The following is a 72,089-nucleotide window of genomic DNA, read 5'->3' as shown; positions in this document are numbered from 1 at the left end:
ATGTGTCGTGCCATGTTATGTACAATTTTTTGAGTGTTATTTCGTGATCCGGTAACTTTCATCATAATCTTTTTATTTTTCACATTTATAGGCTTACGTAACTCAAGATGATACATTAACAACGACGTTAACTATAAAAGAAACTGTTTACTACTCTGCTATGCTCCAACTTCCTGAATCCATGACGAGCTCAGAAAAAAAAGAGAGAGCGGAAACAACAATAAGGGATATGGGATTACAAGAAGCAATGAACACAAGAATTGGTGGGTGGAGCAGTAAAGGACTTAGCGGAGGACAAAAGCGGAGAGTAAGCATTTGTAAAGAGATTCTAACACGTTCAAAACTTCTTTTTCTAGACGAACCCACTAGTGGTCTCGATAGTGCGGCATCTTACCACGTCATGGACAGAATTTTGAAGCTTACACAACAATGTGGAATGACTGTTATTGCTTCCATTCACCAACCAAGCCGTGAAGTCTTTGCTCTTTTTCATAATCTTTGTCTACTTTCCACCGGAAAAACAGTTCATTTGGGTCCTGCATCAGCAACACATGAGGTAACTAACTGATTATCTGGTTTCATCTACGCGAAGGCCTATTAAATTCTCACATTTGATTTTAGTAACCCGTTCAATAAAATTTTATGGTAGTTATTGATTTTCGGCATTGTTTGTAGTTTTTCGCATTTAATGGATTCACTTGTCCCACTTTACAAAACCCATCAGATCATTACCTGAGAACAATCAACAAAGACTTTGATCAGCTAAGTCTTATTGAAGATGAGGACATTGAACAAGGTTTTGTGGGAAACAAACCCGCCACTACAGAGGAAGCAATCAACATCTTAGTCCAGTCATACAAGTCGACTCAGTTCTTCCAACAAGTAAAACATCGAATATCCGAAATTTCTATTAAGGTATGGGACGGAGTCGCACATCCTTTGTAAGGGTGTCCAACAGTAACAAATTTGTCAGAAAATAGTGATTGGCGGGGCCACCTTTTTTTCCTAAGTGTAGCTTCTCCATTTTGCACAAATAAAAACGTTCAATGTGTCATTGCAACTATTATGTTTATTAGGCACAGTATAGATGTACCAACGTCTTCCAAATTTTTCAGGAAGGGAGAGTACTTGAGAAAGGAAATCAAGCAAGCTTCTTAACACAGTCATTTGTCCTTACAAGAAGGTCAATCGTGAACATGAACCGTGATTTAGGTTACTACTGGTTGGGTCTTGGTATCTATCTATCACTATGTCTTTGTATTGGTATGATATTTCATGACATTGGCCACAGCTTTGGTTCAATACAGGTAAGGAGAACAATCTCCGAAGTTTCACATAAAACTAACCATACGTGCATGATTTCATATAAACTAGTTCCCCAATTTTGCAGGCTAGAGGTGCAATGCTTATGTTTGTAGCTTCGTTATTAACTATCATGTCAGTTGGTGGATTCCCTTCTTTCGTGGAGGATATGAAGGTATTTTGCGAACTTTTTTTTCCACGACTATATAAGTACATACCAATACCATTATTGATATGAGCTAGGTTTGTTTTTCATTTTTTTATTATGAGATCTTTGGTAGAGAGAGACTAAATGGGCACTACAGTGTTGCGGCTTTCGTAGTTGGAAATACACTTTCCTCCATATCGTACTTGCTTATAATCTCTGTAATCCCGGGAGCAATTGCTTATTACTTGGTCTTCACAAAGGACTCGAGCATTTTCTCTTCTTTGTTCTAGTAATTTTCGTACTTGTAATGTTAGTCGAGAGCTTAATAATGGTGGTCGAAAGTATGGTTCCTAATTACCTTCTGGGTATAATAATAGGAGCAGGAATTCAAGGAACCATGACACTAAACGCGGGTTTCTTTCGACGACCATCTGACCTTCCAAATCTATTTTGGAAATACCCAATGTACTACATTGCATTCCATAGGTACGCGAATGAATGACTCTACAAAAATGAGTTTGAAGGATTAAGTTTTCCTAATAAGGTCAATGCAGTGGCTCATCAACTATTACTGGTGAAGAAATTGTACAGAAAATATGGCAAATGCCAATGGGATATTCAAAATGGATTGATTTGGCTGTCTTATTTGGAATGTTGGTCTCATATAGACTAATGTTCTTTGGTATTATTAAGATGTCAGAAAAGCTTAAACCTATTTTAAGAAGTTTCTTAAGTGCAAACCATGGAAAACCTTAAGCTGCACACCTGATGATCACTAGACTTGATTATTCATCGGTGAGTTGGGATTTTGATAAGAAATCCCCAATTACTTAGAATTCTTAATTAAAATTAGGGTTAGGGGTTAGAAATCCTTAAGTTCTCTTGTTTTAGGCATTAGTTTATTTTTGGAAATTGTTCTGTTTTAAGAATTTTATTTTAGATTCCTAGTTATAGAAGTAGTTTCCTTTCTAGGTTACCTTTCCTTAATTTTATAATTCAGTGGCCTATATAAGAAGGTCTAGTGTTATTAGTTTGATTATCTATGAGAATTATAAGTTTGTTCTAAGTTTCTGTGTTCTTTTAAAGTCTACTCTGCTGGCCGTGGGTAAGAACTATTAAGTTCTAATCAATTGGTATCAGAGCAGGCGTATCCTGTTTATGACCAAAACTCGAAAACAAAAACAAGTAATTATGGAGAAGCAATTAGGTGAGCTAACGGAGAAGATGGCTGAGATGACATCAAATCAAGCTTTGTTAATTGAGAGGATCGGCCAGCTTGTGGAAAGCAAAGCAGTTGGGAATAATGAGGGACAAAACCAATCAAAAAGAGGAGGTGAGCGATTATATTTTTCTAAGTTTGATGGATCTGATGTAGAAGGTTGGCTCTTTAAGGCTGCACAATATTTTGAGTATTATGAAACACCTGCGAATCAGAAAATCAAGTTGGCAACATGTAATTTAGATGGTAAAGCTTTACAATGGTATAGGTGGTTGAAGAGAACTAAACCTGTAGTTACTTGGGGAGAATTTGAGAAATCCATTATTAGCCGTTTCGGTATTACTTCTTATGAAGATGCAAGAGCAAAACTCGCTAAAATTAAGCAGTCAAATTCATATGTAGAATATTGTGAAGAATTTGAACAATTATCAAATTTGGTGGATAATTTACCTGAAGAATTTTTATTGAGTTGTTTTCTAAGTGGACTAAAAGACGAGGTAAGACTAGAAACTCAATCCCACACTCCTATTAATTTACATGATGCAATGGAAATTGGAAGGTTACAAGATGAGAAGGTAACATTGCGAAAACAATCATATAGAATAGCACCAAAGACACCTAGTGTTTTTAATACTAGTAGACCTTTTTAATTCTAGAGCACCTATATCATCTTCAAAACCCATTAAATAAACTCCAGTTGTTAGAAGATTAACTCAGGATGAAGCTGAAGAAAAAAGAAAGCAACAACTATGTTATAACTGTGATGAAAAGTGGCACCGAGGTCATCGCTGTAAAACTCAGACATTGTTCTTAATTGATAGATATGACAATCAGGATGAATATGAAGGTACAGATGAAGTTGCTATAGAAAAAGAATCTGAAAAAGAAATCGTTAAGATTTTTATACATGCACTGGATGGATCATTAGCTCCACAAACCATGCGGTTACAAGGAGAAATTAAGAAGGCTAAAGTTACCATACTTATCGATTCTGGAAGTACCCATAATTTTGTTCATTCTGCGATACCTAAAAGAATGGGAATTAAGATAGTTAAAGATGAGACTTTTGAGGTGTTGGTAGCTAATGGTGCTAGACTGACTTGTGAAGGAAGATGCTTGGATCTGGATTATAAGTTAAATAAATATGGGTCCAAAGGAACTTTTTATGTATTGCCACTTGGGGGATGCGATGTGGTTCTGGGAGTCCAATGGTTAGAAACGTTGGGTCCCATAACTTGGGATTTCAAACATTTAACCATGGATTTTAAGAGGGATGGTGAACATATTCGAATAGAAGGAGATAAGAAAAATAAAGTAAAGTTAGCCAACATCAATAGCATCCAGAAACTTTTAAATAAGGGATCAACTGGGTTCTTTTGCAAAATCAACCAATGTTCATAAGCACAAATTAGTCAACAAAACACCAGGGGAGATACAAGAATTAATTGAAGAGTTTGGTGAGGTGTTCTCGGTACCCACAATGCTGCCACCTGTGAGAATCCATGATCATCGCATAACGTTACAACCTGGGAGTGCTCCGATCAATGTACGACCTTACAGGTACGCACATTACTAGAAAGGTGAGATCGAAAAGATTTTTAAAGAGTTGGTAGACTCAGGATTAATTAGGCCAAGCACGAGTCCTTTCTCTTCTTATGTTTTGTTAGTTAAGAAAAAAGATGGCACTTGGTGTATGTGTGTTGATTATAGAGCTTTAAAACAGGCTACTTTCAAGGATAAGTTTCCTATTCCAGTCATTGATGAGTTATTAGATGAACTACATGGATCTTTATTCTTTTCGAAGCTAGATTTAAGATCGGGTTATCATCAAATTAGGATGTATGAACAAGATATCTACAAAACAGCTTTTCGAACCCATGACGGACACTATGAATTCCTAGTGATGCCGTTTGGATTAACTAATGCTCCATCTACATTTCAACATATTATGAATGATGTGTTTAGAAATCAATTAAGAAAATCTGTCTTGGTTTTCTTTGATGATATTCTGATCTATAGTCCTACCTGGGAAGCACATTTATTGCACCTTCATGAAGTATTCCTTATATTAGAAAGCCATTAACTTAAGGTCAAATTAAGTAAAAGTTCTTTTGCTACTGAGAGGGTTGAGTATTTGGGTCATATCATCTCAAGAGGAGGAGTGGAAGCTGATCCTAGCAAGATACGGGATATGTTGGACTGGCCGTTACCGAGAACTATCAAGGCATTACGAGGATTCCTAGGTTTGACAGGATATTATAGGAAATTTGTACAAGGTTATGCTAATATTGCAGCACCACTTACAAAATTGCTAAAAAAAAGACGGTTTTTTGTGGACAGATGAAGCAACAAACGCATTTGTTAAATTGAAAAGTGTAATGACATCCACACCCGTGCTAGCATTACCTGACTTTACAAAGACCTTCATTATCTAAAGTGATGCTTGTGGAGTAGCAATAGGTGCGGTTTTGATGCAAGAAGGTAGGCCAATTGCTTTCACAAGTAAGCCACTTGGACCTCGTCATATGGGTTTGTCAACTTATGATAAAGAGTTGTTAGATGTAGTTCATGCGGTTAATAAATGGCGACCTTATCTAATTGGGAGAAGATTTCTTATTCGGGCAGACCAACAAAGTTTGAAGTATTTTTTGGATGCTAGAGCTGTAACACCGGCACAACAAAAATGGCTAACAAAAATTTTAGGCTATGACTACGCGATTGAGTACAAGAAGGGATCGTCTAGCAAGGTTGCTGATGCACTTTCTCGAAACTTTGAAAACGGTGAAATTTGTTCTGTAACTTATGTTAGTTGTGCTTGGATGGAAGACCTATTGGATGAGCTAAAAACAGATCCATGGATCACAGATTTCATCTTTAAAGTGAGTCAGCCTTTTTTCGGCAAGAATAACTTTACCGTACGAGATGGTTTAGTTTACTATAAACAACATCAACTAGTGATAAGTCCTACTTCAAGGTGGAAGGCACTACTACTAGCTGAGTTTCATGACTTTCCAATTGCTGGTCATGCCGGATATTTGAAGACAGTAAAACGTTTATCTAAGTTGTTCTACTGGTCTAGAATGCATAAATAGGTGAGAGACTACATTGCTTGCTGTGATGTTTTCCAAAGGAATAAATATAGTACTCTTTCTCCAGCGGGATATCTTCAACCATTGTCGATTCCTACTACAGTATGGACAGATATATCCATGGATTTTGTTGAAGGGTTGCCAAAGTCTAAAGGGAAAACTGTGATTCTTATAGTGGTGGATCGACTAAATATGCCCATTTTCTTGCATTAAAACATCCATATACAGCCACATCGGTAGCCCAGAAGTTTTTAGAAACAGTCATCAAACTTCATGGATTCCCTCAATCTATAGTTTCTGATAGGGATGCTGTATTTACAAGTAATTTTTGGAAAGAGTTGTTTCGCCTACATGGAACTCAGTTAAGAATGAGTTCCTCCTATCATCCGCAAACCGACGGTCAAACTGAAGTGGTTAACAGATGTTTGAAAGGTTACTTACGGTGTTTCGGTGGAAATAAACCAAAAGGATGGTCATCTTGGTTACCATGGGCAGAGTATTGGTATAATACATCCTATCATACTTCAACTAATACTACACAGTTTGAGGCTTTGTACGGCATTCCTCCTCCGGTATTAGCAACTTATTTACCAGGAGAAGCAAAAACCACAACTTTGGATGAGGCAATAACCAAGAGGAATGAATTTTTATCAATGCTTAAGGATCAACTTCAAGTGGTGCAGAATAAAATGAAGCTAAGGGCAGATGAAGGACGTCGGGACGTTGTATATCAAGTTGGGGATTATGTGTATCTGAAGTTGCAGCCATATCGACAAAATTCTAATGTGCAAAGGAAGAACCAAAAATTATCTCCACGATATTTTGGACCTTATAAGATTTTGGAGCGTATAGGACCTGTGGCTTATCGATTGGACTTGCCTAAGGAGTCAAAGATACATTCGGTATTTCACGTATCGTTTCTGAAGAAGGATTTGTTTCCTAACACAGTTGTTGAGGATAATCTACCAGAAGAAGAAGATGAGGTTGATCCAGTAATCTCCATGGTTGAACTGATCCTTGAGGTCAAGGAAAATCTTAAGGGGGAGGGAATGATAAGAAATCCCCAATTACTTAGAATTTTTAATTAAAATTAGGGTTAGGGGTTAGAAATCCCTAAATTCTCTTGCTTTAGGCATTAGTTTATTTTTGGAAATTGTTCTGTTTTAAGAATTTTATTTTAGATTCCTAGTTATAGAAGTAGTTTCCTTTCTAGGTTACCTTTCCTTAATTTTATAGTTCAGTGGCCTATATAAGAAGGTCTAGTATTATTAGTTTGATTATCTATGAGAATTATAAGTTTGTTCTAAGTTTTTGTGTTCGTTTAAAGTCTACTCTGCTGGCTGTGGGTAAGAACTATTAAGTTCTTATCAGATTTTGTTTCCTCTAGTTTTTTTGCTTAAATATTGTATATGTAGAATAAGATTTATAATAAATAAGGATTGCTGCTTTGATGTATTTTAGATATTGGTAAAAGGGTTTCAATATTCAACTCCTAGTAAAATTTTTGTTTATTTGGTTTGTAACTGAACATAATGGGCCAAGGTTTTTCTATTGGATACATGATGTATTAGAGCATAGCTAGGTTGAACCCACCAAGCGTTGGTATGTCAAGATTGGTTGTGATATTTTAGTGAATCAAAACTCAATTCATAGTCGCTTGATTATATACTAGAGACAACTTCGTATAGGTTAGGCTACAATGATTAGGATTATGATACATACAAGTATTACTCGAAGACTTGAAGAATGTGAAGAAGTAACAAGCTACATCGACGACATTATCCTTGAGGTTAGTAATATTGTGACTTGAACTGTTTCATTCCTAACGTATCTTTCAAGTCGTGCTTTATTGAAAACATAACTGCGAAGCTGTGAATGATTATACTCTAGTAGACATAGTGTTAAGGAATTAGAATCTGAAGTATAACACTTATCTTTTGAAAATCGTATATAAGACATCGACATAATCGTATGAATGCTATTATGATTATGTGTATGGGTAAATGTGAAGATTTCATCCTAGGAAACAATGTTTACATTTGTTTAAAGGAAGTACATTCATGAACTTGTTTTTTGAATCGAAAGGGAAATCGCTAGGCTTATTGGTATTGTTATTCATTGCATATCTTTGGATTACCAATATGTGTGAGTTAGTAGAACCGATCATAACTTGTTATGTATCTTGGTAAAACTAGTCACAATGCCTGACTTATGTATTGGTATGACTTTTATTAGTGTAACCGATCCTAAATAATCACCTAACATGGTATGATCGATATTTGTAATTGGTGTAACCGATCCTGGTAATTGGTATGACCAATCACAAAAGAGTTGTGTAATCGATCCTTGTAATTGGAGCAACCGGTCCTGGTAATTGGTGTATCCGATCCTAAAAATTGGTAATGTGAATTTACTAATTGGAGATTTTCTAGTGAGATTTCGGTAATATTGGATAGAGCATTTCTAGGAATTATGAAAACCGATTTGGCCATTTATTGCATATCTTTAGAATATTTCGGTTTTGGAAATTCCTTGGTGTCCTAACATCCTTGATATATAAATACACAAGTTTGCATTTCAAGCAAACTATCCTAAGAGCCAACAAAACTACCTTGTTGTGTTGTTACTAGTGGATCCGTCTATTCGGAGAGGAAAATACCCTAATTAGGCGAAATCTCTTACCACCGATTGTTTAAAGACTTCTATGAGATCAAGAAGCTCTAAGAGTACCGTTGGTGGGAAACTAGATAATTGTAGTATTATTAGTTTTCGATTTGATTTGATTGACTAACGGTTGTTGAACTTTGATTGCACCTAGTTTGTTTATTCTTGAGAATCTTATCTTCTGATATAAGACTCACTCAAACTAGATCGAAGTTTCGACAGGATCTTTAGAACTGGTTGTATATCTAAAGACGTCTTATGATAATCCATTGTTAACAGACTCCATTTTGTGCGTGATTGATTAAAAGAGATTCAAGTTGTGGTGTGCAGGTGTTTATTGAAGATTAAAGAAGATTTGAAGACAAAGAAGATTTCTTAATGGTTTCATATCTTTCGTGTGCACAAAACTTGATCGGTTGGGATCCAACTATAATCGGTTTATCTTTGATAGATTCGATTGATTAGTTGCGTAGATCGGCATCACTATATAGTATCTTGGTAGGTTCTATATTTGATTGCAAAGTCTAAACTCTGCTACTTCGGTAGTTGTTGGATAAATAGATCTAAACCTGACAAATGAGTTTATTGGATTAAACAGAAGAGCCTTTGTCTAACTCATATCACCGAGATTGAATAGAGTTGTTACCGAACAGATTTGTTGTTCCTTTAGTGTTTGGAATACGAACCAAAGGAATTTTTCCAGTGTGTTTCGAATGCCGGAAGCACATGGATACTGAAAAAACTAGGTGAACTATAGGTTTAGTTGCTTGGTCTCCAGTATACGAAGTTGGTTTGATTTTGTATAGCGGCTTAATTCTAAGAGTATTCAATTCTGGACTAGGTCCCGGGGTTTTTCTGCATTTGCGGTTTCTTCGTTAACAAAATCTTGTTGTGTCATTTACTTTTGTTTTCCATAATTATAATCGTTGTTAATATAATTTAAAGTAAATTACACAAACGTTAACTCTGTATTACTTGATAGTGATCCTATAGAGTTTTGTTAAGTCCTAACCTATTATCAAGTAATCACACTTTGATTGTTGTATTGTCTCGATCTCGTATCCATAGACGATCACACAAAGTGTGAATACCGATTCGTTGTATTGTCTCGACTCAGTCCATAGACAATCACTTTTGGTAAGAGGACTTATAGGTGGAAAAGTTTAAGATTGTGGTATATTTGGGTACCCTCGTCTTTTCATGATGGGCCCACTAAAAGTCTTGGCACACCAAGCCCAAGTCAAACAATGTTGTCATAACGACATAATGGTGTAGTATAACTATCAGAGCATTGCTCGGTCGAACTCACAAGTGTTTCTATCTTAAGTTTTTTGTCAAATTTAGTTGTCAAAACTATATCATGAATTCTAGTCTACAATTAGTTAAGTCTCGGACTAGGATAAAAATGTAATTGAGAAACAAAGGATCATGGCAGTCATCATTGCATTCTACCGTTTGAAGGAGAAGATCAATCGAAGCTTTTGGAGAACTTCATCAATAAAAGGCTAGTGAAGACTGAACCACCTATTTCTCAAGTTATATTCACTTTTCTATCACTGAGACGGTGTCACATAACTAATTAGACTATTATTCATAGACAAGAATTTCGAGTCAAGTTTATCTTGATAATTAGTTCTCGAAACCTAATGACTAAGCCTAATGAACATATGTTCATACTTGATGAATTTCGGTTAAGTACAATTTATTGTTCGGAATCAAAACAATTATTCAAGTTTTATCGTTTGAAAATAGCCTCGAAATGTGATATGTGTCATTGATGTTATCCATGAATGTTTTGAATCGATTTAGAGAGAAATATAGAAATACTATAGATTCAGATACAAGACAGTGTTATCAGTCTTATAAACTGGGAAAACTGTTATAAGTCTAAATATGTATCACATGTATTCGTACACGTAGCGGAGTAGCTATATATTGACTTACAGATTTGTGGTATGCATATTTTTATGTATATCATGTGAAAATTTGTTCAACTCGTGAACCGGAACTGTATGCATACTTGTATGCAACCCATTTAGGAATTGTGGTTACGGAACCTAGTTAGTTTACAAACCGGTACGCAAACCAAAATAGTTTTGTGTTCCTGAACTCGGTTTAAGTACCCAAACCGGTACGCAAACCAAAATAGTTCTGTAGACTCCAAAACCGGTCGTAGTCTTAAGGTTTCCAAACTGGTACGCGTACTCTAAAAGTTATGTTGACTCCAGAACTTTGGTTAAATGTTTACAAACCGGTAACGTACTCTGAGTGACCTGAGTCACGAACGGCTATGTATTTGTACTTTGTGCATTTGCTAACCATGTCTTCAAGTGCGATTAAATTATTTTTACGAGATAATTTACATTTGATTTATTCTCTAAAAACACTAGACTTATTTGATCACATGATTGTGTCTCAAAATTAATGTCTTAAGTGTTCATGAAAATGAGTATTAAGCTTTTAAGTTCAAATTGGTTACTTTCGAATAACCATGCTGAACATTGTAACAGACTAGAGAGTTTTTCCTTCCGACGGGTTGGATTTCAACCCGTACAGCAAGGCAAAACCACCGCCCCGTCACTCGGAAGTCTAAAATGATACGTAAACTTATTTGAAAAAAATGAAAGTAATAAATTAACAACAACAAAATGATTTCATTTTCTTAAAAGAAAAAGGTATATGGTTACTTAGAAAGAAAATTATCATAAAAGACATGTTTAACATTAAAACAGAAATTGTGGAAAGCAAGAAGATTTGATACTCAACTCCCATTAGTTCATGAAACCACTACAGAACTAAACATCCAATATATTTACAAAATTATTAATCAACTATACTAGTTTTAAACATCCATTCTTGGAAAAATAACTTAACATCAACAACAAAGCATGAAAAGGCGGCATAATTTAGCACCCAGAGAAAACTACCCAGCCCATGAGATATATATATACAAGGACAACAATATATACCACATTGTGTTCATAGCTCCACGCCGTAGGCTTTCCAGATAGCTCCAAACTCTGTGGGAAAACAAAACAAAACGGGGTGAGCCCACAGCCCAGTAGGAGATATAACGATAATCGAGCGCCGAAAGATTTACAAATAAAATGCCAAAAGCTTAAAGCATCCATAGAGCATAAAACTAGAATCCGAAATTCATAAGTAAATGTAAAGCATTTGTTCACAAACATTTGTAAGCTTTCATTCATTTAAATTCAAATAAAATTACTCTACCCTTCTCATGGTCGTTTCCACCGGCAGGGTAGTTCTGGTTACCAGCCATCGCTGCCGCAACGATCTTCCGGGTTGCCACCGAGGTGGTGGGATGCCACTTAGGCCCGACATTCCTAAAGTAGAGTTCTAGTTTCCAAATACAGTTGTCATGAAGGAAACATCCACAAAGCAAGCTATGAAGACCTCGCAAAATTCATAACTAAAAGCTTACACAAATGCATCGGCAGCATCACATAATTAGTAAATCAGATTTTACTGAACACAAGAATTGCATGAGAATGAGATTCACTTACTATGAAACAATTTCGCAACAAGCTTCAAAACATAATTCACTGGTCGATAAACATGTGAACCCACAAGATAGTTGACCAACAAATGGAGACGTAACATTAATATTTAGGTGTAGATTTGATGAAGAGCCAAAGGGCAGTAAGATAAGCAAATGGTTTATAGTTTAAATTCACAAAGCTATAAATCAAGAAAGACGAAAAATGAAACTAATATCAGTAGCAAACCCCTTAGTACATTTTCATTTTGTTTACGCTTAAATCATTCAGATCAAGTATCCTTGGACACATGTATGGCACTGCTTTCGTTTTAAACGCTTCATTTATAGGAAATCAAATGAGTAAATGAAAGGCAAGGACAAAGGGAAAATAGGTAAGCCAGAAAAAGAAAAATCAATACCCTTGTGAGAAACTAATATACCACTGAAATCAGCTACTGCGATATGACGAATAACATTAAGAAAATCGATCTCAAAATGTTAGACATGAAATTAAGTAACCAAGTTAGCATTGGGTTCAAACAATTTATGGTTTACCGAAACGATGGTTTCCAAAGAACGACAACTAATAAACAGAATTAGTATGAATCACAAACATGTATATCTAGTGGCATGCATGAAATTTAAAGCAAAAGAGTAAAGTCATTGGGTCATTTTGTCGAACAGATAAAAGGCTAGTTTGATATTTAAGACAAGACTTAGATTTATGATGGAAAAAAAAACGGAACTTTATTGACTGCAGATCATTTTCACTTTTCATAAAACCATTCGTACCACTGGAACCATAAAAAGTTGAGCATACAATGACTAAACAAGGAAATTGTATGTTTTCAAGCCAGGTCTCTTATCATGCAAAATCACTCGTACTTGTCATTTAGACAATTAGCAGAAAATCATACAACATGCTCAAGAAAAATGAAATTCACAATCAGTTGAGATGTAAAGACTCATAGATTATTAGCAAGACAAAATTTAAAGCAAAAATCAAGGCACAATTGAAATTCCAAGACAAATGGTAAGAAAACCCCCTACCTCAACCGCAAACTCCACATCAAGAGTACCCATTTGCAGTCTTGCTCTTGTCACTTCAAAACATTCAAAACACAAGAGTAATTAAGCTATTTTGGAATCAGATTGGGAAAGAGATTAAAATTTCAGAATCGAGAGGAGGAGCTCATTACCTCTTCACATTATGGCAACTCAAGGACCTATATCAACCCACTCTTAATGATTCACCCATAGACTCACACAACTACTGGGTTTTAGAAAGGACCATTTTTTTGGCCTAGCTTAATTGGGGGCCATAACTTCTAATTGGGGGATGCACTACGAGATAAAAAAAGGTCACCCAATCCTAATTTGGGTCACCCCTTAAAAAAATATTTTCTAAATGGCAAAACTGCCCTTATATGATTAGTATTAGGAATTAATTAGTTTGATTAGTGTGGTAAGTGTATTTAGATTAACATCTGATTTTAGGAAAAAAAAATTGTGGAAAATGTGTTTTATGTGTTGAGAAGAAGAGGAGGAGTTTTGATAGGAAAACCTAGGGTTTTTACAAATGAGTGATTCAAGTGGAGGAAATGAGATTGGTGAAGCTTCAAATAACAACAATGATTGTGTTGATGGTAAGATTGTCTCAACTAATGATATGGGTTGGATGTTTGATGAGGAGATGTTGATAGAGGAAGGCCACCATTGAAACATCCAACGTTAGGGTCGTTATAGTCGGGTGTAGGATAAACTAACGTCTCTCTGTAGTCGTCAGCCTTTTTGAGATTATTTTAACGACTTTCACCTGCAACTTTTACATGTTATGAAAAATCGTTAGCGTTGTTTGATGAACATTGACGAATCTTTCATCTAGGTCACGCAGAGTCGTTAGTATTTTTTCTTTTAATATTGCCGACTCTAGTCTAGGGATTATATACTACTGATGACTCTATCGTTTTCTCCAACAGAAGGAAGTTCAAGTTCAACCCAGAGTCGTTACGTACTAATTTGGGGTCGTCCAACTACAGTCGTCATCTTCAACCTAATATGGCGACGACTCTATTCTAACAGGTTAACGATTTGGGGTCGTCAAACTACAATCGTCATCTTCAACCTAATATTTACACTAACAGGTTAACGATTTTTCATAGAAAAAGCATGCAATGTAAGAGTTGTTAGGGTATTATTTCTTCGATACTAACGACTCTCACTCTGTAACTTCTATTTTTCAGTTATCAATCTCGATTACACAATCAAAAAACAACCAAAACATCGAATAGGAGGTGGGTTTAAGTTCACGTACCCTCTAATTGGAGGTGGAGAAGAGAAAGGGAGGAGAGGAAGATGAAGATAAAAAGAGAAACTGATTTTCTCTTTGATTTAATTAGGGTATATAGATTAGGGGCTTTAATTAGGATAATTAATTAGTGAAACTGATTTTCAATTAGTGAAGGGTAAAATAGTATATTCATATTGCGATATTAACACCCCCTGAAAATTTTGGTGGGCAAACAAAATTCCATGGCCCTCAATTAGAAGTTATGGCCCCCAATTAAACTAGGTTTTTTGGGGACTACTCAAAAATCAAAAATGGTGGGGGACTACTTTGTGATAGGAATGTCTACCCTATATTTATAAGGGGTGTCCTAAAGTATGGAAATGACTAACCTACCCTTCACATATGTATAATCACCTCCTCCCAACACCACCACCACCTATATATATAACCACCTCTACCCATCACCACCGCAGCTCACCACCACCACCTACCACCACCGACCACCACCACCACCTCAAATCACCACCATTGCCACCTCTATATATAGCTTAATTTAAATCATTAACAAAACAAAATCAAAATTATAACAAACCCATTACTTTTCATTCATTTTCCTTTGAAAAAATGAGAAGTTATCATCAAAATGAGTTGAAAATGGAAGTTGCAGATAAAAGTTCGGCTATGAATTATCTGAAAAACTTTGTCGAACTAGCCGAACTCAACTTTAATGGAGGTCTTTTCTTTCAAAGAAAAGTTCGGTTACGGTCGCAATTTTTTTCTCCTAACCTAACTTTTCTCTGAAAACCTATATATTGAGTTCGGTTACGTCGCAAATTTTTTCATTTTATTTTCCTAGCCGAACTTTTAGTTCGGTTACGTCGCAATTTTTTCTCCTAACCGAACTTTTCTCTGAAGAAAAAACTCCATTAAAGCTGAGTTCGACTACCTGTGTTTTTAGAAATATTAACCGAACTACACTTTCAGAATGAGTTCGGCTACCTGTTCTTCAAATGTTGTAACCGAACTTTGTTAACGAAACCGAAATCAATTTGTAAATTATTCATTTTTAGGAATGTTTTGGCCAATTCAAGCACCATTAACTAAATTTGAAGTATTCGTGAGTACCCAAAACATCATACTCTTGTTGTGCCTCTTAAAGAAAAAGATCTAAATTTTTTTCTTCCAAAACCCTCATCTTCATTGTCATTCTTAATCTTCTTCTTCTCCCTCTCTATAATTCTTTTTTTTGAAAAAACCAAATTATTAATTTAATCTCACTAATCATTACACTAATTTAATTATCAATGGCAAGTTTGGTATTAAAAAAAATTAGATAAGGGATGACTCATTATTACTTGTAATATCCATCCAAAAAAATGGAAAGTAGTCCCCACCATTTTTGAGTAGTCTCCATAAAACCGTTCTTTAGAAAAAGAAATATGAAAAGGATTTAGAGAAAGGGACAAAAATAAAGAAGACCGTGGATATGCACAGGGCCAAATTCTTTTATACATACGTACTGCTTATGCACAGGCCCAAAAGAAATTAAATCACATCAAAAGTGATACACACAGGACCGAATCTAACCACCGTCCTCTTCTTCTCCTCCTAGTTTCTTCCACCCCTGTTACCGTCGCCTCCCTCGCAACATCTTCAGAGTTCAACTTCAAATCCATATATAACAAAATAGTTACCAAATCAAACCCTAATTATCAGTTTATATGTCAGTTTTAATTGTAAGTATATATGTAATAATGGAAAGCAAGAATTTAGGTTTAATAATCAAGAACCGTAAGAATCAAATCTATAGAAACCAATCTCACTACTATCATTTTTCTTTTTGATTTAATGAACAACAGTAACAATTTATTAGGAGTAATAACAACATATTCAAGTAGTAGTACTTAGACAAAAAAAAATCATCATCAAACACTCAGTTATCATCGTTTAAGATAGCCGGTTCGATAATCCATTATGAGGATTTTGTTACGACACCAACACCACTTGTGTATCTATTTCCCTATTTAGAACTATCATATTTAGCCTTGCTTAGTTTCTCGGTTTAGATAGTTATTAAACTCTAAGTTTTTTTCTTGTTTACCAAGGCTTTGAAGCTATAAATAGCCTGGCCGTGAGTTGTTTTGAATAATCAATCAATAACAATTCAAGTTTACTTTTATTTTTCTTCTTAAAGCTGGTGGCTAACCCCCAATTCAAAGGGTTTATCCGGTTCTTTTCCTTGAGTTTAAGCTTTCTCTAATGTTAAAAGGTTTAGAACCCTAACACCTGGATCAGAGCAGGTTTAGATCATACCTAAATTGCACCTAATTTTTTTTCTCTACAATGCTGCGCCTTGAGGATAGAACTACTCAGTCGTTGAATCTATCTAAGCATACCGAAGATCTGGCAAACACTTTAAGCACAGAAATCACAAATTCTTTATGTAATGTGTTTCGTGAATTTCTTCCTCAACTTATTTCCCGTGTTACTGCTCTTCAGTCATTCGATCAGCGTATTTCTCACCCTAATATTGGTGATGGAATTCTTGAAACCAATGTTCATGATGGAGCTATTAGTTTGCAGTTTCCTGTTTTTGATGGCGGTGACCCTGGGGGTTGGATACTTCAGGCTGACCAATATTTCGCTTTGCATGCTACCGCTAGTTCTATGAAGATTGCAATATCTATTGCACATCTTAAAGGCGATGCCTATGTTTGGTATCGTTGGAGGAAGTCCACGACCACGACTTCAGTAACTTCCTGGGAAGAATTGTGTTCTTTACTTCGTTCTCGATTCGGTTCCCACAAGTATATTGACTCATGCAACGTTGATTCTACAATAACACAAACAGATTCTTCATCAACTCAAAGGGATTTATCGTAATCTTTGGGTCCTGGAGCTGTTTCAGCTACATCTGTTGACCAGGAAGAGCTTAAACCTACATCTCAACAGGAGGATGAAAATCAGCTCCAGGTTTCGCATGATTCCCGGGAGTTTATCGGTGAGTGTTTCAAGTTTAACAAAATTATCAATTTGGAAATTCCTGATAATGCTATAACGCTATATCTACTGTTGTGAATAATCAAATTATTTCTCCTTTGGATACAAGAACGGTATTGCATGAAAACCCTAGCAAGACTCAACTTGTTGAGTTACCTCATTGGAATTCTTTTGTGTTATGTTCGTATAGAACAATTAATTATCATCCATTGTTTTATTCGTTTCTCTATAGATGTGATTTTCATTCTCTCGAGGATATAACTACTAAGAACAACACCGGAAAAATTCGTGGACGAATATTTTCAAACGCTGAGAGAGTATCATTAGCACAAGTTTTAATATTAAAATTAAGAAAAAGGATTTCCGTCATTAGATTTGTCTTCGTACCTGATGGAATAATTGTCGTTTCTGTCACCTGGTGCGAAGCTAGAACTATAAAAGAGTTCATGCAAAAACATTCGACTGCCGGCTCTTTTTCTTTGTCAGAACACAATTCTGTGAAGACTATCTTCACAACTTTTTCTCATGTGAAGACTATCTTCACAACTTTCTCCAGTACAAAGGTCTTCACCTGGATTGTGGTTGGAAATACTGGATTATTGTGGTTGGCAAGAAAATTAATGGGTATACAACAGTTTGGAGATATACCTATGGCTGGTGCTAAGATTCATTTCAAGCTTGCACTTTTTCGATACTATGCTGGTTGGGTTGAGATGATTCATGTTATAACTATTCCTCCAACTGCCACTGAGAAGACAATTTTTCGGTTGTCAGAAGAAAGCAATTTTCATCAACCTAATTTGAAGATAGAAGGACTTGGCGACGTGTGCTACTACAGTAATCCAACGGTTTTCCCTCAAACGTTGGATGCTAACAAGTGGGGTTGTGGAGATGATTATGCCGATTATCGATTGCAGAGAGTACAGGTGGTAACTGGAAGAGAATATATATTGCTTAGTTCATTCTTTTCTCGTGATATTACTACATCTATCAAACTTTCAGGAGCCAATAAATTTGTGACGCCACTGGTCGAGATGCACTCCAAGTTAATGCAAGTTCAGATCTTCTGTCGTGATTACCAATATTTTCCCCTCGTCATAGCCAACGTTTTCCAAGTCCAAAAATGCTTGGAACCGTTCCTTTCTCGAGTGTGGCCTAGACCGGTATACTTCTCAAAATTCTTTAACATTGCTCATGCATGGTGGCCTGATAAAAGTCCATTAAAACTTGGCAAAGTTATATTATCTTTGGGTATCACATTGGAGTTTTTGGCGGATAAAATAATTTCCAAGATATTTCCAACAGGAAAGGATTATGTGGAGTCAACACATACACCAGATGATGATAAGTTGAAAGACTTTCTAGATAATCACACAGCTCCACTAAAGTTCACTCTTGGGAATCCTCTTGGTCTAATCTATTACCACTGCACATTAGGCTCTGCTGATAATTGTAATAAGGCACGCGGAGTGTTGCGTGTTTTTCACTCCAGTACTGAAATTATTGGTGTTGTTATTCTTGATGTCGTGTGGAACGATAATATACCGATGGATGCAGCAAAGAATCTCAATCTCAATTCCGTCAATTTTCTTCATCTAAACAAGTTGTTTAGAAAACAAGTTTTGATTCATGTAGAGGTTGATAATGCAAATGTTGTTAATTTTGTTCACCTCTTGGATTTTTATATCCAGTCTTTTCAAGAAATTAATCCGCTATGTTTCCGATGGGTTGACGTTAATTCTGCAAAGAAAAATGAAGTTGTGATGAAATTTTGCTCAAAAAGAGTATGTGCAGTAAAGTATATGGGTACTTCTCATTTAACTGGGTATCTTACTTTTTATTCTACTTATAGCTGTGGAGGTTCGTATTGTGCAGTATATGGAGAGGCTTTAATAATTAATCCAGGGTGGCATCATGATCATTGTCAGACAAAGTTTAAGAAAATTGCTTCCTTACTGCAACAAAAGTTAGTGGTTTTGAATATGTTTCTCTGCTACGTACATCCATTAGCAGGAACTAAAATGATTTGGATAAATGGTCAACAGTTACATATGCTTCTAGTGTCGGGCTGTATTGATGGTCAATCAGAATTTTTGCTTAGTAACTATCTTATGCAATGTGGAAAATTTGGTTATCAAGTCTTGAGAATACTCTTTCATGCAACTCCAGACATGTATTTTTTAAAGAAGCTCAAAGAAGGTATTCTAGAAAAGGCAAAGCTGTTGGTGTTTAATTTAGTTTCGAAGGTTGGTACTAAATATTTGAATATCGTTTTTTCCAAACACCGGGTGTCACGAGAAATAAACCACTTGAATTTCGAAATGTTACCAAGTATTACAGCAAACACAAGGAACTGCAGCTTATTTGTGCTTTGAATGATAATAAGAAATGCAATGTAGAACGACAACTTAAAATTTCTGAAATTGTAGAGATTTTTTATGTGAAATATGAAACCCATTCATTATCTTTGGCTCGGATTCGGCTCCCTTGTAGTGTTCTAGAAGATGGTGGTTTTCTATTTTCGGAGTTCGCTAGTATTCCAGTAGCTCTATACGACTTTGCTTTTCCGGATCACTTCAGTAATTACTTCGAAAGAGGTAAAGAAGTTTTAAAGTTCAGCAAGCAATGCCTGATTGCGCAGGAAAATGCTTCTAAGGTTGGTGATATTTTCCGGTACTTGTTAGGTACTGACATCAAAGCAAAAGAATTATTTTTTCAAACTGACAACCGGCCTATTCTTCATACTAAATTAATGAGTGATGGTATTTCTATTCCGGTCCCATTTAACGAATTAGAAGATGGAGCAACTCCGGTTTTATCCTTGACTAAGTGGACATATCTGGTTAGATTAAAGGATGAAGAACTAGTTTTACATGTTAGAAGTGAAGTCTTTGCGTTTGTTTGGATCACTGGTTGTTTTAGACCATCTAACTTAATTTCACTACGTGGTTGTAATAATTGCAACTACGACGGTTCAAGTCAGTATCTCGATATAGCTGGGGAAGACCAAAGGAAATCATCAACAAAACTAATGGACAATTCATGGATGCTGTAAGTGCAAACAAAAGGCGTAAGGAACTACGTGATTTAATTGTGGTTATTGCGTTTGATCGCGGGAAGTCTAGACATATATATCCTAATGATTTGAGAATCATTTCTGCCTGCCTACTCTATTTCGTGGAACAGCTGACGAAAGAATCAATTGAATGCACATTCAAAGGTGTAGCTCAGAATTCTAGGGAACAGTTTTATATGCTTGTGGTTGCTGCTCGCATGGTGGATTCAAATACAATCACTAATGATCTGAGTTTTTTGTTTGATCGTGGTAAGATCTACTAGTAGCTTAAGAGAATTCTATGGAGAATACAAGCCGCGCGCATTTCCAGAATTTCAGGCTTGAGGACAAACCATTTTTCAAGAAGGGTGGGATGTTACGACACCAACACCACTTGTGTATCTATTTCCCTATTTAGAACTACCATATTTAGCCTTGCTTAGTCTTGAAAACATAATTCTTGGAGAGATATGCCGACACCAACACAATAATTCTTGGAGAGATATGTTTGAACATCACTTGGTGGGATGTTACGACACCAACACCACTTGTGTATCTATTTCCCTATTTATAATTACGAAAAACAAGACCATTATTACGAGAAAAAGTATGGAAGGAAGAGTTGTCAAATTCACGACCCATGTCACATTGAAAACATTTTATTTGTCGTTCAAATTGAGTTTGAACGAAAGAACGAAATTCCAAAAATTTGCTATAAACTTGGGACTTAAATTTCAAAGGGTAGACCCATAGATAGTTGGTAAAATCATCAAGCAATATAAGATAATATCGAAAATCGGTATCGATATGTAATGGAATGGTCCATAAATCGCTATGTATGATATCAAAGGCTGCAAAAGTAATGGAATTAGATTCATAAAATGGCAATCGAACATGTTTACTAACTTGACATGAATGACAAAGTTGAGAAAAATTATTCTTATTACAATGAATAGAATTATTTTTGCGTAAGACATCTAAAATTGCCTTGCCAGGGTGGCCAAGTCGGCTATGCCAAATATCTTGCAAAAAAAGCAGCAAGGGAAACGGGAGAAGGCTGGGACGATTTTGTAGGTGGAACGGCAGAGTTGATGATAGGGTAGAGCTCCCCGGAACTATTGCACCGAAGGATAATCCTCCTCGAACTCAGATCTTTCACAGAAAAACCAGATGGATCAAACTCAACAGACACACGATTATCAGTGGTGAACTTACGAACAAAAACTAAGTTTTTGATAATATCGGAACAACAAGAGTATTTTTGAGTTGAAGGGTGCGAGAAGGGAGGTTTATGAGCTTGGTACCACTAGCAGTAACTGGAATGCTATTTCCATTGCCAACTAAGATAGACCGTACAGTACTAGAATTGGTAACGTCATGTAAAGTACCTGAATCAGCAGTGAGATGCGAGGTAGCACCGGTATCCATGTAGAAAGCATCATCGGGTTGCTGTAGATGCATAGAACTATATGCCTCAGCAATGTCTGTGAGCTTCAGTTGTTCCGTCGCCATTGATTTTAATGGTTTAGAGAAAATAGGATCGTATACCATCTTTGATTTGATGATAATTTCCTTGAGGAGAAATGTTCCTCTTGGCTAGAATATATATAAAACCATATAATATCTTTTGTGTTTACAACCCAAGTAAATGGAGATAATCTCCTAAAGGTAAATATAGCAAGAGGATAATATAAAGTCTATTACTTAGTTTCTCGGTTTAGATAGTTATTAAACTCAAGTTCTTTTCTTGTTTACCAAGGCTTTGAAGCTTTAAATAACCTAGTCGTAAGTTGTTTTGATTAATCAATCAATAACAATTCAAGTTTACTTTTATTTTTCTTCTTAAAGCTGGTGGCTAACCCCCAATTCAAAGGGTTTATCCGGTTCTTTTCCTTGAATTTAAGCTTTCTCCAGTATTAAAAGGTTTAGAACCCTAACAGATTTCTTTAAGCGTTTTTACAGAAATTTTGGTACTTCGTTAATGGGTACAATACCAGCTAGAGCTTTATACATGACAGCTTTAGAGGTTACTAAGAGTCCATTTATGTCGAAAATGGGGTTTTCAGAGTGTAAGGAGAGTGCTAATGCGATTGCGGGGTTAACTCCGCCAAGGCTACGCAATTGTTTTGGACTCCAATTGATGTTATTAATCAGAGATTGATAGTGCAGGGCAGTGGTGGTAGCAATGGGATTAACAATAATCAAATTTCTGGAATAGTTATAATTATCTTTTTACTGTTTTTCTATTAATGGCAGATCTGTGGTGATAGTGGTGGTGGTGCGTCGGAGAACGGTGGTGGTGAGTTTTTTTTTCCAAAAAGTAAAACAAAGGAAAAGCTAAAAAGTAAAATTCGGCGTCCCTGGAACAAGATCCCGGCCCTGTGAACAGGAGCGGTCAGAATGAGAAGAAAATTGGGATTTATCCCTTTACCGAAATGCCATGGACATTGTGTCTGGTTGCATGAAAATTTATCAAGGCATCTTGACATGTGTCTCAGTTGAATGGAAAGTTATTATGGCAACCACATTGAGGATTAAAGCTGACATATATGTTAGAAACACCCAAACTTAGGTTTTAAACAACAAGAAATTGATAAAGGCACTCCATGACTAGAGGTGTCTGGTACTAGGATACTATGAACCCACTAAACAATTTTAAGACCTAGCAAGATAGGTTAGATTCCGGCTTAAAGCACGAATGAAACTTTATGAGTGTTACAAACATGTACACGGTTTCACCTAACCAGAGTATATATCTTGCTTATGTAAACCAGATTCAAAGATTCATCTAACGGTGGATATTGATTGCTTGGTTCCAAAGCTATCTTAGCTTAAACCTAAAGCAACCTATGCTTTGAATGTCTATAAAAGGGGAACTTCAAGCAACTGGATCTTTGAATCCTGATACTACTTTTTGTGTGTCCTAGTTGTATCTAGAGTCGTCCTCTTCCTAACCCTTTTAGAATTTAGCGACTACAAAGTCTTCATAGTGATTCGTGAAGCTAGGTCCAGTTAATTTTCCTTGATAACTCGAGTATTCCGATCTTGATTTTTTTTTTTGAGCTTGCTCCATCGATCAAGATAGATAGAAATCATCAAAGTTTATGAATCAGTAAGATGCCGAAGCTGTCAGAAATACATACCCACACTCTCGGCTCAAAATTTCTCTCAATCTAACGATATTTGTATGCCAATTGAGCAAGGGTCGTTTTCCCTAGTCCCCCCATACCCACTATTGACACGACTGAAATATCTTCTTGTGAACTAAAATTATGATATGATGACGATGAATCATTCATCGTCAATAACATTTATACTATGCGAGATTTATCTTTTTCTCTTCCGACGATTTCAGAATCGTCTACAGAGGAACCGTCCACACTTTGTTGATTCCAAAGATATATTATACTTGTGAGGTGAATAATAATCTAAGATGCATTCCGGTCCCAAGTTAATAATTTGGGTTATTTGATTTTTGGTACTTTCATTTTGTCCAACGTTAGTGTATGGTCTAACATTTATCCAACTTAGTGTTTAGTAGTTGGAAATCACGTTGACTTTGGTTGACTCGGTTGACTTTGGTTGACTCGGTTGGGTGAAATTTTAATTAATTTAGCATCTAAAAATAAATAAGAATTTATTCTTCTACCCTTGACTTGTTTAAAAACTACATCCGATATGTACACCCACAAACTACCTCTTATCTCCTTTCGTCGCCGGCGCCACCATCATTCTCTTTGCTTCTTTTCATTTCCCCTCCTCAGATCATTATCACTTCTTCCATCTCCAACTCACCCGGTCACCCCATTTGCTTCTTCGTTTTTTATCCTCCTTAATCAGATGATATCTACCTCAACCCCTGATTTGAATCAATTTTTCAAGACGATAAAGCAGTAAAGAACTGCTGCTGCTACTAATGATGTTCGTCGATGGATGAAGGAGATTAAGAGCTCGTCTTAGAAGATCAGATCTTGGGTAAGAGTTTATTTTCTGTTTCGACATTGTTTGAGCGCAAATCAGGGAATAAATGGTCCACTGCCATTGATATTAAAGGTGAAAGCTGGTGATTGATGAATAATTAGAATCTTGGTCGGATTTAGGACTTAGGTTGTTGTCGGAATTAAATTGAATGCAGAGAAGGAGCTAGGAGAGAATCGCATACAACCTCTTTTTTATCCATTAATATTAATTGAAACACCCATCACTTGTTTGATTAAAAGCCTTAATGACTAGCTCTGTACCAAAAGGCTATTGTCATTAAAATGGGAGGTGAAGGAAGGTATTAGATGGTAGTTTTCGAAGTGAAGAAGATGGGTCTTGTGGATTTTCTGAGTTTGAATTGGACATAGAGTTTTGAAGCTGTGAAGATGTGAAAGAAACAAATCTTTTTCGCTCTCTTTCTCTAATACGAATCGTTCATTGTTATGGATTCTACACTAGGAGATGTTGTAGAATAGTTGTAAGATCTTTCGTAATGGATTAGTGATCTTCAAAATGAGGAATTTTGCTCGAATCGATCAATTTGCAGCTGCTGAACACCCAAAGCAATCTCTTCTCTTGATCAATCGCCCAGGTCCTGACAGACGGATCTAGAGGATGGGGTTTATTAATTTGTGGCTCCAAATACAACAATAACATAACCAGCTTTTTCTTCTGAGATTAGCTAAACCTGAATCTCATCTTAATTGCCTAGGACTCGTTCCTTTATATTGCAGGTCAATAATTGGAACTGTTGGCGGAAGCCGGAAGATGAGAGTAAAGAGTTAGGTCAAGTGGATATTCCATCATGGGCATAGGATTAATGGTGTTAGGAAAGCAGTTGGATTTGAGGGCCACTTCATGGGTACAATTGTAAACTCAGCTTAATTTATTTGATAAAATTAATTAAATTCAGGTCAGTAACAGTCAACTACGGTCAACGTCAATTTCAGGTACCAACCACTAAGTTGGACAAAAGTTAGACCAAACACTTCGGGTTGCATAATTCTGGATTTTGAGGTTATCTAGATTTTGTCTATTGCTAATCGATTTCCACATCTTTGATCAAACTATTTGATTGTAAAAGGAAATTATATACAGGATTAATCTGTGGGAGGCAGATTGGTTCAAGGTCTTCAATTTAGTTGAAGCAAATCTTAGTTGGTGTGACGTCATCCAAGGAAATCAATTGCGCGGAATCCTGCTGGGGTTCAAGAGGTGTAAGGAGAGCGACTGTACCTTAATCAGCGGGATACCTTTTAGGGCTCAACTACATCCCATTCCGAAGTTAATCGGTAGTAGTCTAGTGTTTGTAGCGGCTTAATAAAGTTTAGTGTTTAATTTGGACTAGGTCCCGGAATTTTTCTGCATTTGCAGTTTCCTCGTTAACAAAACTTCTGGTGTTTGTGTTATTTCTTTTTCCGCATTATATTTTTTTTTCTTTATAATTGAAATATCACAGGTTGTATGTTGATCAATCATAGTAGATACATCCGACCTAGTTTGTTGGATAAGACTTGATTGATTCTTGAACAATTGGTTTTTGGTACCGTCCAAGTAATCTCTTTGTGATTAGGTTCATGGACTTGTTTATATATATGTTCTAATCGCAAGAGAGAGAGAGAGAGATAACTCTAGATACTATTCCTTGATTGTGTTTAACTCTCGGAATTGTATTGAGTTTGTCCATACAGATTGCATAAGAAAAAAGTGGTGGTGTATTTTCGTATCCCCGCGTTTTCAATAGCCGCTATAAAATAATAACATCGGGACCGGTAAAATTTATCAGGATATTAAATTATCGATAAAATATTGATTACTAATTTATATATTAATATATCAAAGCATTGAATAATTCCATCAAAGATTTAATCTCTATGATACAAGATTATAAGAGCTTTCAAGATGCATATCGTGTTCGATTGTATCGTGGTCTATTTGAGGGTTATGAAGTAGGAGAACCAAATCCCGAGAAGATTAATGTTTTAGACGTGATACGCCTTGCCATTTCAGCTTGGAAAATAGATGCGTTAGAGAATTTAAGTGAAATGTCAGATAAAGAAGGTACTAGGACTGCAAAATTTAATCAAATGATTGAATTATCGCAATGTAATGAACGTTAAATACCTTTAAACTACCTTTAAGAGAATACTATTTCAGATTTTTTACTGGAGAGGAAATAATTGTGAGTATCATGGGAAGTGAGAAAAAAGATGATGTTGAAGCCAAAGATGAAATTGTAGTTATAGAGCCACCTTCATGTAAAGAAGCTATCGAAGATCATAGGAAATTGAATAGTTTTTTATTGCATCACCACACCATAACACCAAAATCTCTTCTACTGTTAAGAAAATCCAAGATGATATTCAACGTGACATCAACTTCAGGAAAAACCAGTCAAAATTGAATCCTTCTTTACCAAATCAATATAAACATAAAACTATTTTTATGTAATTACAGAGTTATTAATTTATATATAAGAAGGGACTTATAGAAAGATTGAATTTTTTATTAATTTTGCGAATTATTAATTTAACATGTTTTCTCCGACTAGAACCGACAAAATTTATTAATTTATCGTGATTATTAGTTTATCACGGTTAATTATAGATGTTCTACAGTATTTGTTGTTATATGATCTTGTATGTCATATAAGGGTTATTATTAAGGGATCCTTGTCTCCCTATTTATTCATCCTCGGTGTTAATGTTTTTTCAAAGGCTCTGATTAATACTGAAACAACATTTTTATTAAAGACAGTTAAGGGTCCAAAATCTAGTCCATCTGTTTTTCATTTTTTTTTTGCAAGATGATTGTTTTATTTTTACTAAAGCTAATCCGACTCATGGTTATCGAAAGTCAGACCGCTTTCAGGGCCGGTCCCACGGGATAAACAGGACAAGTCCCACTTTGGGACAACAAAGGGTAGGGGGCAACAAAATAGGTCTTGCACATTTGAGGTTTTTGTCTAATAAATATTTATCAGGACCTTTGCATAAGCTATTTAAAAATATAAGGGCACAATTTAATGGTTTGGAGGTAGATGGCCTTTTATTAAATTAAATGTACATCTTAATTTTGTAACTTTTACTTGTATTCTTCGTTATTTTTCTTATATCTATTATGATCTGATTATCACTGAATCAATTTTTTTATAAAATATAAACCTTTGACCGCTGTTAATTTTGAAATATGAATTTTATGAAATCAAATTTTAAATTAACTGGTAATCGAATTGTATTTTATTTTTTTTGAAGCAGTAACTGAATTGTATTTTTCCTTTACTCAAAGAATTGGTTTGCAGTGGGCCCGACACGTAGCACGGACTTAAATTTAATAATGACCTTAATCCCAATGGCGCTTATCCATATATCTAATCGGTCAAGATGCCCTAGATTCAAAAAACTTGGTAGCGATGAAATTAACAAAATAAAAACAAAAAATAAAACTAAACCGTCACTATGGTCAACGGATGAAGTTTTTTTCGAAGATAGAAGTTATATTAAAGAGAAATTTTCTGTTTAGTCCTAGAACCCGACCCGGGATTACTGTGTAGTCCAGCGGGATAAACAAATTATCCACTGGTCCAAAAATGTTTAAAAACAGTGGCAATTACCTTTATACCCATAACACGGGATTATTTCAGTTCCTTTTTCTTTTTTCTTCTTCTCAGTTTTCAGTTTCTTCTCTCTCAGTTCTCTCCCTTCTTTCAAATTCAGTTACCGAAATTTGAAATCAATTACAGGAAAACGAAATCGATAAAGGTCATAAACAACAATTAACGAAATTTGAAATCGAAAATCTATCAACAACAGTTACAGAAAACCTAATTTTCAGACATAATTTTCATTTCATTCAATTGAAGAGAGAAATGGTATTGAATAGAAAAATTAAGAGGACAATTACAGAAGAAATTACAGAAGAAAACACTTCTCCAGCAAAAAGAAGAAGAAAAAACGATGATGACTCACCAACAACAAACCCCGAAGAAACACCCCATGATGTTACTCCTTCACCAATAACAAGAAGTAGGAGTAAAGTTGTTACTCCTTCACCAACAAAGAGGAAGAAACATATCGATCAGAAAATAGGTAAGTTGTTGTCGTTTTTCTTTTTCATTTCTATGCTCAATGGAATCACTAGATATTTGTATGTAGTGTCTGATATACATATTTTCATATGTTGTATATGTATTTTGAGACAACATATTGACATGCAGTGTGTGATTCATATGTTTTTTTTCAATAGAAACACAACATCTCTGTGAGTCATATGTTTTACATGTTTTTCATCTGTTGTGTATGTAATTTGACACAACATATTGACATGCAGTGTGTGATTCATATGTTTTTTGTTCAATAGAAACACAACATCTCTGTGAGTCATATGTTTTACATGTTTTTCATCTGTTGTGTATGTAATTTGACACAACATATTGACACGCAGTGTGTGATTCATATGTTTTATATCTGTACTACATATCAATATGTTGTCTGCAATTTGTAGTTATTGATATGTAATGATGCATCTCAAATTGATATGTGTGCTACATATTAATCTGCCTGTAATATGTAATGTGTACAAAACTTTTGGTTTACAAAAACAGCAAAAACCAAAGGAAAGAAAGCAGCTGCTGCTCCTGAAGCAAAAAGCAAAAGAAAAACAGCAGCGGCAACTATTAAAGCAAAAGGAAAAACAACGACAAAGGATGCTACTCCTTCACCACCAGCAAAGGGGAACAAAGCACTTGTCCTGAGAGCTGCTACTCCTTCTCCAAAAGGAAAGGGAAAAGAAAAAAGAGGGAAAGCAAAAGCGCTCCTGAAAGAAGGTTTGTAATGTTAAAACTGAAGATAATTCAATCTTAAAATTACCAGTATGTAGTTATAAAATTGTGGTTCATATGTAGTTTCAGTATGTAGTTATAAAATTACCAGTATGTTGTGGTATTTGATATGTAGTTGTTTCATGTTCATGGTAGATACATTAACTACATATTTGATATGGTGTAGGGGAAGAGAAGGGGAAGAAAGCAGTTGCCTTCAGAGCTGCTACTCCTTCACCAAAAGCAAAAGGGGGGAAAGCAAATGTAGAAGGTATGTAGTACAACTACATATAAGAACAAAGCGTATGAATAATATGTATCCTTAATAACATATGTTTATGAGTATGTAATGATGCATTGTTGTGCTTGTTTTTGGTATTAAGTGTTTTTACATTTTTATTGTATCAAAGCAGATACATATGCCATACGTACTATTACAAATCGATATATAGTTAAAATAATACGTAGTGGTATCTACTATTATATCAATATGTAGAGGTAAATACTTGTACTCTCATAATATATTACTTATTAATATGTAGAGGTAAATACTTATACTCTCATAACATATTACATATAAATATGTAGAGGTAGATACTTATATTCTCGTATGTACTGCTAATAATATGTAGTTTCAATACTTGGTAGATATTACAACTACATATTGATGATGTAACTACATATTTGATATACCATATTGATATGTACTGTATTAGTTTTTGGTTCTTGTTATTGTGTAGGTGCTAATAAGCGTAAGAAAGGAGCTGGAAAACCACGAAGTTTATACCGTGGCGGTTTCAGGGGCTTGTGGGGGCTTGCGAAGACTATTAGGACCACTAAGAAGGCTATTGCGAAGTCCACTGAAAACCTTGAGTTGAGTGAGTTGCAGCTGAAGATGATTTCTGAAGCATCATTCGGTAACCTGTTCCTAATGTTCTGGTACACAAGATTTGAGTTGGAACATTGGTTGAAGATTGAAGATGCAATGACGAAAATGTTACGCTGTTACGTTAGGGGTCAAGATCCAAACAAGCTTAGATTTGTCTTTAAAAGGCATGGCCAACCGAATGAGCTAGTATCCACACCAGAAGAAATGGCACTTATTTATGGGATGCCGAGAATTCCAAATAGGGAATATCTTGATTATAGGCTTACCCAAGTCAATAAAAAGAGTGGATGGCGTGAAACAGAATTTTTCAAAAGGACTTTTCCTACTGATATGAAAGCTGGTGATAAAGTGACTAGGCCAATGATTGTGAAGGCATCTTGAATATCCTTAAACGAACACCAATTAATCTGAAAATGAAGAAGTCTGATGAAGAGTCTCTGCAAAGCGTGGGTGATCAATCAAATGAAGATTCTGAAGAAGACGAGGAAGACGAGGAAGATGCCGAAGATCTTGTTAGGCTTATCTGCTTGTATATGTGCACTTCATTATTTTTCGCTACAAGTGATGCAAACGCTTTGACTGAAAAATATATTGGTTTCGTTCTTGATCTTGAGAAGGCTAAGAATATTTCATGGCCTGACCTCATCCATTCTCATTTAGAGAAAGAGCTGAATGAAAACGTGGAATCCGTAGAACGCACAAATGGTTGTGCTATTTATTTGTTGGTAAGAATCTATTTATTTGTTTATTCTACTTCAAAATGTTTTTGTTTTATGTGTTTTCTACATTTTGATAGTATATCTAATACTGCATATCAATATTTTGCAGCCATGGTTTGCGGAGCATACCCATTTGGTGGCGCCCGAGGATATAGTGACAGAACCTGCAGGAATGTATGTGCCAAGAGTGTCTAGGTGGAATCATACAAAGATATGTGTGAGTTCCTAAAGGATATTGATCTTTCTGAGTATCAGGTAAACTTGCCTTACATATTTTGTCATAATAAAAATATATATTGATAAGTACACGTAGTTCGACATATTGATATGTAATAATTAGCATATCAATATGTAGTAGTTATTAGCATATCAATGCTGCTTAGGTACAGTGTAGAAACTTCAATTTCCCATTTCTTTTCTTCATTTCAATTTCATGAATCATGATCAACTAGGGCTTCTACTTTCTTCTCACAAACCCTAGTTCCTTTTCTTCTCTTCTCCATATGTGTTTCCTCATACGACTGATCTTAATCTAGCCATCCAGGTAATCTTCTAAATACAAACAATTAAATTTGCTCTGTTTTGATCATATTATCTGTTTTCATTTTACATTTACTATTCATCTTCATCATACTACATAGAAATGGCTCCTAGAAAAAAGAAAACCAAAACTACATCAAGTTCGCTCTACCTAAATCATGCTTATAAGAAAACCCATGATTTTTTTTACTCAGATAAGAATGTAATCTCTGAGAGATACATAGATTATTAGTTATTAGCATATCAATTTGTGGTGATACATATTGATATGTAGTTATTAGCATATCAATATGTAGTTCTCCCTGGTAATATCTAATATGTAGTTGCTTCTTTACATTTATTTGATTTGTACCAGTTCCATGTTGATTTCAAAGATGAGATAACACACGAAGAAAGACAAATCCTTAATCGTATTTCAAGAAGGATTCAACAGGAAGCAAATGATGATGCTTTTTGTTTAGATGAGAATTCCGAATCGGAAGAAGAGAAAGAAGAAGAGGAAGAAGAAGAAGAAATAAGAAGAAGAGGACTCAGTATTGGGGGGAGAAGATTGGAAGATTAAATACGATGATTTGAGGAATACAATATCTTCCAAATGGAGTGAATTCAACACAATGCAGCAAGAGGGCGAACCGGTTGACGCTTCAAAGCTTGAGTTCATGTTGCATGATATTTACCGGAAAGCTTTCCCTTTGCAGAGAGAAGCCAGCCAGGAAGATTATGTTAGCTTGGGATGTACACCTACTCCAAGAAACCCCAATGAAGAGTTGAATGTGGACCAAATAGTTGAGAACGAAATGCAAGGTTCTCCGGAAGATCAAACAGATGCTAATGTCAACATTCCTGAAGTTGGTTTGTCAACACCGAAAGATCAAACTCATGTTAATGCCACCTCTGAGGTTGAATTGTCAACAACTTCAGTATTGAAGTTCCATGATGTTGAAGTTCCGCGTTCTGAGGTTAAAAATTGGGCTAAATCTAATTTGGAGAAAAAAGTCAAAGAGATACAAGAGAAAAAGGGAAAAGAAAACACACAGGTAAGTAGCATATTAATATCTATCTGTGACATATCAATATGTAGTGGTATCTACCATTACATATTGATATCTAACAGTACATTCTTGTATACCACTATCTATCTGTTACATATCAATATCTATCTGTTACTTATCAATATGTAGTGGTATCTACCATTACATATTGATATGTAACAGTACATTCTTGTAGTGGAACATATTTATATGTAACAGTACATTCTTGTGGTGGTATACATAGAAAAAACTCAAGCTAAGTAGGTTTTTGTTGACAGTTTCAATTGATTTTTGCAGGTTGATCAACTTGAAGTTAGGCAGGAAGCAGCAAAGGAGTTGCTTACAACTATGCTAGAAACGAAGTCTTCAGTTGTAGTTAATTCGCAGAAATTTCCAGAGTATAACGCCGGATTGGCGGCGGAAGAGTTTCATTTGCTGGATGTACCTTTGTTTACTATGATGTCGAGTTTGGAACACATTGAAAAGCTGTCTATGCCAGACTTTATAGAAATGGCAAACTCTGGCATTGGTGTTTATGTCGAAGAGTTTGCAGACCTCCTTCCAGATAACAACGAAGGTCTTTTTGGTATTAACTTACGAGAACAATTTGATAATCTGTTTGGAAGAGATTTGCGGCCTTTACAAATTCCACAAGAAACAACTGAGCAACAAGAACCCATTGAACCGAAAGATGCAGGTGAAGTTACAGGTAAGCAACAAGAATACATACCTACAACCAGTTCAAAAAATCATTTGGAGGTTGCATCACAAGATCCTTTGGATGTTTCATCACAAGATGTTCTGGATGTTTCATCACAAGATGTTCTGGATGTCCCCTCGCAAGATATTTTGGAGGTTCCATCACAGGTGAATGATATGTACTAAAAATCTCATTTTGTGTAGTTAATATTACACTACAAATCACTACATACTGATATGTATATCAGTATGGTAGCACTAGAAATCACTATACCACTACATGCTTTCAAAAATGATTAGGTGATGTAACTATGTTTTATGCAATATAGATATTTACATATTTTTTTATGTTGATTAAAAATGCAGGAACAGTTTAGCACAAGAAGCCAGAAACAAAAAATGGTAAAAGTGAACAAAAAGCGTGCTACAAAGCCCGAAAAGCAGCAGGTAACAACACCCACCAGACCTGTTACTCGTTCCCATCCTGCAAAGAAGGTAGATGATATATATGAGAGTGGAAGTAAGTTCTCACCATCATATAAAGGACCGAAAGCTGCAGCTGCAGAAGCACTACCACTAAACAAAAAGAGAAAGCTTAAATTGCGCAAGTATTTCCGGAAACTGACTAAATCACCATTCTATAATGACACGAACGATGAACAAAAGAGTACTCTTTCCACATACATCAATAATGCAAAAAATCTTAGGTGAGTTCTCAGTTGACACTTTTATATTGATATGTACTATTAGTTTGTGTATGTACTTTTGATATACATACATATTTGTATAAAAAATACTGAGAAAGACATATCAGTATGTACTGTTACACAAAGAATACTAACCTTTACGTCGTTTATTTTCTAGCTCAATTGCTTGGAGAGTGGGAGAAGGTGGTCTTTGTGTAAGTGGAACTACAGTTGATGACTTGGTGCAGAACGATTTATTAGAACAAGATCTTCTCAACTACGCACAATACAAGATTAACACCAAATTTCAGAATGAGCAACCGATGCACGAAGTATACAGGAAATACTTGCCTGTGTTGCATCTGGATCCATCCGCTTGGGTAAGTTGTTATCTTACACGCATATTTACTACAACACATATTCAAAAATTAAAAAAGTATGTAGGGGTAGGTATACTACATATCAATATTGCATAAAACAAAATTAGATATAAACTATTTCAAGTACATCCATGTTTTCAGTACAATGTCGAGTTCCCGGATAACCTCAAAGGAGCAGCACATGATTCTGTTTACAAACCAATATTGGCGATGGATGAAAGTATCAAGAAGATTCTTGTACCAATGTGCCACCACAATCTTCATTGGACGCTACTTGAGTATGACTGCGAAAAAATGGTGTTCAACCACTACAATTCTTCTAAGGCTGAATGGGGAGGTATTTGTTATCCACACGCCTGCAAAATGGCAGATTACATGTACGTACCTATCAACGTGTACTTGATGGAGAAGGACAAAGTAACAATGAAGAATGTAATAGTGAATGAATGTGAAGCACCTCAACAAGGGGGTTCGCCAGACTGTCTACTATTTGTGATGCATTTTATGAAGATGATGTCAAAAAGAAAATATGTGGGAGTGCCTTTGGGAGATGATGAAGAAGTGCAAGCGAAGATTCGTAACAAAAGGGTCCCGTTAGCATGCAAATTGCTGAAAGCATCTCCACCGGAAATCAGTTGGCAGATGACATAAAAATAGTCTTACTTGCTAAAAGTAATCTGACAGTACATATCACTATTTAACTATTTTCTTTTCTTTTTATTCTTGGTTTCATTTCATTTCATGAGTTCAAGAATGTTCAAAAACATATATCTAATATGTAGTGATTTTTAATTTGAATTTGGGTTTAACTTTAATGTAGTGATATTTCAATTGTGTTACTTAAACATGATTTTGTGTTGTTGATACGAGGGGGCGCTGCCCCCTCGACCCCCGTGAAGATGGTGAATCAGCTGGAAAACCAAAAGATGTTCTAAATAATCTTAGGGGAAGATGGTTAAACCACAAACTAGTACATATTTAATTGTTTTCTTGTTACAAACATCTAGTATGGTTACACTATAACCACTACATATCAGTATGTAGTGGTAGATACTAACACTACAATACTGACATGTAATTTCAGTATGTAAATACTTCACTACTGCTGATAGATAATGACATTTTGATAGACTTAAAAACATATTTCATTATTCGAAAATAACTAAAATAACTACATTTTGATAGACTTATAATGTTTCAAAAACCAAAAGATGTTCTAAGAAACAACAAAAACAGTATTTTCAGTACACTTGTAATGTGTGTACTGTAAATGAAATACTTATTAACCAAATTCAGTTGGTACTGACAAAATCAAAAAGAAAAACGGTAGAATAGAACAAGGGCTAGAGGAAAGAATTGTGGAAAAGGAATCTGGCAACATCATCGATATAGCATTCTGCTGCACGCTCAAGCCTGTGATAAAAGAAAAAGAGAAATCAGAACACTACTTGCTTAAAAGTACATTGTATTGTATCAAACTTACTTAATTAAGACATTAATATGTATCTGACTGAAATACATACCTGACACAAAATCATTCTTCAGAAAGTTCATATTGTCGGATAAGATTGCATGTTGCCTTGTTGTGATGAGTCTTCAAATTACAGTTTGAACACTTGACAGATTTTCTACTAGTCTCAAATGCAGACTTAAAACGTTTCCCCTTTTTCCTGCCTGGTGGAGACCTAATTACTTCTGCTGGGAGAACGATATCATCTACGTGATACTCATCGGGCCTGTGAGAAAAAAACAGTATCATATAAATGGAATGAACCACAACTACATATGAATATGTACACGGTATATTGTTCCTGAAAAACAAATATAAAAAAATGTAGTGGTATCTAACATTACATATCAGTATGTAACATCCATATGTAAGTAGGTTTATGTTGATAGTTTGAATTGCTATTACATGTGTAAGTGGTATCTACCATTACATATTGTTATGCAAAATGTACTGATTAAAGACACATACATGTCGTGGTTAGGAACGGGTCTAATAGCTATTGAATATAGCTTACGAAAAGTGGTAACTTTGAAATAATCTTCAACGTAATCAAGAATTCTTCCTCCAGATCTAGTAATAGCTGCAGTAGCGTGCGAGCATGGAAAACCATAAACGCGCCATCGTTGGCAAGTACAAGTTTTTCTCTCTAGATCTACCATATGAGATCTGCACAGTACATATTCATGTGTTATTTTTCAGTACACCTAATATACACAGTACATATTTATATGTTCTCACAGAAACATGGTACTTAAAAAAAAAAAAGAAAGAGAAAGTAAATAACATTCAGATGATAGAGATTAGGGGTAAACGCTAACCTTGGAGAATGCACTTCATAACGATTAGCATCTGACTGGCTAACTTTCCAGGGACGGCCAATTTGGATGTGTAGTTCAAGCAAGGCTTGATACGTAGGGGTTAGCAGTTCTGGGTCCATCAAGAGACTCTTTTCACGACGTTCTGACATCATTTCCATCATACGTATCCTACACGACAAGGGGATAGCAAAGTCTGTTATACTAAAAATATACGTAGATTAACAGAACATATATGCTAATACTGTTACAAAAAGAAAACTAATATAATCTTGTACTGTGACTAAGGAAACTGATACAAACCTGATCGAGTCAACGAACGCACATGCAGGTAATTTCTTCTCTTTGTTAATCCAGCTATTGAACGATTCAGCAACGCTAGATGAAGTGTAACCATAACTACAACCCTTGAAGAAAGCATTGGACCACTTTTCTTTTGGAATGTTGCGGCAGTAGTCAGCAACCCAAGGCCTTCCCAAATTAACCATTTCTTGAAGACCTTCCTCGTATGTTGCAGGAGAAAGAGCATATGTCGCCTTTCGGAAAGCATCAGTCACTTCCTTATACTTTTCGTCAGACTTTGCGATAGGTAAGTTTTTGTCCAAATGGAAGTAACAATATCTTTGATGAGAATCAGGGAACTCTTTGGGAATATATTTAACCAACCCTTCACCTCGGTCAGTCATAAAAGTGATTGGGCGATCATCATTCAAAGCCTCCTTCAGTTTCTTGAAAAACCATTCCCAGCTGATATTGTCTTCACCAGGTACTAAAGCAAACGCAAGCGGATAAAATCCTGCAAAAAGGAATTACTAGTTATGTTAAGCAACTAATATTGACACTACATATTGACATGCAGTTGGTTTACCTCTTTGTTGATATGTGAAAACCTGACACTACATAATAACATGTTAAGCAACTGATTGACACTACATTTTCACATGCAGTATGGTTTATCTCATACTCAGTAAGGTGAATATGTAGTATGTAGTATGGTCAATACTCATTGTCAGATAGTGAAGTAAGATCAATATGAGTGATCTAACTACCATACACTACATATCAAAAAAAAAAGAACCAGTTACCTTGATTACCATTAAGACATGTTGCTGCCATGAGACCTCCTTTAAAAGTTCCAGTGAGAAATGTACAGTCACAGAAAATCATGGGACGACATAGTTTATATCCCTCTATACAAGCTCTAAAGCAAACAAAAATTCTATTGAATATTTTTGTAGCATCATTGAAATCGAAATCAATAAATGACCCAGGGTTTGTTTCCCTAACAGCATTCACCCACCAAGCAAGATCAGTGTACGACTTAACATGATTACCAAAAATCTGTTTATGCGACAACTCAATTGCATGATATGCGTGGTGATACTGGATTTCAATTCCACCACTAACTTTAAGATAATCTATGATCTCTGCTGGTGTTATGCGAGGGTTGTGCCTGACCATCTCATGAATTAGACTGTTCATGAGTTTTTTTGTAACTCTTGGATTCTTCAACATATAACCACCACCACAGGTGTGCCTTCCCACATATTCCTTTATCTTAAAAACATCAATAGAACTACCAATGTCAGTTGCGTGAAGCTTCCATGAACAACCGTTCACACTACATACGGCGGTGAATCTCTCAAGGTCATTCTTCTTCTTAATTACCTCATATCCAGTTCTCATGCAGTATTTTTGGCATGCTATACGTACGGCATCAACACCACCATAGAATAATTGATCTGTATCATCAAAAATCTTATCCCAACCATCTGAAAAAAACACTCTTGGGGCTTCTTTACCTTCTTTCAAATAACTATTCTTTGCACTGACAACTAAGTCTGCATTACTGTCAACTTCCATACGCCTAGACGCGCCATTTGAAATTACATCCACGTGCAAATCAAAGAAAGCTGATTGCTTTGAAGAATGTAATGCAGAGATGCCCTGGAGTGTTACATCGGCAAGAATAGGAACTATCGCTTGATTCTGGAAATAGTTAACCAGAATAGTCGATGGAGTCAACCAGCTCCACATATTACAGATGCAAAATTTCAAATCCTCTAAAGTTGAAAACGAGATGTAACCTCATATGCAAAATGATATTGCTTATGGTATATATGAGAATATATGGAGAAGTCTGGTTTTGGACCAACGTCAGACATGTTAACCCTGTAAATGATCCAAAATTAACTAAGTCTATGAATGGATATAAGTTTTACATATTGATATGTTTGGCATCTACTGTATTGCACGATACATACTAAAAGCGCATGCTATATGTAGTACGTATTGGTATGTAACATGTAGATAACTAATATCAATATGTTTGAGTAACATGTAGAATATATTTTACAACATATCAATATGTTTTTGAGTTTCATCTTCTATAAATAGAAGAACTGCTGCAGCTATATCAAAAAGAGAATACAAAATTACTACACGATCTATCTAACAAACAAACCTATATTAAAAAATACAGTAAAACAAACCTATATCAGATTACAAAGAAACTAAAACAGAACAGCAGCAGAGAAAAGGTGATTATTGTAACATACATTGTTCGAATCTGAGATTAACCTAATTCGATTTTAAGATACCTAATTGAAACACACAAAAATCACAATGTAAATCGAACGGAAACTGAATTGAACAATATAAATCATCACAAAACTGAAATCATAAAAGAAAGATAACAATGTACATCGTAGACAACTATTCTGATAGAAATCGGATCAGAATAAACCTAATTATTCATCAACATTCCAAGAACAACAGCAGAGGAAGATGATTTACGAGATAAATACCTTGTTCGAATCTGATTTCGAAGCACAGATGATTTACGAGATAATAGCTGTGATTTACGAGATAAAATACTGTGATGAACCAAAACGCAGAGAAAACCAAAAGAGAAAACAATCTGAGATGAAAAAAAAGAGAGAAAGAAACTGATTTTGATTTGTTCGTGGAGTTGCAGAAAGGGTATTTTTGGTACTTTTCAAAAACTTGTCTTGTGTGACTCGCACGTTTTGGACTAGGGAATAAATATTCTGGTCCAAAAACATGTTTTTGGACCAGCGGATAATTTTATTCTAGGGGTGGATTAGAGAGTAACCAGTACTGGGTTTCCTGGACTACCTAGTAATTCCTAGTATATTAAAAGAAAAAGCTCAATATCAATGAGTGAATACAGTATTTACAGAGCGCTTTCCCATCTCAGGAGGCAAATAAACTCACAAAAACATCTTTGTGCAGGCCAAAGAAGACTGTTATAGGTACTGTTGCACAGACTGTGCATAGACGTCACAGTGATGCTACCAGTCTGCTCCTAACTAAGTGCAGGAAACGCAAAAGCTAGTCAATTCCCGAACCTGTACTTTCACGCCTTCCATTGTCTATATCTCCGCCTACAAAAATATCTTTGATGTATATATCTCAACCACTTCAGTTACAAAGTGAAATCCCCTTCAACCAGCCCAGTAACAGCAAACAAAGAGCAACCCAGAATAAAGAGCTACTCATGCATTAGAGTTTCCCACTGACTCCAATTTAGGCTCGATCTAACAAACTTAAATATGTCAGAATCACAAGACCACAGTACCACAAGATATTTAACATGATCAATGATTTCAGAGACACATTTCTGACTTGCGCCAAAAACTCTTCTATTTCTCTCGTTCCATACAGACCAACATATAGCATAACGGATGATTTTCCATACCTCTTTGGCTCTTCCATGCAATACATTCGTGGTCCAAGCGTCGAATAGCTACAGCAAAGTCCTGGGAAGTGGCCATGAGATCTTAAAAGCCTTTATAAACTAATCACATACTTTAAAAGAAAACGGGCAGTGAAGAAACATATGATCAGTTGTTTCTCCAACAGCGTGGCAAAGAACACATTGTTCACTTTCAATATCAACACCCATGTACCGCAGCATATCTCTAGTAGGAAGAGAGCCATGAAAGCACGCCCAAATGATGAAGCTAACCTTATGAGGAATGTTTGATTTCCATAAATGCTGCTCAAAGATGCAAGGATCTAACTCACCCACTAAAGCTTCGTAACACTGTTTGGAACTGAAATTAGGCATAATATTCATCTCGTCTTCGTCATTCACTTACTCAGGCAAGTGAGAAAGGTCTCTACGCAGGAGATCCCAATCTAACTGTTCGTTGACATTCAATTCCTTCTTGGAAGAACAGTTCTAGCCATGAATACCCAGCGTGTCTGCAATTGTCGCATCTTTATCTTTCACCACTCTAAAGATTTCCGGAAATAAATGTTGCAGGCACCCCCTGTCCAACCATTTATCCTTCCAGAATCTTATACCTCTGTCGTTCCTCACAGTGAACTTAGCTAGATTCTGAACACTGGGCATTAGATTAACAACGTTCTTGCACAAGCTACGACCTTGGCGTTTGTTATCAACATCTGCCATGAACAATTCATTATTTTTCTTAAATTTCTGAAGAATAATCTTCCGCCATAAACTGTTTTTTTTTTCTTCTTTTTTTTTTTGGGAATATCTCCAAATCCATTTCACCAATAAGGCATGATTAGTTTTCCTTAAGTTCCTCACACCCAAACCATCATTAACCTTCGGCCTACAAATTTTGATCCAAGAAACCCAAACGAGCTTTTTCCATCCCTCCACAACACCCCAAAAGAAGTTCCTCATGATTCGTATCATTCTTTTGTTAATACTCACAGGAAGATGAAACAGGGACAAGAAATATATAGGAAGGCTAGCAAGACAGCTTTTTATGAGAACCAATCTCCCATCTTTATTTAGTTGCCTCTTCTTCCATGTAGCCAGCCTTTTTCCATTCTAAGTAAACATGTTCCCAAACTGATGTGCTTGATACATGAAAAATAAATACCCCTTAATGGGACAGGGGTACTCCCGAAGGGGAAGCAAACCCAACAAGAGACATGGGGACTTGGGGACTAAGCCCGAGTCCAACAAGAAAGTATCCATAAAACAAGAGGGATAAGGAAGGGATTAATGAAGAAGGAAGAGGTTATACTAAGGAAGGAACGACATTACTAGTAATTAAGGAGGTTTGGGACATGTGGCATGATGTCATAAAAGGAAGGTCTTTTGGAAAGTCTATATAAGGAAGGACAAGGTACAATGAAATGGAAACTCTCTCTCTTACCATTCCTAGTAAGTGTACTCATCAGGTGTGATTAGGACGGGTAGGATCAAAATCATATTCACCTCTCAACAATTGGTGACAACACCCGGAGGCTCGTGCCTAGCTCACCATGACAAACCTAGGAGGCGCCGGCTCAAGCGCGCCAAAGAATCAATCAACAATCCACCTCCCAACCTGGACAAAGTAACAATAGACGACAACGAAGACAGTGAAGAAGAAGTACTAGCCCAAGATATTGTCACGCAACCAACAATGCACTAACCGTGGAATAAAGAAGTGAGCGCGAGGCAAGAGAAAGACACACAAACAACCCAGCTGCAGAAGCCCGCACCCCCAACCTTACAGGATATACAAAAAGAGTTGGAGGAACGCGCACGGAGAAGGAAGGAACTTGAAGACTAGATAAGACAAGCAGTGGTGGCAGGCCAAAAATCTCTCAAGGAAGCAACACATGGAGAAGAACATAGAAGCAACAAGTCAACAACAATATCACAGGAGGAAGTGGCGAAATACCTAGAACAAAACTACCACGTGATAAAACAAGACAACCATCATCTTTTAAACGCACGGGAACATCTCATCCGATTCCTATCAGGAGTGGACGATAAATTCTTCAATGGGAAGCTTTGCCTAAGAGAGTTCCCCAAGTCACTAACGGGCACAATATTCACCTGGTATGATAACCTAAAGGTAGAAAGCGTGGATTCCTGGACGGCCATGTCCGCGCTCTTCCTTGGAAAATTCTACTACGCAAAAAGAAAGATCACATCGATTGATTTGAACCGAAGTGGTCAGCAGATGGGAGAAGAAATAGGAAAGTACATCTTAGGATTCTGACGCCTCGCACTGGATTGTCACGAAGACATCAGCGAGGGAATGCTTGTTGAAATATGTGTACGAGGAATAATACCAGCCTTCAAAGGGAGTTTTATCAACTTCGGATTCCAGACTTTCGTCGAGTTAGAAGAAGCTATGGAAAGGATCGCTGACTGTGTGAGAGAAACACACACGGACCCTACCCAGCGCTATGAAGTCCAAGATGTGTCTGAAGCACCGCGTAATGTAAGGACCAACACTGGCAATGAGGAAAGAGACCAGTTCCGAACACCCGATGAGAACCCGGGAGGAAGAAGGTGGACCAGGCGGGACTCCAATCCACCACCCCCATTGCAATGTAGCAGAGAACGTATGATCGAGCTTTTGAACCAATGGGTCGCAAGAAGAGAAATCGAGCTGCCTCCAACAGTAGTAGATGTCAATAAAATGAATAAAAACGCTGCCAGATACTGTCACTACCACCAGAGGTTAGGAAACCCGACGGTGGAATGTTTTGCCATAAGAAGCATCTTCGAACATAAACGCGTAGCTGGAGAACTCGAGGCAACAAAACAAAAAATAGCATATGGTCCCCTTCCTCATCATTAAGTCACCAACAGACAAAGTATAGACAAAGCAAGAAGTAAAGCGCGACCATGTTTCACCGGTCATGGTCAGGATTGACCAGTAGCAGAAGGTGGTGTCATGTAAGAAAGGCAAGCTGCATTTTCTATCCGTAATAATCAACATCAATATAAAATAGAGGGAGCATTGCAAATTTTCTTCGAAAAAAAGGGCACGATTTACAAAGGCTACGGGAATGCCAAAGGCGCCCGGTCGACTGACAAGTTCACAAAAGGCTACGGGAATGCCAAAGGCGCCCGGTCGGCTGACAAGTTCACAAAAGGCTACGGGAATACCAAAGGCGCCCGGTCAGCTGACAAATTTATATAGGCTACGGGAATTCCAAAGGCTCCCGGTTGGCCAACAAATTTACAGAGGCTACGGGAATGCCAAAGGCGCCCGGTCGGCCAACAAATTTACAGGGGATACGGGAATGCCAAAGGCTACCGGCCATCCAACAAACATAGAAATGACTATGGGAATGCGCCCAGTCAGCTGACAAACCTTCAGAGGCTACGGGAATGCCAAAGGTTCCCAGTCGGCTGACAAATTTACAAAGGCTACGGGAATGCCAAAGGCGCCCGGTCGGTCAACAAACTTATAGAGGCTACGGGAATGCTAAAGGCGCCCGATCGTCCAAAAAACTTACAGAGGCAACGGGAATGCCAAAGGCGCCCAATCGACCAACAAATTTATAAAGGCCACGGAAACACCAAAGGGCGCCCAGCCGGCCAACAAACAGAAATAACTACGGGAACGCCAAAAGAGCCCAGATGGCTGACAAACTCGTAGAGGATACCGAAGTGCCAAAAGCTCCCAACCAGCTAATACACCTATCAGAGTGCCAAAGTCACCTAAACGACTGCCCTATCCCATCCCACGCAACTCATATAAAAATAGAGGGGGAGTAGGCGCGTTTGAACTACGCCCTACCCCACCCCGTCCCACCCACCCGAAAAAAGAAAAAAGAGAGAAGGGGGAGTAGGCGCGTTTAACCTATGCCATATCCCATCTCACACAACTCATCTGAAAAGAGAGGGGGAATAGACGCGTTTGAACTACGCTATACCCCACCCCGCCCCACCCATCCGGAAAAGAAAAAAGAGAGAAGGGGGAGTAGGCGTGTTTGATCCACGCCCTACCTCACCCTGCCTCACTCACCTGAAGGAAAAAAGAGAGGGGGAGTAGGTGCGTTTAAACTACGCCCTACCCCACCCCTCCCCACCCACCAGAAAAGAAGAGAGGAGGAGTAGTCACGTTTAACCTATGCCCTATCCCATCCCGCATAACTCGTCTAAAAAGAAATGGGGAGTAGGCGCGTTTGAACTATGCCCTACCCCATCTGCACCAATATGACAAGAAAAGAGGGAGTAAGCGCGTTTGAACTATGATCTACCCCATCCCACCCAACTCAAATACAAAGAAGGAAAGAAAAGAGAGCAAAGAATAAAGGATATAAGTGCGTTTAACCCATGCGAAATAAAATAATTAAACACGCATAATCTGACCAATAAGCACCAGACAGAAATATCCGAGAACCACAAATACTTTTGTCCAAATTAAAAAAAAAAAGAAAAAAGGAGGAGGAGGAGGGTGAGAAAAAGAGAGAAAAGAGCGGACAAACAAAAGGGAAACTGTGTCAAGACGGCTGGAGTGCAAACAACTCTTGTCGCTTCTTCTCAAGCTCAATACTAACCTCCTCTTCGGTGGTCTCGTCCTCTATCACCTCATCATTAGTAACTCCGACATACGCGACAAGACGATTAAGCGTTGTTTTCTTCATGACAGTTGTCGTTGACCGCTCCGCTAGCCTCTCCTCCAGCTGAGAAATTTTCCCCGAGAGATGCACACGAGGGTCATTATGATCCTTCACTCTTGATAGCATCTCACCTAACCATCCAACCGGAAAATTCATGTTCATCATTGCGTGAACGGTGGTTTCGCAGTTACGCATCACTGTAGCGTCAACAGGATCATCCCTAACCCGCGTAAGCTAGTCAGCAACGTCAAGCAGGTTCTTGGTCATATAACACAAAGTCCGCATGTCGAGGAGATCTTCCTTCACCATGTGACCACCACCACGTTCCACAATGTCCCCATAAGCGACAATGTAAACTGACGGCACCCAAAATCCATGAACCAGTGTGTGGGTGGAAGTACCGACCCCAGCATAAGCAACACTCACCACTTTGGGAAAACAGAACTGAGAATCCTCAGGGACTGTCAACGCGTCGGGAACGTTGGGACGCCTCCCCAGGGGACCAACCGTTGCAGAATCATTTATGTCTGTACGAGCGCGTTTCGCATACCCATCACCACCAACGACTACGCGCCTCACACCCTTTGTGTTGGGCTCTTCCGGCTTGGGGGTCTCTTTATATTTGATGCCCATATCCTACAACCCAAGACAAGACGTGCGCTGGTAAATAACCAGAAGAAACAACAACAAGACACGCAATCAAGATACTAACCTCGCGAAAAGCTGAATCAAGCGGGGATCAGAAGGTTTGAGATGAGATGCAGAAGAACCAGAAGACGATTCGTAGTCACCTGCAAGACCTGAAAACTGAAAGATGAGTAACATTACAAAAGAACTCTGAGATTTATTTTAAAAAAAAAGGAAGAGAGAGGAGAGTGCGAAAGCCAAAGACACGTATTCAATATGGAACCATGCAAATTACCTTTAGGGTCATCCATTGGTTGCGCCACGTGGGTCGAAGACCCACCAAACACTGACCGGTTCGACCCTGATTGACTCATCGAACACAACACATCACTAGGAGACACCGGAGCCTCCCCTTGATGCGAAGAGTCTTAGCTATCAAAGGATTTAATGACGATATGTGAAGATGCGGGGATACCCAGCCCGTTCCATGGGACAGCTGGACTCCGAGGCCGCGCACTAAATCCACAAATGAAGGAGTTGGACTACCACCAATGCTTTGTGGAGGTGGCAATGCGCTTCTCTTCCGAGCTTGCGTAGGATGTAAAGGCAAGACATTAACAGAAGAACTGGGGCGAGATAATTAGCTTCCTCTCGTTTAGCCTTCTTGGAAAGTCTCTTCTCAGAAAAATCACGCTCAGGTATGTTCAGGTAGTCTTCCATCAGGTAAAAAGGAGCTTTCCACCCCACATGATTGGATGGAAGAGTTTCGTGAAAATTCAACGCCCAATACTATTTGCTGGAAAAAAAAGAGAGAGAGAAAGGGATATCATAGCAAGACAGACGATAAATATCTACGCCACTAGAAAACCAACAGTTGATATAGGCACGTGCAGCCGAGGAGGCTTACGATCAGAAAACGATTTCGACCATTTCTTTGGCCTTATGGGATCATGAACCTCAGGAGGATCCCATGAAGTCACCAGCGGCTCCAGAGGATGACCTTTATTACCCGAGCTAAAGTGGTTGGCCTAGGCTATGGAATCATCAATCTTAACCCTGTCGGATGCATGCAAGACTCGAAAATCCTCATAAGATAAATCGTCGGGAGGAGATGAATCATGCAAAAGGAAATTCAGAGATCGATGACGCAGAAGAAGCAGATAATCATGGGCACCCTCAGTAAATACTAAAGAACGCTAAAGAATAGGTTGCTGAAAATAAAAGTCAATCCCTCGATCACTCAAACGCGTCGGCCCCTTGAAAACAAAGCGATTAAAACTAGAGATGATATCCTCAGTTTCAGAACAGCACGAAGGTGGAAACCTGAGAGGCACCCCCTGATCAAACCCAACTTGCTTAGCCACTCGGTCAGGATTGTAATATACGGCAACAAACTTGCCCGTATGAAAACCAGAAAGATAGCCACGTAGCACCGCCATCACCGAATCAAAGTCCGAGTCGGTTAAGACCTGCGTCGAGTTCAACTCTATGTCAAAGGACGAAGTAAAATCATAATGCGCTGGCCCTGATCGACCATCGTGATAAGGAAAGGGATTGAAGTTCTTGAATACATCTATGTACTAAGCTATGCCGCCTTTTGGAACCTTCCCCTTGCCATTCCAAAGAGTCATACGCGGATAACCATAAGAAAGGAGGACCTTCTTAACAGTGACATCGTTTTGCTCAACATCTTCTTCACGATGAACCGCTAAAACATGAGGATCTGGCGCGTACTCAATAAGATGATCCTAAGACCACGCTTCCATGAAAGAGGCCAGGATGTAAGTCTCAACCTTATGGGCGCCTCTAACCGAACGGATATCCTGGAAAAATATATCGAGATGTCGATATAAGCCGCCTAAGAACATTGGCGCGAGAGGAAAAGAGACGTCGCGGGATAACAATACTTCCATGGGCACCAACTCGCTATGGATCGTTTCCTGCGGAATATACTCAAATACGTCATGAAAAATCCAAAATAAGATATAGGAAGCCAGCTCCGCACGAGGGTTATCCTCCTTCCGTCGAGGGGGCAAGACCTTTCCATCCACCAACCGCGGAGCCTAATACTTGATCCAAAGGGGAAAAGAAACGCGGTGGTTGACCTTGGTAACCCATTCAGAACCCGACTGAGCATCAGGAGCTGATGAGCCGTGGATCGCCTCATGAGCACAAAAAGAACTAGCAAGTAAGCGCTCTCCTGTCGAGCACGCTAAAGGGGGTTTCTTCTTCTCCACAATCACTTTGGCTTTTCCCTTAGTAGTTGGCGATGGCTTCCCTTCTTGCCAGCACCAGTAGCCCCCTTTCCTTTTTCATGTTTTACCGGCAGCTGATCCTTCCTAACCCGCTCGTTTCGATAATCGCCTTTACAATCCAAAAGATATGCTTATAGTCCCCTGTCTTCGTCAGTCAGAGCCTGGAAGACGGAGGCTTCGTCATACGAGTGACTGTCTTGAATGGGTAACCCTGTAAGAGCGACTACATCCTCCAACACTATAGTTGCCTCCCCCCACGCGGTGAAAAGAGTATGGGACATGAGACGCCTAACGACAGAAGAGCCGAGTCATATCACGCTTACACCTTACCACCGCTCGTTTAAGGGACGAGTTAATAGCTTCGTCAATACCCGCCTTACGAATGATCGTTGCATGAGCAGTATTAGAACAGATGTCCAATGCGGCTATATGCTAGGTGTAGCAGACGAGGAACAGATATCAATAGCGGGGAGATCATAGTCCCCACGATGAATAACCATGCACGGTACACCTTTAAATGAGAAAGTAACCAAAGTATCTTCTTCAGGATGCATGATCCAGCCAGAGGATGACGGTTAGGGTAAAACATATGGGTTTAAGAGGCGAGGAACAAGAACATCGTCCAGAGGAACAACGCGCTTAAAACCACGAATCCCCCTCAGCTTTAATGCGCGTTTCATATCAGGCATGCCGGCGAACTCTGCTAGTGTATATGACTTACCATCCGCCGGAGGAGGTAAATGGATCTCCTCTGCTTCCACACATTTAATTTCGTCGGAACCGACGCTAATCACTTCTTCGGATTCTTCCTCGGATGAACTGCTACTGATGGAACCACTACTAGACATGGCGCGTGTATGAATGTTCGAAGTAAAGAAGAAAGAAAACACAAGGATGTAATAGAGAAGAGGCGTAGATCAGAGGATTTATATATAGAGAGGATTCCAGGGTTTAAACGTGGCGGTTGGAGAGTTGGAAAGTAACTGACTGAAACTGAAAAGTCGTAGCACGATGCAAGAGATCAAGCACCACCCGGAATCGTGGAGTCGACAGAAAAAGTAGAATTTCCGTCCTTGATTTCGATAAGGGGGTGCACCTAAAAGATCAGATGACTGCTGAGTCATTTAACAATTGACCCAATAGTCAGAGGACTAATGTTGATACATGAAAAATAAATACCCTTTAACGGGACAATGGTGCTCCCGAAGGGGAAGCAAACCTAACAAGAGACAAGGGGACTTGGCCCAAGTCCAACAAGAAAGTATGCATAAAACAAGAGGGATAAGGAAAGGATTAATGAAGAAGGAAGAGGTTATACTAAGGAAGGAATGACATTAGTAGTAATTAAGGAGGAATGATGTCATAAAACTTAAAAGAGGGGCATTTGGAAAGTCTATATAAGGAAGGACAAGGTACGATGAAATGGCAACTCTTTCTCTTACCATTCCTAGTAAGTGTGGTCATCAGGTGTGATTAGGACGGGTAAGAGCAAAATCATATTCACCCCTCAACAAGCACCAATAGGCATACCAAGATATGTAAAAGGCAATTGTTTTGTCTTGTAACCAAGCTCTCTAGCTAAGACGTCAACTACATCAACGGATGAAGCTGAAAGGGTGGAGTTTGAAATTTCACGGGGAGGTGTTATTTGATTTTCCACACCATGATGGAGTTTCAACTACCTAGAATTGGAACTCAATCTAACCGATTACATTAAATAATCAAATTTTCGAAACCCAAGTTCACGTTGCCGATTGTTCATTTTCGCTGCAACCTAACTGGACTCCTCTAACATGACAGGGCAGATCGATCACAACTCAATGAGGACAACCGCAACTCCGGGACCCTTTCGATCGTTCTGGCAAACACCCATAACATGCACAACTGGGTTCAGCTTTTCGGACTGAAATTTTTGGCCTTGCAGCATGGCCTAATAAAGCCTGGTCCATCTAGAGCCTGCCAAGCTAGCCTAGATTTTCTTTGCATTGTTTGATCTAAACTGTGAATGCAATTAAGCCCCCAATTAAGCCCCCAACAGATATTGTCAATCTAAACTCCAGAAGATAATGGTAAGAAATGTTTTGGGAACATGGAGTCCCAGCAAAGATTAAAAAAATATATAAAAAAAAATCATGGTTTTACGACTGCTAGTGTCACAACCCAATGGCTCGACCAGAATATTTCCTCAATGTGTTTATTTGTACTTGTTTCAATAATATACACTTAAAACTCCTGAATCCACAACTACCACTGCTTACAAACTAAGTTGACATTGTCACTCTTATTATTAATTATGGTGTACGAGCAAGAAAACTTTAAGGCGATGGCAAGTCTAGTGGTACCCTAATTAAAGCATGTCGAGCCTTCTCTTATGTATTAATTCCCATGTGATGCATTTAACTAGTCCATTTATATGCACCGATCGTACGGGTATGGTGGCAGTGCTAGTGGTTTGAGAAGTGCCTCATGCAAAGCAAAGGGTTTGAACTGTAAGTAGCCAGCCGAGAATACAAACAGGTGGGTGGGTGGTGCTGGTGGCTCTGGGAGTAGCAGTGCTTCAGCTTTTTAGGACTGGTTACGGAGAAGGGGTGGAAGCAAAATGTCATTGGTCCGGGAAGGGGCCGGCAAAGCAGGATCGACTTGATCGGTCTTCCATTGTTAGCTTCGAGCATTAAAAAAAAAAAGATCTATCCGCATCAGTTGGTGTTCATTCTTGACGATGCAGAACTTTTTTTCTTTTCTTTTTACCGGAACACTAATAACTTCCTTCGTTACCAAAAAAAAATTCTACAGCTAAAATAACAACCACCTAATCAAGCAATCAAACGCTATGTTAATTAATAGACTGTATATATACTTTCTCCCTGGCGTCACAACCTTGATTTACCAACGATATATAAGTTAATTCATCGCCTTTGTGTCCCTATTAGGGACGAAAAATGAAAACCTTTGTTTTATCCCTTTTCGTGTACTCTTCTAGATGATTATTGTGGAAAGGGTGATACAAACGAAAATGGAAATTGGTACAACTACATCACTCCAAAGAGTTAATACGGCCAAGTTGCAAATAATAGCTAGTGTTATACCCTGCGTCTGTAATCTGAGGAGTAGTCACAATCCAACTCAAATGCAGGTTTTGTTATATGTATCTTGCTATTTCTGTCATGACTTTTGGAGAGGTTATTCCATGTACAGTTTACAGGGTTCCACGTCCTTAAATCAAGGGCAATACTGCCCCACAACCACAGTGGGGGCAACCACTGTACTAATAATATCAATCCTGTTATAGAGACGGCATGTTCCATTAGAGGGGCGGCAAGTGTGATAATAATGTCCCTCTAATTGGTTAGGGGTGTCCTATAGGGTTGTAAATTGACTAATTTACCCATTATATTTTGGTTGAAAATACATAATTGTCCTCCCCGATTTCTAAACCTAATGAATCAAAAAAATCAAAACAGTTTTTTTTTTCATCTTCATCTTCTCTTCTCCTCTTCCATTAAAACTGAAATTTTCATCGTCCTCGATTAATCGGAAATTTGAAAAATTGATAATCATTGATTGAAAACTATATTAGAAATGGCGAAGAAGAAGGTTGACGAAGATTGAAGTTAGTTTTGTATCAAAGATCAGGGTTTGGAAAAAATTGAAATTGAAATTTATGTGTAGCATGTGAGTTACGGTTGGTAATAACGCCAATTGGAACTGTAACTATAGATTTGATTTGATTGAGATTGACCTTGACTTTGGGTTAAAACATCTCTACCATTTAACAAATACTCCATATCAGGATCTCCATCAAGAGGTATGTAGTATTTGTTTTCTCTATCGTATAGAGGTTCACTCATCTCAAATTTTCCACTGGAATCACTCATTTTGGTTGAGTAAATCAAAATTTAGGGTTTCACAAATATCACAAAAGTTTCTTTTTTCTTCTCCTCACAACTTTTTTTTTCTAACTCTAAAATTCTGATTTTAGAGTTATTATAAGTGAAAATTAATTATCAACACTAATCTTGATTATCATCACTAATCTTGATTATTAATAATAAGGGTTAATTGGTCATTTCCATATTTTTTTGATAAGGGGTGGCATGAATTACCATGTAATGACCTTTTTGTCTTATTAGGTTGCCGCCCCTCTAATAAGATTGAATAATATCCAACTTATTTTCTAATTTTCAACTTGGCATTTCGCATTTGTCTATATAAATGAATCATAGTTGCATGTAGAAGTTTCAATAATATTATCTCAAAATTTTATTTCAAATCCAAGGAAGCTTTACACTATATATAGTTTTTGTTTTACAGAGAATATAAGAGAAAATCAATTCTGTGCACGATATGCGCAAGATCATTGGCTAGAATATCTCCCGACTTGGGTTAACTGATTTTCTTTCCTTTTTTTATTGTTGGTCTGGTTGGGAAGATCTCCTGAGCTGGTGAATCTTCAAGTTGTTGGACAGTTTTATTACTGGTATCGGTGAGATCTTTATCACAACTCACAGCTTAGAAGTTTCCATAATATTATCTCAAAATTTTATTTTAAATATGGCTTCAAGCAACGCTAATCTGCCAAGATACGTACCAAATCAAAGCCCAAGTAAATCACCATTACCACTTCTTAGTAGCCAAACAAGTTCAATATTGAAGATGCAATCACCATTGCCGACTTCAAATGAGCTTGGGTATGGGAGGCAGAGAGGATCATTTAGAGGCTCTAGTTCTTGTGCAGGAGCTGATGGGGTTTTATTGACATGGGATGATTTATGGGTCACTGTACCTTCCTCGGGAAATGGTATTAGTAGCACTAACAATGGTAGAGCCTTAATTCAAGACCTTAACGGGTATGCTCAGCCTAGTGAGATCTTGGCTATTATGGGTCCTTCTGGCTCTGGAAAATCAACTCTTCTTGACGCATTAGCAGGTGATTTATTTAAAAAAAATTCTAGCTAAGTTGTGTTTTACTTTTTTTGCCAACTCAGGGCATTGTTGTCTGGGTCTTTTCTTTTTTTTCTCTCTTTTTTTGTGCAAACCCAAAAGGGAACTTTATCGAAAAGAAAAAGAAAACAAAAAAATGGAGGGGGACAAGAACCTTGCCTGGGTCGCTAATGCTGGAAAGTTCCTTAAGGCCCCAATTTGAGCGCGTGGGAGCAAATAAGGTGGGAAGGCGAGGCAAAGCACCCATGTGCGCCTTGTGCTTGGGCGCATAGGTGATCAAAGCAGAGCAGGACTATTTTTCCTATTAATCTATGGTAATACTTCTTGGATATCAATTTATCAAATAGTGGGAATCGCTTTTAATTTTGGTAGTGAAGGACGGAAATTTTTGGAATTTATTAACATTTTAATTCTATTAATTGCAGGGAGATTAGCCTCAAACACAAGACAGTCAGGGTCGATCAAAGTGAATGGTCGAAAGCAAACATTAGCTTTTGGAACGTCGGTAAGAAAAAACCACTTCTCTGTCTGATTTAACTTGCAGTCATTTTGTCCACTACCCAAAATTCTGATCTATCAGCTAAAGGTAAGGCACACATCCCACGGCCGGCCCTGAGATTTTGTCGTACAAGACAAAAGTAAAATTACTACCCCGTCGATAGTGCGTCTCACCATTTCACAACTCTTAAAGCACAACCATTAACACTTAGTTGTTTACACAATTGCAGTTAAAATTTCTCTTTTTCTTATACAAATTTTAGTGTGTTGTATCATGGGAAGAATGGGCAAGCACGATACATTTTACACATCTTGATCCATCCATTTTTTAGTTTTGACTATGAAAATTTGGAAATATAAGCGTGTTTTTTTCTGCGTTTTCAAATATAAACATGTTTTTGCTGACTTTTTTGAATATATGCCAGTTTTGATTTAGTCCCATTGTTTTTTTTTGGAAAAAGAACGAATTTCATCCGGTTAAGGGCAAGGTGGCAGTTATCTCACCCATTAAAAAAGTTTTGTTTACTCCTGAACCACATCTCTTTTGTGCAAGCTCGATTTCTCACCAACAAAAAACCCTGAACCCTAAACCTTGGGAACCCTGAATCCTGAACTTGGGAACCTTGGATCCTGAACTTGGGAATGATAAACCCTAAACTAAAAAAAATGAACCCTGGTGCTAAACCCTTAACTTGTGAATGATGAACTATTTTGGGAAATAATGTAGCGAACCTGAAAATGGTGAAACGATAATGTACCGAGATCAACGAACCTTAATATGATGAAGAAGGTCAACGTGACGATGAGTAAAGGATAAATATGTAAAAATATAATGGGACTTAAACAAGATGATGGAAAAGTGGAAACATGCCTATATTTGAAAAGTTGAAAAATAAACCGTCCTATATTTGTAAACGGGGTTACAAATAGGCCTGTATTTCTCAATTTCTCAAAGTATAGTTTGATAATTTGTTATCACAACTCAATTACTTCCATCGTAACTCTTTTTATCCAATATTTACATGCTTATGTTACTCAAGATGATACATTGACAGCAACGTTAACGGTGAAAGAATCTGTTTACTATTCTGCTATGATCCAACTTCCTGAATCTATGACAAGAGCTGAAAAGAAAGAGAGGGCAGAGACAACAATACGGGAAATGGGATTACGAGAAGCAATGAATACAAGAATAGGAGGATGGAGCGGTAAAGGACTTAATGGAGGAGAAAAACGTAGAGTAAGCATTTGTATAGAGATTTTAAGACGTCCAAAGCTACTCTTTCTAGATGAACCAACAAGTGGTCCCGATGGTGCAGCATCATATCATGTCATGATGAGAATTCTTAAGCTTTCGCAACAATGTGGAATGACAGTTATTGCTTCCATTCACCAACCAAGCAGTGAAGTCTTTGCTCTATTTCATAATCTTTGTCTACTTTCCTCTGGTAGAACAATTTATTTTGGTCTCGCTTCTGCAGCATATGAGGTAACTTACCCACTTTCCAGTTTCATTTACACGAAAGCCTCTTAAATTCTTGTGCTCATGGTTTTAGTAACTCATTCTTGTGAATGTTTATGGTAAATGTTGGTTTTTTTTCATTTGTTTGTAGTTTTTCACATTGAATGGATTCCCTTGCCCAACTATGAGAAACCCATCGGATCACTATCTGAGAACCATCAACAAAGACTTTGATAAATTAAGTTTTATTGAAGATGAGGACAGTGAACAAGGTTTTGCGGGAAACAAAATATCAACTACAGAGGAAGCAATCCAAATATTAGTGGAGTCATACAAGTCCTCTCAATTCTTTCAACAAGTAAAACATTGTGTATCTGAAATCTCTAATAAGGTATGCCAAGTAGTCTAAACAGGGTGGCCAATAGCAGTAGATTTGTCGTTTTGCGCAAAAATAGATGATTAATGGTTGTATCTCTGCGGCCATTAATTTTGTCAGACACTAACAGATTTACTAATATATTCAAAATTTACAGGAAGGGCACGTACTTGTGAAAGGAAGTCAAGCTTGCTTCTTAACACAGGCATCTGTCCTTACACGAAGGTCCTTTGTGAACATGTATCGCGATTTAGGTTACTACTGGTTGGGTCTTGGAATATATATTTCAATATGTTTTTGTATCGGTATGATTTTTCATGATATTGGACACAATTTTGATTCAATACAGGTAAATAGAGAACATTTTTTAAAGTTTCATACGACATCCAAACTAAGCATATACATGATGTAACACCAACTAGTTCCCCAATTTTGCAGGCTAGAGGTTTGATGCTTATGTTTGTAGCTTCATTATTAACTCTCATGTCAATTGGTGGATTCCCTTCTTTCGTGGAGGATATGGAGGTATATTGCGAACTTTTTTCTCCCTAGATGTATAAGTACACATACTAATACCATTACTGATCTTATTTTGTTTTCCATCTTTTTAATATTAGATCTTTGGCAGAGAAAGATTAAACGGGCATTATGGTGTTGCAGCCACCAACTTTCCGAAAAGTTGCGACTCAACCGAACCCAACATTTTCCTATATAGAGAGAAGTTCGGTTAAGAAAAAAAAATTGCGAGTCAACTGAACTTATGAGTTCGGTTAGGGAACAATTTTTTTCTTAACCGAAGTGTTTTTCGAGTTCTTCATCTGTAAGTGTAGTAACGGTTTAAAGAGGGAAGAAGAGAAGGAGATGATTTTTTTTTAACTCAAAAAATCGACTAGGTGGTGATGTAATTTTGATTTTGATTTTTTTATTGATTTAAAATAGGTAAAAGATATGTTAGTCATTTCCGTACTTTATGACACTCCTTGTAAGTACAACCAAGATAGACTCACTAATCATGGTCCCTCCAAAATGGAGTGGTGCCCAAAAAATGATTCTAGTCTTGTGATTCCATCTTTTTGAAATACTCATTGGACTTCCAAGCGTAATTGACTAATTTCCAAGCCCAAATTTTTTTGAAATACTCCAGGCACTCAGTGCCTAGGCTGTTGTTTTAAAACGTGTTTCTTGCCCCAACTGAACCTTTTTGTGCATATCTGCGTGGGCAATAGTGCTCGGCATGTTTTGCGTGGCACCCAGAGCGACATAACTCATTCTCAGAGAGGTAGAATATTGAAATGAGAATCAGAAAAGTATTAAATAAAGAATCTAAGTTATTCGGCCTCAATCAACTCATATCATCATCGACAGATCCCCTCATGAATGACAAAATGAATGCGATTTGCAATAGTAATGTCACCAAACCTGTCAAGCTGGTTGCTAAATTTACAATATATTTCACATTTTTGCAATATGCACCATTTGCCTAAACCAATCTGTCATGGGTAAACAAAATGGATGTCGAAGGTTTCATTGTGGAATCTACTGTTTTAATATGATCATTCAGAAAACAAAATGTTCTTAGATTGAATTTCACTATGGGACCAATTAACACATTGATAATTTAATCTTTTTGTTTATTTAACTCTCAGAAACGGGAGTTAAGAGCCCCATAATTGTTCATACTTCATACACAAAATTACTTAAAATTAACATCTCAAAAAAAAAGGTAAAAAAAAAAACAGTGCTCAAACAAATATAAAGTACAGAACCAAACGTGATGGGGTGGTAAATTGCTTCACTAAATCCCTTCTAAGAAGTAGTCTACAGAACTGAAGATGATGAGGAATGAGTCACTGGAACTTCTGAGACAGGCCTTCTCTTTCTTAGACGCTCGGCTATAATGAAGGAAAGTTCAAGAGATTGTGAAGCATTAAGTCTTGGGTCACAGTGAGTGTGGTATCGAGAGCTTAGATCGTCAAAGGTAACAGTCTTTGACCCTCCGATGCACTCAGTCACATTCTGTCCAGTCATTTCAAGATGGATTCCTCCTGGGTTGCTTCCTTCTTGTTCATGAACATCGAAAAAGGCGCGCACCTCAGCCTATAAGAAAATCAAAAAGTTTTAGGTGACGACATTTTGATTGTAACATTTTACAGTCACTTGAGAAAAGAAAAGCACAAACCACACCACAAAGCAAGAAAACTACGCCACTTGGGCAGACGACTTGAGAATATCTCATTGACTGACTGAGTTTCTCCGCTACCAGCCGCCTGACCCCTCCATTGTCCTCACTAATATTGCAGTTGAATTCTTTACTTAGATATATGGTTTCCACCTAACTAACTTATCAACAAAGGGATTTACTTTTATAATGTCTAAAGCTTTCACCTACTCCATCAACTAGGACCACAGCACTAGCTAAAGATGTTTCGGAATATTAGTTTCTTGTTTTATCCTTCACAAATAATTGAGGAAAGTTTGGTAGACAATCATGGAACATGTTATTTCTAGGTTATTATCAGTCATCTGAAGGAGGAGAAGGATATAACTGTTGTTTGATGCTAATTTGAGGTACAAAACAAATGGTTTAGAGATCATACCCTGATTGCATCAAAAGGTCTAGTCTTTAGACCGCAGGGAGCCTTGATGGTGTTACCGTGCATAGGGTCACTGACCCATGTCACAATTTGTCCTGATCTGCGAACTGCCCGGATCAAATGGGGCAATTTGACTCTCATGTTTTCAGCTCCCATCCTTACAATAACTGTAATTCTTCCTGCCTTGTTCTGAGGGTTCAAGATCTCAATGAGCTTCACTAGGTCATTTGGATCCATCTTGTCACTCACCTGCAATTCCAGATTTACGAATCATTTAGTAATTGATACTGATATGAAATTCAAGATCCGCAAACATTAACCATCATCAAATCCATTTCAAAGGGCCGTGCCTAAATCAATAACTCTAAACTGAGCAAACTTGTTAACTTTGATGAACTTGAACTTGTTAATCTCTTAGAAACTCAACTCAGCAAGATTAGTAGAATCTTAGCAATTTGATGCAGAAAACTACAAACTTATTCAAATTGGGTAGAAGTCTAGTTGTTGCATAATTACGTGAACCAAACTCAAATTGAACTTATATCTCAAATATACCTTGATACCGAGGGGATTGGCAACACCTCTCAAGAACTCAACATGAGCACCATCCAATTGTCTGGTACGCTCACCGACCCAAAGCATATGGGCGGAGCATCCATAGTAACGCCCTGAAGTTGAATCCTCCCTGGTTAGAGATTGCTCATAAGGCAAATGCAAGCATTCATGTGATGTCCAGAACTCAGTGGTTGACATAATTGGATGATCAGCAGTAAGACCAGCAGCACTCATGAATCCTAAAGCCTCGTCAACTCGGTGAGCCAATTCACGGTACCTATGTAAACCATCCCAAAATTATACATCTAAAACAGCACACACTAGTCCATAATTCAACAACTTAACCCTAAACACAATTCTACTCTAGGATTTTAGCAAATTATGAATCATATACACTGAGTTGAATTGAATCAATTACCTGTCTCCTTGTTCACTGTGTTCAGTGAAATCAAGGTTCCATTGAGTAACCCTTTGCATAGCTGCATAACCACCAGTGGCAAATGCCCTAAGCAGATTCAATGTTGCAGCTGATTGACAGTATGCCCTAATCAACCTTTGGGGATCAGGAGTTCTTGATTTTGAATCAAAAGCATCACCATTAACATTATCTCCCCTGTAACTTGGTAATTTGACTCCATCTTTTTCCTCCATATTGTCTGATCTGGGTTTTGCAAATTGACCTGCCATTCTTCCTACCTAGAAATCAAAATCAAAATTCTTCTTCATTAGTTAATCAAAATCAAAAATTTCAAAGCCCCCACAGTTCCAAATCAAAAATTAAACAAACCCAGGATCTCAAATCTCAAATCAAAAAAGAAAAACGATCTGAATTGATGATTGAAAGATGTATACCTTGACGATTGGCATTTGACCACCAAACATCATAACAACAGACATCTGAAGAAGGATACGGAAAGTATCCCTAATATTCACAGCATTAAACTCCTTGAAACTCTCAGCACAATCACCACCTTGAAGCAAAAAAGCTTTACCCATGGCAGCTTCAGCAATACGTTCTTCTAAATGTCTAGCTTCACCAGCAAATACAATAGGTGGGAAAGAATCAATAGTTTTAAGAACGGATTCAAGTTCATTTTGATCTGGGTATTCTGGCAATTGCAAAGCTTTCTTTAATCTCCAACTATCAATACTCCATTTCAATGGTGGTGTTGTTGCTGGTACAGTAGTAGGTTTTGGTTTTGCAGGTGAAACTACTTGATTCTTAGCAGGTTCAGCAGCATGAACAGCTGAGATTCTTTTGGTGGGTTTCTTGGGTAGAAATGGAAGGGAGTTTGATTTTGATGATGAGAGAAGTGGTTGATTTTGTTGGAGAAGAATTGATTTTGCAGACAGAGATGTATTGCTTGAAAGAGCCATTGTTTTGTAAGAACAGAGCAACTGTAGGAGGAGAACAAGAGAGAGGAGGGAGGAGAGATTTGATTGAAGGTTTTGATTTTAGAGAGAGAAGAGGAAGTGGGAGAGGTTTTATAAGGTTTTTGGAGAAAGAGAAAAACAGAGAAGAAGAAAATGTCATTCAAAGGGTTTGGTGAAGGTGGTAGGTAGGTAGTTGGGAATTTTTGTATATTGTGGGCCTTGTGGCACATTGGGAAATATTATTCTTTTAAAGAAAATTCATAAAATGAAAATATAATTAAAAGGGCTGCCATAAAAGAAAATATTGAAAAAGTTTTAATAAACGGTCGTTACAGCGGTCACGCCTAGCTCGTATATATGTATACCGATTTTTATGATTTTTATAGGAGTAAAATTCAGGATTTAGGATTCAGGAATTGCTGTTTATACGGATATAGAGTGATTTGTATATAGAGTGATTTGTATATGGTAACGGTATCGGTAGTTCGGCAGTTTGTATTATAACGGTGTCTGACACGAATTTTAGAATATATGATCTAGATGGTGTATTATTACGGTTATTATCGGTAAAGGTGTAGAGTGATTTATATGTGGTAATGGTCATTACCGTTGTGGTTGTTAGGCAATTGTATTATAACGGTTACCGACACAAGTTTTGAAGTATCAGGTTTAGGTGGTACATTATAACGGTCATTAACAGTATATGCGTAGAATAATCAGTGTCGGTGACGGTTCATATTATAACAATCTCTGACACAAATCTTAAGACATCTGGTTAGAGAAAAAGGGTTATAACGAGTGATATAAATGTTCAATCTGTGTGGGGGGTGGAATCTAGAGTCGTGCTATTATGATTATTGTTGTTACAAAATTTCTTTTTTGAACCGGTAAATAATTTGATGCTGACGAGTTTCCGTTTCGAACTCAGATCACTGGTATCATCACCCAATGCCTTTGCCACTATATTACATTGACACCGACTTATTACAGAATGTTTGGCCTACAAAAAATGGTGATGTCACTGGAAGGATGATATTCTGCTCACAGAGAATCTATGTTTATGCATGAGTATGAGCCTATCACAGAAGTGTCATAACTTATATCAATTCTGCTAAATTGATAGCTGAATAACCAGACTAAATCCTACATTTAGGAAAATGGTGGACCCTTTTAGGGGAATATCACTATCCTACATTGAATAACTCTGCATATTTCACTGCCACATCATATTGTTGTTAAAGTGCTGGTGTTTATTGTTGTAAAAGATAAGATCCAAAACTTAAGTTACAATTAATAATCAGAAACTACTTTCAAATCTTACTCTGACGTTAATTTCGAGTTCAAATGAATGTATTAAATGAAATTTGCCAAAAATACCAGTGAATTAAATGCGAGTTTAATATCCTAAATGTCATGAAAAAAGTAATATTTTCATCCTCTACTAGAGATACAGGTAAATTTATGGGGGAATAAATTTTATATATTGTTATGTCTTGAGAAACGGGTGGCTTATTCCAATAGGTTAGGACAGAAAGAGATATGCTATTTCGGTCTGAGGATCTGGAGCCATAATGCATTGAAAATTAAACAATCCGGGCTCATTCATATTAATTCAACTCACATCATATGCAAAGAACTTAATAGATGGAGAGGTCTCCATGTGACTCAGAGATGCTCAAGCAATAATTTTTTTTCCGATTACAAAAAAAAAAAAAATTGAATAAATTTTCATTAAATGGTTTTAACCTCCAAGTTTTATAGAAAAGATAAGATCCAAAACATAAGTTTTGAGCATCACCTAATTTGAAATTTCCAAATCATACCCAGGCGTTAATGTCAAATTTAAAATCATTGAATGAAATTTGCCTAAAATACCAGTGAGTAAATGAGTACGATAAATAGTAATCATGTAACGGAAATAATACTAATGTATTACACTGTTGGAACTTAGCTAGCTATGCTTCCAACCAACTTCTTGTAAAAAATACTCTTTTTTCGGATAAAAGAGACAAAATGAATTAAAATTAACCACTAAAATTTAGCTTGTGCTCATTTAATGGGAACGAAAAACCACTAATATTACTTTAGAAAGTTTAATAATGGATCAAATATTAATTTTAAGAAATCATATTGTATATAGAATAATTTTGGTTGCTATAAATCATTTGAATAGGCAATTCGTTCGCATAAATTTGATTTTCTGAAAATTAAGAACTCGAATTCAAGAATTACTCTTTAGGTAGCCCTTTATTAGAAGACTTTTGAGTTCAGTTTAGTGAACTAGATTAATCTTGCTTTTTACGGATCAATATCTTAATCACTTATTTAAGAAAAAAGTTAGTCATCCTTTCCGACAAGAAAATAGGTTGGGCAAAAATATTAACATATATAGGATTGACCGTTTTTACAAAAATTCTCAAATGTGGGAGAATTTTTATATATTGTGCTAAATTTGGTATTATTATTATTTTTTTTATTTTTTAATGAAAATTTATTAAAATGGTAATCCAGAGAGTTGTCATAAAAGAACATAGTATAAATTTCAGAAGCGGCCGTTAAAACGGTCATAGTCTTGATTTGTATATAGCTGTAACGAGTAACGATCGGCATCAAGTAATTTAGTATTGTTAACGATCGTTACGAATATTATTGTTTGGCAATTCATATTATAACAGTTTTCTGACACAAGTTTGGAAATATTTGGTGTATATTATAATGGTCGTCATCGATAAAGATGTGAAGCGATTTGTAAATGGTAACGATCATTACCGGTATGGATATAAGGCGGTTTATGTTATAACGGTCTCTGACACAAGTCTTAAGGTTTGTGGTCGGAGAAAAATGGTAATAACGAGTTATATAAATGTCCAATTTGAAATGATATAAAAATCTAGACTAATTCGCTTTATTATGATATCATTGTTGCAGAATGTTTGGCCAGCAAAAAAAAATGTCAGTGGAAGAATAATTACCTTAACGCATAAAATCTATATTTATGCAAGAGTGCAAGTCTGTTGCAGAAGTATCATACATCTAGAAAATGATGAACCCTTTTAGGCGAACATTACCATCCTATAGTGAGTAACTTATCATACATTTAGAAAATGATGAACCCTTTTAGGAGAACATTATCATCCTATAGCGAGTAACTCAGTAGATTTCATATGCACATCAAATTACTATCAAAATGCTTGTATTTACCGTTTTAAAAGATAAGATCTAAAACTTAAGTTGCTTTCCATTATTGATCTAAGGATGTTAAACCTTATCCTCACGTTAACATCGAGTTCAAATGAATGTATTAAATGAAATTTGCCAAAAATACTAGAGAAGTAAATGGGGGTTTAAAACCCCACATGTCATGAAAAAGTAATATTTTCATCCTCTTTTAGAGATGCTCTAATGAATGTCAAGATAACATGAAAGATCCTTATGGGTGAAGTGAAAATAAATTCATGAGAAAAACACTTATATATTTATATATCTTGAGAAATAGTTGTTTTATTTTAATTGGTTGTATAAGAAGAAACATGCAATTTCAGTACCGAAGATCTAGAGCTTCCCGGAGTCGCACGGAGGTCGCTCCATCTATTTTGGTGGAGTTGTTTTGCATATCGTTCGAGTCTGATGTAGTACATCTTTCTCTGTATCAACAATGATTGTTGATCCTTTTCTTCTGTATCAACTGTAACAGTTGACCTCAAGCTTTTGGATCAACTATGACTGTTGATCCCTTACGTCAGTTTAAGATAGTTTGCTTCGCAAGTATTTCCTTTTCTAGTTTACGTCAAACTCTTTCCTTTAATCAGTTTATGTAAGTCTATATAAAGGCTGGGAATCTTGTTTACAAGACACATCTTATTATCAATATTATTATCAAGTTTGTTTATCAATCTTTTGTCTTAGAATCTTGATCCTATAATCAGTTTTCTATTAAGTTTCTGACGAAACTTCAACCTATCCCTGTTACCTCTGTTCTGTGCTACACTAGTTGGTATCAGATACAGAGTTTTTCGATTTTTATCTAGAAACAGATCCTTTACACATCTTCCGCAACAACTCAAAAACCCTAAGTTTTCCAAAACAACCTACCTTGCGTTACAATGGGAGACAAGTTCGCAAAAATTGATATTGATGTCATTGTCACAGCACTTGAAACAAAGCTCAGCGCAGCACTTGAAACCAAGCTCGGCAACATATTTGAAAGGTCCTTTAGTTCTTTAGAAACCAAGTTTGATAATTTTATAGAGGAACTGGAGAGACCTAAACAGAAAATAATGCTTATAATGAAACATCATGTTAAGGAGTCACAAGATGATAAAGAAGTATCGTTTTGAACTCAAGAGGATTCGTCATCTTCTAATGATACTATAGTTGTTTCAGCTGCATCTGTGGGCGAAGAAGAAAATCTAGTCGACAAGGTTTCGTATGATTTGTCAGCGATTAATGGTAAGTCATCGGAACTTCGTTTGGTATCTGCTGGTGTTGATATACCTGTTTTATCTAGGGTTGAAAATAATCAAGTTATTATTCATGAGAAAGCATGTATGATCTCTTATGTACACCCTAGTAAGATTGTTGAGCTTAATTATCAGAATTCGTTTGTGATAAATCCGACTATGACAATAAATTATAAACCATGGTTTCATACAAATGTCTTTAAGCTTGATTTCCTATCTCAAGAAGGCATACCACCGGAAAATTATGCTGGAAATATTCGTGGTCGTATTTTCTCAAAATATGAGAAAATAACGTTAGACAGAGAGTTTTTAGAAAAGTTGTCTAATTTGACTAAATATGAAGACGTTGGTGTTTACATGAATGGCACTCTTGTGCAATGCTCTACGTTAAGAAAAATCAATAATATTTCTTCCCCAGTTGCACCTAATTTGGCGACTAGAGTCTTTGATAAGGGAAGAAGAGAAACTTTTGAATTAAAAGGGATGACTCAGTGTGTGACGACGAAGACCGAAATATTTCAATCAATTATTAATACCTTCGGAAGTTTTGCAAGGATAATATTTGTAGATACCACGGTTGATAGATGTAGAGCTTCCAAATTCAAGGATGGGCGTGTTTGCTCCATGCTTGTTTGGTTGGGAGAAACCACTGATTCAAATAATGAAATCACAATGTGTCTGGTACTCTACAAAGATGAAATTCAATTTATAATGGATGCCATCAGCGGTAAATCTAATGTTAAGGGAAGGAGCGATATTAGTACATGGACATTGGACCCCGGAACAAAGGACAAAAGCTTGGCTGAAGACGCGGTAGTTACTGCAATTAAGTCTGGAAGGATCACATCAGTCAATGGTTGTATGATTCAGATTCTGCAAATTTTGGTTGGAGATGGATTCGATCCATTTCCTTTTAATGTTGTAGCACAACAACACATATTTACGAAGAGGAAGGCATATGGTGGAGAACAACTTGATGACAAGGTCTACTACTTTAAGCTTAAAAATTTTTCTAACGATAAAGATGAGGTGCTGATTATAAAGGAAGAAATTTTTAGTTCCTTGCAATTGATTCTGAAATTCAAGGAGCTAATCAATGTGATGGACCAGGAGAAGAGAGACTCAAACAAATGTGTTTTCCTTGTGTTCGTAATCGTTATTTGTATGGTTGGTATCTTTGTGTTCGATCGAGGAAAACTTAAACACAGCTCTTATGCTACTTTGAGACACATTTCTTGGATGCTTCGGTTTATGATCTCTAGAACTTCAAGTTTTGTGTTTGATCGTGGTAAGTCGGTAAACGTGATATCTACATTTTTCATGGAGGAAAAGAACTCGTATTCTTTGATGACAACTCGAAGTCTAGAGCAATATATGGAGAAAATAAAAAATTTCTTATTAGCTAACTCGAGGGCGAGTTTCTTTCAAGAAGGGGGGACTGATGTAGTACATCTTTCTCTGTATCAACAATGATTATTGATCCTTTTCTTCTATATCAACTGTAACAGTTGACCTCAAGCTTTTGGATCAACTATGACTGTTGATCCCTTACGTCAGTTTAAGATAGTTTGCTTCACAAGTATTTCCTTTTCTAGTTTACGTCAAACTCTTTCCTTTAATCAGTTCATGTAAGTCCATATAAAAGCTGGGACTACATCTTATTATCAATATTATTATCAAGTTTGTTTGTCAATCTTTTGTCTTAGAATCTTGATCCTAGAATCAGTTTTCTATTAAGTTTCTGACGAAACTTAAACCTATCCCTGTTACCCCTGTTCTGTGCTACACTAGAGTCGTACTGCGACAAACACCAATCCAAATGAGCCCGTGCTGCTTAAATTTCACTACATTTTTTCTTCCGATTATTAAATTAAAAAAAAATCATTAAATGGTTTTAACCTCCGAGTTCTATGGAAAAGATAAGATCCAAAACATAAGTTTGGACCATCACCTAATTTGAAATTGTCAAAATCATGTCCTAACGTTAATGTCAAAGTTTATATCATTAATTGAAATTTTCCTAAAATACCTGTGAGTAAATGAGTATGATAAATACCAAGTTAGTAACCTTACTTCATTCAAAGAGTTAATAAATTGAAAGAGATAATATTCATAAAACCTCTTTAGGCGAACAAGGAAGATAAAATGTCAAAAATTATATAGAATAAAGACTGTTTTGTGAAATATACATGAAATGTGGTGTATTGTACCATGTTCTGTGGTGTTTTATGCATGCTATAACATATTTTCTTATCATCTTGTGTTGCGTTATGCCACGTGTTTATTTGTTTTGCATGCTGGGCTGGCCATTGTACAGATAAGTGTGGTCCAGCACAACACACAAAGGTACTGTGTTATGCCGTGTTAGGCTAAGTCATGTGCTGGACTGAACTGGGATCAAAACTTAGCGTATTGTGCTGGATTATGGTCTTGCAGACACAATTCATTTTGCACCTCTACGATGGCAATTAGGATAAATGTGATATTTTGAAAATCAAGAACTCCCGGTCAATAATTACTTTTTAGGTAGCTCCTTTTAATCTCATGCAATGTAGTCAATATCGGCCGTATCGGCCGATATATCGGGGATATTTCGGATATCGGCCCAGAACGATACGATAAGAAGGATATCGGGGATACGATATTCGCCCGATAATATCGGCCGTATCGGTCGTTTCGGTCGAATATCGGCCGTATCGGTCGATACGAAATTTTCCTACATTTCCCGATATGAGACGGTATTGGTCGTTTTCTATAAAGTTTAAGGATAATTTTGGCGAAGAAAGTCTTCCAGGTGGTAGTAGAGCTGCATTAGCTCTCGAAGCGAGTTACTAAAGTTACTCTTTTGTTTTTTTGATAAAATTGATGTTATCTATTATATCTTATCCGAAAATGTGTGGAGAAAATGTTTAATATAAAATTATAGTCTCTAAATCTAGAACCGATATTTCAACGATAATATCCCCGATATAAAATCGTACCAGTGTATCGGTCCCGGCCGAGATGAACCGATATCCGATATTAACTACATTGATCTCATGGAGACTTTTGAGTTTAGCGAAGTAGATCAATTCAACTTATTTCAAATCAATCTCTTAATCACATATTATCTTTAATCAACAAAACAATCACCCTATCCACCAAGAAAATAAGTTGGGCAAAAGGTGATAACAAAGGATTCGATCATTTTACATTTTGATCTAACAATTGTCAATGGTTTTTCCTTCCCTTTTCAACCATTTTTTCCCTAATACATGAGGTTTGCTTTTACCCAACACTTGTATAATTAAGATAGGTTATTTATTAATTGTAGGTCAGATAGATTTCTTAATTTCCATTATAGTATGCATGATGACTGAGTGATCACTCTTGTTTTGTACTACTACACAAATGCAGGGCTTTTAGGGTCCGCAATGATTGACCATTGATAATCAGTCTTCTCCCTACTGCTACTATTTTACCAACTTTCTTCTTCTTATTTTAACACGCACGGCATGATTAAAAGAGTTGTTGGGACTTTTAGATGGTGGGTGGCGGCTCCAACTTGAACTTCCTCCTCCTTCTTACGCCTTTCCCACTTTGTTTTTCTATTCATCCAAATGATATACATAGAAGAATTTAGCACTCCTACGGCAGCTAATTAACTTCCAAATTAGTCAAGTCAACATGTTAGAGAACGAAATTCGAAAGCGCACGAGGTACTATATCATATTATAGCACATTGAGTGGGATATTTTGTCCGATGCGACTAACAAGTCATCCGAAAATGGGTCATTTGTACAAATATTTTTAAAACATGGTTCAAATTGACGAGTAAAAATCATTATGGGTGAAATGGGCACCAAAAAAATAGCAAGGATGAAACTGGATGCATCCTGATGAAAATTAAAAATAAAAAAAAGTATTTGAAAATGGGTAGGATGAAACTGTTTACATCCTGCCTATTTTTACATTTTTGTTCCTTTAAACATTATCAAAATCTAAATGTCTTTTTCACCCAGAAATTATTGATTTTGGTCTTTTTAACCAATTTTGTGACAAGTAATTAACATCATATTCATTGAGCTCAAGATTCATGTTTCGGAACCAAATGCGCATAAACTTTCTTTTTATCCAACCAACAAATAAACAATTATTTATCCGGCTGTTATCAGTTTGGTCAACAAAATACTATGTACACGAATTTGAGTGGGTTCCTGTCTCGAGCTATATAGTTTTTTTTTTTTGTTTTTTTTTTTTTGGCCTTTGTTCGTTTTTTTAAGCTCTTTCTCTAAAAGCAAGTTGCTGTTCTTACATGCATCTTCTTCAACCTTTTTAAGGATACGAAAACTCTATACCTGCCACTACTGTTATTGTCCAGATATGTGACAATAAATTTGGATCTTTAATCGTTATTCTCTTCACCCCGCTAGTAATCACAATGATAGAATCATTCCCTTCTCAACCATTAAGATTGTGCCACCTCACGTCCAAGATTTGGACCATCCCTGTGTCCCAGTTGTAGACGCTCCCTTAAGGATATAGTACATTTTTGGTATATCACTGGACGAATCGTGATCTCTCGTGCAACTCCTCTGTACTTTTATTCAGCGCATACTGCAAAGTGATTCGACGCTAGCCTTGGATCAAGTGGAGTGGAACTCACTTAAAACATAGTAGTAATAAATTGTTGAATTTGACGAAAAAGGCGAATTGAATTCAAAAATGATAGATGCACCGAGTTTTGAGTACCGTTGCGGGCACCGTGTGAGAGGAGGTGAGACCCAAGCATGTCCACCACCCTCCTGATGCTAAGCACGCTGTACTATGGACCGTCAGATCCCTCTGGGTGTACATCACAGGACTGAATCCCGTGGGGTGTGTATCATTGCCGTAGCCATTGCATTTGCACACACTGTAACATCAAAACGTGGAGTTTCTCAGTAACCAAACCAAGATATTTCGCGTGTCAGACAGTGAGTGTCCCAACCCAATTAAAATCATTTTTCATGCCGCCATCAATACTTTAATTCTCGGTGAGGAGTGACTATACACTTATTTAAATGGGTTGTCATGTGCAGCCACTGCTCCAGCAAATTAGAAGAAATAGGCCCCAATAATAGTACACATGTTAGAATCAGAATCAGATGGCATGGCAGCAGCCATCTAATTTAGATGTACAAACAAAACAATGTAATATTAATGATACAAATACGGGTTGTTGCACCCATTATTTTCTGGTCCCAATTGAATTTTCTATTTTTGATGAGATTTCCGAAGCAGAAAATATCATACTAGATATGATCATCAATCATCTATTGTAATCTTTGCTTGGCATAATTGCACATTGCACATGCTCTGTTTTCCTTTCCAAAAGAGAATATGAGAAACAACTGCTGGAAATCAGTTCGCCGCTTCTGTTCCCGAGAGATCTTGTTGATGAAAAGTTGATTTCTTTTGTTACTTCCAATCTTGATAAGATCGTAGTATTCGGACACCAACAAAAAATAATCAGATTTGATTCAACAGAATCACATATTGATGCACAAGTTATATGATTGCAGTAATGGTACGAATCTTCTACCATTATGATTTTGGACAGCAGAGATGGTACCTGACGATAAAATGGTAAGATCCGACTCGTTTATCATGGAGTTTGTATAAAGAATCCTGGGCTACCTTGAATAGATTGATCATGAAAGCAATAATGCAAAATCTGATTGAACCATGACTGATGGTTTCAGCTCTACTGGCTCTGTCATATCCCATGATCCATGTTTCTTACGGGCAACCCCTGTATCGGTGCCTTTAGTTCAATCGTGTGCTTGGCACGTGATAATTAGATACTTTTGGGTTGTAAACCTAACGTGAACCAGTGAATTATTACCGAGTTATTTTGAGTTTATCTCTTCCGCCTCTCTGAGGTTTCTATCTCAATTTCTACAGCGTAAATCTTGTAGGGTTGAACTATGAATTTCCTATTGTAGTATAGATCACTACAAGTGGTGTCAGATTAGGTCTTTCCTTGGCACCAGTATGGCTGATGGCACCAGATTGAAGCAATTGGAGGATTTCACCAAAAAATTGAGTCTAGATTTGCAGGGATTGCGTGAGGAAGTTCAATCGATTCAATCTGTTAAAGGAGATATGAAGACGATGAAGACTGATATCGATAATCAACTGCAACTTCTTCAACACTCTATGGATCAGAAATTTCAGTTGCTTCTTGATAGATCAGTTTTTCCGCAGCGTAACAATCAGGGAGGAGAAACGCATCGTCCTTGGAAATAAGGAGAAGTGCATGAGTCTTCAACTAGCAACACCTTCACTGGTTATCAACCCCTTCAACATCAGCGAATCATTCAGACTCATCAGATGGGTGAAGGTAAGTTTTCCAATTATAGACCTAAGGTCGATTTTCCACGTTTCGATGGAACTAATCCTAGAGCTTGGATTCAAAAATTTAACAAGTACTTTTTTTACAACAAATGAACGATGAACAGAAGGTGCACATGGAAACTCTGTACTTGGATGGCAAATCAGATGTTTGGTTCCAATACTACCAAATAGGTAAGGGTATTTTGTATTGGGAAGATTTTATTATTGATGTTTGTACTCGGTTTAAAGAATTAATCCATGATAGTGTTATAGGAGAATTTAATAAGCTAGATCAAACCAATATAGTCTTGGATTATCAAGAGCAGTTTGAGCAACTAAAGGCCATAATATTAGCTAAGAATCCATCTCTGCCAGAAGATTATTTCATCCAAAGTTTTATTAGTGGACTGAAGGAATATATACGATTAGTAGTGCAAATGTTTACTCCTTCAATCTTGCAGCAAGCTATTTTTCTGGCTAGGAGACAGGAGTGTATCATGGACAGGGCTTCTAGGAATCAGCCAAAGTTTTCTACCAGATTTAATTCTGGGGGTAAGACATTAACAGTTCCCAACAAACCTTCAGCTGTGACTCCACTAGTTACTACCCCAACTGTTACTAGTCCCACTACAAGTCCTAAGATGCAACCTGTGAAGAAACTTACTTATGCTGAAATGCGACCAAAAGGGAAGAAGGGACTTTGCTACAATTGCGACGAGTTGTACATAAAATGTCATAAATATAATAAACAACAGTTATATATGATGGTGGCTGATGAAGAGGAAGGATTACATTTTATGGAAATAGGAGAAGGTTCTAGTCCAACAATTGTGGAGTTGGAAGAAGACATGGAGATCTTAGTGCATGCACTGGCTGGTAACATCTCTCCTACTAATATCAAGATTAAGGGACTAGTCAAGAAGCAATGCCTCGCCATCTTGGTCGACAATGGAAGTACTCACAGCTTCTTGGACCCTGCAGCTGCCAAGAGGAGTGATAGTCTCATCACTCCTACCCCAACTTTACAGATTACTGTTGCTGATGGCAACAAATTTCTCAGTCAGGCCAAATGTGCTGCTTTTAACTGGAGTATGCAAGGGCATACCTTTTCTCATGATTTACATATCCTAGAACTAGGTGGGTATGATATGGTCCTTGGTGTGGAATGGATGCGCGAACTGAGTCATATGGTTTTTGACTTCAAGAAGATGTTGATCAAATTCCAACACCAAGGTAGAGAGATTGAATTGGTAGGGCATAAGGAGGAAGCTGCTCTTTCGCAAATGTCAGGCACTATGATACGCAGGCTCCTCAAGAAAGGCAAGCAAGGTTTTATTGGGCAATTTTTTTTTGTCTGCTGCCACACAACCAGAGGACATTGAAGCACCAATTGTTGCAGTTTTGGATCAATTTCCCACCATTTTTGAGACTCAAACATCCATTTCTTCGGAAATAGCTCATGACCACCACATCAACCTCACTCCCAATATACGTCCTTTCAGGGTACCATATGTCCAAAATGGGGTGATTGAGATGCATAAGAAATGTTGAAGGCAGGGGTCATTCAGCCAAATTATAGCCCTTTTTTTGTCCCCAGTCATTTTGATCAAGAAGAAAGACGGCGACTGGAGATTCTGTGTCGACTACCGTAAGTTAAATGCCATCACTGTTAAAGATAAGTATCTTATTACAGTTATTGATGAACTCCTTGCTGAATTATCTAGTTCTACGATTTTCTCAAATCTAGATCTACGTGCTGGTTACCACCAGATTAGGGTTCACATTGATGATACTGCAAAAACTGCCTTTCGTACACATCACGGGCCCTTTGAGTTTCGAGTAATGCCCCTTAGGTTTAACAATTCCCCAACCACATTTCAATCACTCATGA

General features: G+C 37.1%; 3 protein-coding genes, 1 long non-coding RNA gene and 1 pseudogene across 4 annotated transcripts; 3 read left to right on the top strand and 2 right to left on the bottom strand.

Annotated features, from left to right (window-relative positions):
- LOC113336077 overlaps positions 1 to 9,681 on the top strand; it is an 11,942-nt pseudogene extending 2,261 nt beyond the window's left edge.
- A 1,533-nt stretch (positions 9,682 to 11,214) lies between these two features.
- LOC113335850 lies at positions 11,215 to 13,167 on the bottom strand. The gene is made up of 4 exons (XR_003353522.1): positions 13,124 to 13,167; positions 12,975 to 13,027; positions 11,657 to 11,829; positions 11,215 to 11,442 (listed from the first exon to the last, which is right to left on the bottom strand). It is a non-coding gene; the product is annotated as an uncharacterized LOC113335850 (long non-coding RNA).
- Positions 13,168 to 52,132: 38,965 nt separating this feature from the next.
- LOC113336075 (ABC transporter G family member 11-like) lies at positions 52,133 to 55,919 on the top strand. Its single transcript, XM_026582066.1, has 7 exons — positions 52,133 to 52,508; positions 52,948 to 53,026; positions 54,044 to 54,509; positions 54,634 to 54,873; positions 55,016 to 55,207; positions 55,297 to 55,383; positions 55,476 to 55,919. Exons 1-7 carry the CDS (start codon positions 52,133 to 52,135, stop codon positions 55,587 to 55,589), a joined length of 1,554 nt encoding a protein of 517 aa, XP_026437851.1. The 3' UTR covers positions 55,590 to 55,919.
- A 546-nt stretch (positions 55,920 to 56,465) lies between these two features.
- On the bottom strand, positions 56,466 to 59,472 carry LOC113336014 (phospho-2-dehydro-3-deoxyheptonate aldolase 2, chloroplastic-like). Its single transcript, XM_026582010.1, has 5 exons — positions 58,860 to 59,472; positions 58,426 to 58,703; positions 58,008 to 58,284; positions 57,456 to 57,701; positions 56,466 to 56,955 (listed from the first exon to the last, which is right to left on the bottom strand). Exons 1-5 carry the CDS (start codon positions 59,382 to 59,384, stop codon positions 56,677 to 56,679), a joined length of 1,605 nt encoding a protein of 534 aa, XP_026437795.1. The 5' UTR covers positions 59,385 to 59,472; the 3' UTR covers positions 56,466 to 56,676.
- A 10,266-nt stretch (positions 59,473 to 69,738) lies between these two features.
- Positions 69,739 to 71,814, top strand: LOC113335840. Its single transcript, XM_026581866.1, has 2 exons — positions 69,739 to 70,205; positions 70,324 to 71,814. The coding sequence occupies exons 1-2, from the start codon at positions 70,122 to 70,124 to the stop codon at positions 71,578 to 71,580; spliced, it is 1,341 nt and encodes a 446-aa protein (XP_026437651.1). The 5' UTR covers positions 69,739 to 70,121; the 3' UTR covers positions 71,581 to 71,814.
- Positions 71,815 to 72,089: the final 275 nt, after the last annotated feature.

This window comes from Papaver somniferum, unplaced genomic scaffold (genome assembly GCF_003573695.1).
Source record: "Papaver somniferum cultivar HN1 unplaced genomic scaffold, ASM357369v1 unplaced-scaffold_150, whole genome shotgun sequence".
Classification (NCBI taxonomy): Eukaryota; Viridiplantae; Streptophyta; class Magnoliopsida; order Ranunculales; family Papaveraceae; genus Papaver; species Papaver somniferum.
This window is presented reverse-complemented; position numbering and strand designations above follow the sequence as displayed.

Coding starts and splice junctions, on each gene's coding strand:
- LOC113336075 (XM_026582066.1), top strand. CDS start 52,133: ATGGCTTCAAGCAACGCTAATCTGCCAAGATACGTACCAAATCAAAGC. Junction 54,510..54,633: donor TCGCTTCTGCAGCATATGAG/GTAACTTACCCA, acceptor ATTTGTTTGTAG/TTTTTCACATTGAATGGATT. Junction 54,874..55,015: donor TATCTGAAATCTCTAATAAG/GTATGCCAAGTA, acceptor CAAAATTTACAG/GAAGGGCACGTACTTGTGAA.
- LOC113336014 (XM_026582010.1), bottom strand. CDS start 59,384: ATGGCTCTTTCAAGCAATACATCTCTGTCTGCAAAATCAATTCTTCTC. Junction 58,285..58,425: donor CACAGTGAACAAGGAGACAG/GTAATTGATTCA, acceptor TGGTTTACATAG/GTACCGTGAATTGGCTCACC. Junction 57,702..58,007: donor CCAATCCCCTCGGTATCAAG/GTATATTTGAGA, acceptor CTGGAATTGCAG/GTGAGTGACAAGATGGATCC.
- LOC113335840 (XM_026581866.1), top strand. CDS start 70,122: ATGAGTCTTCAACTAGCAACACCTTCACTGGTTATCAACCCCTTCAAC. Junction 70,206..70,323: donor GACTCATCAGATGGGTGAAG/GTAAGTTTTCCA, acceptor AACGATGAACAG/AAGGTGCACATGGAAACTCT.